This window comes from Apium graveolens, unplaced genomic scaffold (genome assembly GCF_009905375.1).
Source record: "Apium graveolens cultivar Ventura unplaced genomic scaffold, ASM990537v1 ctg1768, whole genome shotgun sequence".
In the NCBI taxonomy this organism is placed as follows: Eukaryota; Viridiplantae; Streptophyta; class Magnoliopsida; order Apiales; family Apiaceae; genus Apium; species Apium graveolens.
Window position 1 is genome coordinate 27,744 of NW_027417385.1, and position 72,089 is coordinate 99,832.

At 40.1% G+C, this 72,089-nt stretch overlaps 3 protein-coding genes and 1 non-coding gene across 4 annotated transcripts; 1 reads left to right on the top strand and 3 right to left on the bottom strand.

Annotated features, from left to right (window-relative positions):
* Positions 1-7,223: 7,223 nt before the first annotated feature.
* LOC141700095 (small nucleolar RNA R71) lies at positions 7,224-7,329 on the top strand. The gene has a single exon (XR_012566215.1). It is a non-coding gene; the product is annotated as a small nucleolar RNA R71 (small nucleolar RNA).
* A 14,569-nt stretch (positions 7,330-21,898) lies between these two features.
* LOC141700090 (calcium-binding allergen Ole e 8-like) lies at positions 21,899-22,375 on the bottom strand. Its single transcript, XM_074503866.1, has one exon. It carries the CDS (start codon positions 22,373-22,375, stop codon positions 21,899-21,901), a length of 477 nt encoding a protein of 158 aa, XP_074359967.1.
* A 308-nt stretch (positions 22,376-22,683) lies between these two features.
* Positions 22,684-25,300, bottom strand: LOC141700092 (uncharacterized). Its single transcript, XM_074503869.1, has one exon. The coding sequence runs from the start codon at positions 25,172-25,174 to the stop codon at positions 23,123-23,125; it is 2,052 nt and encodes a 683-aa protein (XP_074359970.1). The 5' UTR covers positions 25,175-25,300; the 3' UTR covers positions 22,684-23,122.
* An 18,015-nt stretch (positions 25,301-43,315) lies between these two features.
* Positions 43,316-45,158, bottom strand: LOC141700091 (uncharacterized). The gene is made up of 3 exons (XM_074503868.1): positions 45,054-45,158; positions 43,952-44,368; positions 43,316-43,849 (listed from the first exon to the last, which is right to left on the bottom strand). The coding sequence occupies exons 1-3, from the start codon at positions 45,156-45,158 to the stop codon at positions 43,316-43,318; spliced, it is 1,056 nt and encodes a 351-aa protein (XP_074359969.1).
* Between the last annotated feature and the right edge of the window lie 26,931 nt (positions 45,159-72,089).

The following is a 72,089-nucleotide window of genomic DNA, read 5'->3' on the forward strand; positions in this document are numbered from 1 at the left end:
TCTATCTTGATTACACAGGGCAAGTAAGATGGGTAAAATTACCTATGAATCATGCATAACAATAACACATGAACCTATGCTAGTATGGCAAGTTCTAAATCCTTAAATTCACTGTCGCTTCATTAAGAATTAACACACTATCTTATAAGTTCGCGACGCTCATAAGACGAATATGCACAACCAATACTAGGATATCAATCAATCACCACATACTATGGTATTAAAATAATTTAACTAAAGAAATCCATAAATAAATCCGCTAGAACCCCACGATAACGATTAGCCCATCATCGGACTCATCATCAATGTGGGTTCCGATGAAAGCATGGTATAACAAACGTAGTCTTTATAACGAATAAATAAAACCAAGTACAAACGAGAGTAAAGGTTCACAAGTAAGAAAACTAGCATCCAACTACAACTTAAAACAAAGATTCACAAGTAAAAACAAGATCTTCTTCTCCTTCGTTGAATTGTGCTAAAACGGTCTTCTTACGGCTCTCCTTATGCTCTGGTATGTCTCTCTCTGAAAACATTCTTATTTGAATATATATAGTAGCCCTTTTCAATCTGGAAGTCTCCCCAATTAGAATCGAATCAGAATCAGAATTCTTTAATTTCCGCACCGGCGCGGGCGCGCGCTATCACAGCACGGGCGCGCTATCACAGCGCGGGCGCGCTGCCTTTCTGGAATCCTGGCATGGTCGCGTGCTATCATAGCGCGGGCGCACCTTCCTTCTGGGAAAAACTCATATTTCATCTTTTTCCTTGCTGCTTCGAGCCGGCTTTCAACGAGCTTTTATTCCAACACCACCTTGACACTAAATATGTGCCAAAACAATGCTAATTCACCTGATTCACAGATTAATGCCTGAAATGCAAAAATACTAGAAAACACGTTAAAACACTTAACAACTTGAGTACAAGCGCATCAATCCAAATCTTATTAGAGCATTATAAAGTGTCATAAATGTCACTCAACATACCCCCAAACTTGAATCGATGTTTGTCCTCAAGCATAAACAGACTCAAAGAACAAGAGAATAAAAATGCATGAATACAACTAATATGAATGCAACGATCACAATAGAATAACTAAACCAATCGACAAGCAACATATCAATAAATGTAGTTACTCGCATAAAGATTAGCTAAATCATACAAATAAACTTACAAACTAGAGACGTGCGTGTGTGCAGATGCTTACAGATATACTATTGCAACTAGATCGACAATCATGACTCACTACTCATTAAGAAAATCGCAAGTTTATAAACAGAATAAAAGCTAGACTCAAAATAATTTATAATACTTCAATTCTATATCGGAGTTTAATATGGATTCATGTTTTTATTCACAATAAAATAACACAAGTATGCTTATTTGATCGTGCAATGAGTGCGGTCCATAAAAGACTTATACAATAGTACCCATGTAGTGAGCGTTAGGTTAGCGGATCCCATACTATAAAAGTCTTAGGTCACTAGGCACATAGTCCCCTAAGAACTTAATAACTCGAGTACTAAAGAGCCCACTCGTGATCAATTATACATAACACTTATTCCTTTTTTTTCTTTTCATTTTTTTATATTTTTTTCTACGAATTTCTGAATGAGTGTGTTTCGCTCCATCTCATCCAACCCTAGACTACTCATATAAATATGAGCCGACTACTAGCCATTTGACACCTAGCCACACAACTAGCAATGAACTCCAATTTCCTCCAATTTTTAAATATCCATGTCTTTTATTATTAATAAAATATCCTAAATTCTAAATATAAACAAGCGATTAAACCTCGACAAAATAACAAACCATGACTATGATCTAGCACTCTAGCAACCTATAAGACTTAGTGAAATACAAGTGTCTCTAGCATGCAAATCAACTTAATACGACTTAACATCTCTAAACACGACATCACTATACTAGCATCAATATCACAAGTCAATCGGAAAATCATCTCAGGGATCATGTTATAATGCAAATGCATGAAAACTATATGAACAAAATAACATAAAACTATCAAAATAAATAAAAAGCTATATGACAATATGCAACTATATGTACTAAACTATCATGCAACTATATGAGACTCACACAAAAACATATTCCTTCAACTACTACCCCTAAACTTAAAATATTCACTGTCCTTAGTGAAGGTAATAGTAAGGAATCAGGCATATCTAATCAGAATCAGAATTCCTCAGCCTCAGCAGGTAGAGTGTCGGGTATGTCCAGAGGTGGATACACGGAATCCTCACCAAAAACTGGCCACTGGATATCAACTTCGGTGGCTCTGAAAGTTGTCCCAAGTGTCTGGGTTAGATCACGTGTGAACCTGTTAGTGGATGTCATGCATCGCATCCATCCTCCGTGCCAGACGCCTGTACTGCGTCGAACTCATGCTAGCTCCCATATCAGCTCATTCCTTCTCATGCGCCTGTTGTGATGGCCCTGCCTTATCTCCTAGCTGAGATTCCATGCAGTCCTGCTCGCCTGAGTGGCTCCAATAGCTGGCCTTCCACCATGGGTGGTCAAAAATATAACCAAGCCCCTTCATATCAGGCTTGCCTCCATCCCATTCTTGCATCGTAGCCAAAGTAGTGCTATCAATAGGAGCACTCGGGATATGTAACTGCTCCTGTGCAGGCCAATAAACACCAACTGCCACGCACAGCTTTGTCAACACAGGACGCATATGGAATAGACCTCGTAGTACTCCCCCTCAAGAACTTCAGAATCCCCTGATAAATCACCATACCCAAATTTATATAATCGCCCTGAAGAATGCCTCATAACAACCATGCACGCTCCACAGTAATCTCATGCACATGCGAAGATGGCATGATGTTAGCACATATATAAGCATTTCATGCACGGGCAAACCTGTTCATTCTGGAAGCCGGGAATGTAGAATACTCGGTCATGCCCATCTTGATCTTCCAGGTGAGTAATCGGGCTGGCACAGAGTAGCAATAATAAGATCCAGATCAAAGTCCTCTGGAGTCTTATCGTTCCAGGTGTCCTGCCTCAACTTCCTCGCGGGCTGCTCAATCACAGTCCTGGTAGCCTCTGCACTATACTCCACCGTCCACCCTCGAACCACCGTGAAGCCATTCTTCTCGGCCTTGGCATTCGCATAAAACTCGCGAACAATGATCATGGGCATAGCAGCGGGTGCCTCGCAAATAGGAATCCCATCCCATCTCAAGAATCATCTCCAATAGCTAACCATCCTTCCCTGATGGTAAAAAACCTCGCTCCTTGATGATTGGCTTCGAAAGTAGCCTAGTATACTCCGCTTCAGCCGCGGGAGTAGAGAACCTTGGCCTTACACCACCCACACTTGAAGAATCGGTGGTGATGCTATCGACTTGTGTTCTTTGTCTCTTGGGTGCCATTGGAAGTGAGAAGAGAGAATAAGAGTTGCGTTTGAGAAAGAATTTGTGTTTGAGAATTTGCGAATTGGTGAAGAAGTTGTGTATGAGGTGTATGTAGGTGGTGAAAAGAGAGTTATATATGGAACAGAAGTGTGAATTTGATTATGGGAATAATGGGAGTAATGGGTTTGATTTGGAGAGAGAATTATGGGATGTGGTGGAGTAAAATTTGGCTAGGAATTGATTTTGGAACAAAATTCCCATTTTTTCCCTTTAACTGCCTTTTATTTTTTTCTGAGTCAGGACCCTGGCGCGGGCGCGCGCTACTTCTGCCAAATCGGCGCAGCCGCGCGCTGTAACAGTGCGGGCGCGCTGTAATAGCGCGGGCGCGCCATGTTTCTGTGAAATCAGCACGGCCGCACGCTAGGACAGCGCGGGCGCGCCACGCTTCTAAAGTGAGCCCTGAATTTTTTTTCTTTTTCTGATTTTTTTTTGTGATTTTCTCTTTTCTTCTTGCTTCCTCTACTTACTAATGTACAACAAACTTGGGTTGCCTCCCAAGAAGCGTTTCTTTTACGTTGCTAGCTCGACATAGAATCTCGAGATCAAACGGACAATAGAACGATAATAACCACCTCGCGGTTTGTCGTGTCACCATAGTAATGCTTCAACCTCTGACCATTTACCATGAATGCCTGGCCCGGATCATTCTCAAAAATTTCCACCGCTCCATGTGGAAACACAGTTTTGACAATAAACGGCCCTGACCATCTTGACTTCAACTTTTCGGGAAAAAGACGGAGACGAGAGTTAAACAAAAGAACTTGTTGCCCAGGCACAAATTATTTAAGCACTAAACCCCGATCGTGCCACCTCTTGACTTTCTCCTCATATATTTTATTGTTCTCATAAGCTTGAAGTCGAAACTCTTCGAGTTCATTCAATTGAAGCATCCTCTTCTTTCTAGCCGCATCCAAGTCCAGATTCAACTTCTTCAAAGCCCAATATGCCTTATGCTCGAGCTCTACAGGCAAATGACACCCCTTACCATAAACAAACTGAAACAGGGACATTCCCAGTGTAGTCTTGTATGTTGTTCTATAAGCCCAAACAGCTTCATCAAGCTTTAAAGAGCAATATTTCTTTGATGGACACACAACCTTCTCTAAAATGCGCTTGATCTCTCTGTTAGACACCTCAGCTTGACCATTTATCTAAGGATGATAAGTCGTAGTAATGCGATGATTCACATTATACCTTTTCATCATAGCAGTGAACTTACGATTGTAAAAATAGGACCCCTCATCACTGATTATGACTCTTGGAGTTCCAAACCTTGTGAATATCTGCTTGTGAAGAAAATTAAGCACCACTTTCACTATCGTTCATTGGCAATGCCTTAACTTCAACCCATTTCGACACGTAATCAACTGCCAACAAGATATACTGATTGTTACAAGATGAGACAAATGGCCCCATGAAGTCAATTCCCCAAACATCGAAGACCTTAACCTCGAGAAGCACATTAAGAGGCATTTCATCCCTCTTAGACATATTACCCACACGTTGACATCGATCACATTATAAAATGAACTAGTGAGCATCTTTAAACAATGTTGGCCAAAAGAAACCTGCTTGAAGAACATGAGTTGTTGTCTTTTCTCCACCATAATGTCCTCCATAAGCCGTTGAATGGCAATCTCGCAAGATCCCCTCACCCCGTTTCGCTATAGGGAATACATCTCCTGATGCTTTGGTCAGCTCCTTGTCGAAAAAGAAACGGCTCATCCCACATATACCACTTCACTCTAGCAGAATTTTATGCATGCAGTTAGAAGGGTTGATTCCCTTGATATCTGCTATAGTCCATCCAATTGCCGATTTGAACTCTCTCAAAATCCTCAAAAGCTTTTCCTCATCACTACCTGAAAGGTCAGATGCAATAATAACAGGCAGAGTAGATGCATCACCTAAAAATGCATACCTCAAATGCTCAGGTAAAGGCTTAAACTCAAGAGTGCGAGCTTCCTCAATAGACGGCTTGAGGCATTTAGGAGCTTTGTTCAATTCCTCCATTCCAAGAGATTCAAAAGGCATATCTATTTTCCTCTTCCAGGGAGAAGAATTCAAATACTGCAATTTTTTTTCACCTTCGTCATCTTCACTATCCGAATTCCCCAACAAGGTTTTTTCTAAGGCATCGGACCTTAGCAATTGATCAAGTTCCGATGTGACCACCGAATCGACCAACTCCACTTTTAAGCGCTCCTCATTATCAGTAGGAAATTTCATAGCATTGAACATATTAAAAGTCACATCCTGATCCAGAACTCGCATTGTGAGCTCACCTTTCTACACATCTATCAATGTTCGTCCAGTTGCCAAGAAAGGTCTCCCCAAGATTATGGGAATCTTCTTATCCTCCTCGAAATGAAGAATGAAGAAATCAGCAGGGAAGATGAGTTTATCAACCTTGACTAAGACATCCTCCACAATACCTCGCGGATATGTAATAGAACGGCCGGCCAACTGCAAGGTCATATAAGTCGGTTTTGGATCAGGCAAGTCCAACTGCTTGAAAATTGACAAAGGCATTAGATTGATGCTAGCTCCCAAGTCACATAAGCATCTGTCAAAAGACAATTTCCCAATAGTACACAGGAATAGTGAAGCTTCCTGGATTCTTAAGCTTCGGAGGCAACTTCTGTTGCAGCACAGCACTGCATTTCTCCGTGAGAGGGACTGTCTCTAAATCATCTAGCATCACCTTCCGAGAGAGAATATCTTTCATAAACTTTGCATAACTAGGCATTTTCTCAAGAGCCTCAGCGAAAGGTATGTTGATATGAAGTTTCTTGAACACCTCCAGAAACTTCTCAAATTGCTTGTCCAGCTTTTTCTTCTGCAGCAGCTTGGGAAAAGGCGGTGGAGGATAGATTTGCTTCTCCCTTGTATTACCCTCAGGAGGAGTTTCCTCAATAGTAGTCTTCCTTGGTTCCACTTCTACTTCCTGCTGCTCTACTTCTTTCTCAGCCTCAGCTTCTGCAGCTAACACTTGAGTTTGTTCGGGATTCGCAATCTTTCCAGACCTTAAAGTGATTGCCTTTACCTGCTCCTTAGCTTCCCTCTTTCCTGGAACGTCAGTGTCACTAGGTAGTGTACCAGGCTGATGATTTAGCAAGGCATTGGCAATTTGCCCAATTTGGTTTTCCAAGGTCTTAATAGAAATAGCTTGACTCTTGTACATAAGCTTAAACTCCTCTAATTCAGATTTTTCATTGGCTTATTGCAGCTGGAGTTGTTGTCTTGGTGCATATTACGGTTGCTGAAAACTAGGGGGTTGTACTGCTTAACTGGATATTGTTGATAAGGCTGTTGAACCGCATTCTGAGTGTTGCTCCAGCTGAAATTAGGATGATTGCGGTTGTTGAGATGATAGGTGGCTGGCACTGGTTGTTGCGATCGCTAGAAGTTGCTCACAAACTGAGCTGATTCACTAGAAATTGTGCACTGATCCATCTCGTGGGCACCAGCACAAAGCTCACAGACACTAGCGATTTGATTAACTCCATAATTAGCCAAAGTGTCCACCTTCATTGTCAAAGCCTTAAGTTGGGCAGCGATAACAGTTGTTGCGTCCGACTCCAGAATTCCTGTGACTTTTTCTTGAGTCAGCATCTGGGAAGGATTCTGGTACTCATTAGCATCCATCAGTTCAATAAGTTCATAAGCTTCATCGTAGCTTTTAGCCCACAAGGCTCCTCCTGATGCTGCATCAAGCATGGGTGTAGAAGTAGCACACAATCCATTATAGAAACAGTTGATAATCATCCAATCAGGCATGCATTGTGTGGGCACTTCCTTAGCATCTCCTTATATAGATCCCAAGCCTCACACAGAGACTCTCCAGTTTGCTGAGCAAACTGAGTAAGAGCATTCCTGATTGCAGCAGTCTTCGCCATAGGGAAGAATTTAGTGAGAAATGTTTGCGCAAGATCCTCCCAAGTGGTGATAGACCCTGCTGGTAGAGAGTGTAACCAGCACTTAGCTTTGTCCCTTAGAGAGAATGGGAAGAGGTGTAGCTTGATAGCATCTTCATTCACATCATTAAACTTAAAGGTGTCGCAGATCTAGATGAAATCCCTGATGTGCATGTTGGGGTCTTCAGTAGGAAAACCCCCAAACTGAACTGAGTTCTATATCATCTGAATCGTGCTTGACTTGATCTCAAAAGTGTTAGCCTTGATGGCTGGTCCGATGATGCTTGACTGAATGTCATTAATCTTAGGCTGAGAATAGTCCATCAAAGCCTTCGGATTTTCCGCTTGATCACCCATCTCTACTAAAGTTGGTTCTTCAACTTTCTCTTTTTCTTCTTCCTTCTTTTCTTCCTCAAAAACTTCCTTACGAACTACCACAAGTTCTTCCTCGACTTTATCCAGTGTTCTCTTACGAGTACGCGAACGCGTATGCATACACCCTCGATAGAGTACCTGAAATAAAACAAGGAACAAATAAGTAATAACGTTCGAGTCAATAGTACCTGAAAATAAGATTGACTAAATTAATATATATGACAAATATGGGATTCTAACTTCATTAAATACTTCATTCAATAGCCTTATTGTTCTCAACCTTAGCATACAATAGTGATCACACTAATCAGACAACACGAAACTGATAAACGCCAACTTTCTTTGCACGAGTACCATACTACCAGATATCCACAAAAGAGATAGAAGTTGAATAAACACCAATTATATTGAGACCCTATATGCCAATAGCATTTGACAACATAACGGTTTAAGCACAAGTTATCTATCTTGATTGCACAGGGCAAGTAAGATGGGTAAAATTACCTACGAATCATGCATAACAATAACACATGAACCTATACTATCATGACAAGTTCTAAATCTTTAAATTCACTGTCGCTTCATTAAGAATTAACACACTATCTTATAAGTTCGCGACGCTCATAAGACGAATACGTACAACCAATAGTAGGATATCAATCAATCACCACATACTAAGGTATCAAAACAATTTAACTAAAGAAATTCATAAATAAATCCGCTAGAACCCGATGATAACGATTAGCCTATGATCGGACTCATCATCAACGTGGGTTTCGATGAAAGCATGGTATAACAAACGTAGTCTTTATAACGAATAAATAAAACCAAGTACAAACGAGAGTAAAGGTTCACAAGTAAGAAAACTAGCATCCAACTACAACTTAAAACAAAGATTCACAAGTAAAAACAAGATCTTCTTCGTCTTCATTGAATTGTGCTAAAACGGTCTTCTTACGGCTCTCCTTGTGCTCTAGTATGTCTCTCTCTGAAAACGTTCTTATTTGAATATATATAGCAGGCCTTTGCAATCTGGAAGTCTCCCCAATTAGAATCAAATTAGAATCAAGATTCTTTAATTTCCGCACTTGAGCGGCCGCGCACTATTACAGCGCGTGCGCGTCGTCCTTCTGGGAAAACTCAGATTTCATCTTTTTTTTTACTACTTCGAGCCGGGTTTCAACGTGCTTTTAGCTCCACGGCCGCGCGCTGTAACTATTACAGCGCGTGCGCGCTGTCATCAACGTGGGTTCCGATGAAAGCATGGTATAATAAATATAGTCTTTATAATGAATAAATAAAACCAAGTACAAACGAGAGTAAAGGTTCACAAGTAAGAAAACTAGCATCCAACTACAACTTAAAACAAAGATTCACAAGTAAAAACAAAACAAAATCTTCTTCGCCTTCATTGAATTGTGCGAAAACAGTCTCCAAAGTCACCTTTCATGAAAGATATCGAGAATCTTTCTTAGTAAAATTTGATAATTAATATTATAATAGAATTCATTTTTTTTAATATAATAAATAATCAAAGGGCTTGTGAGGGACCTGCTCTACTAGGCCCAGCTGAATTCTTTGCCTTGCTATTTAATTATAAAGTGCTGAAAGGTATAAAAAAAACTCGATGTGGGATTGAGAGGCGTCTAAAAGTTCTGTTTTTTCATTGTACTGTTTGCGAAATTTCTGTCATTATCGGTTCAAATACCTGTTTTCTCTAAACCAAATATTGATATGCCTTACTTTTCATGAAGATTCACCCGATATGACTTTGTAGTAGGCTTCACTCGTTGCTTTTCCATTTGGTGGTAATTCTACGCAACACTTTTTAAGCAGTCTTTTAAATGTATGTACAAATCAGGATGAAGCTATTACCGGTACTAAGTTACCAACTCATTGGATATGTGACAAGAAGTTTGACAACATCCTTTTTATAAAAACTTTGTTTAAACAACCCTGTTTGTCTCCGGATCAAGCTCTATCAGGAAGCGACATGATTTCTCGGCTGGTAGCATAACAGCAAGAATCGTCATCATTCTGACTTTAGTTGTTCCATATAGTTGATTGGTTCGATGAGCTTGACCTTTACTGGAATCCTCTGTGGCTAAACCTCATTTGAGACCTTGTACAAAGTGAGAGTTGGGGTGTCAAATACAGATTTGAGAGCCTACCGTAATCCTCTCTCACAAACATCGCTGGGTGACATAAACAGATTTCTAATACATGGCCCATGGAATACCAAACTCAAAAGCGCTTTCCATATATTTAAAACCCATGCTTTTACTGTCATCAAAAATATTATAACACACATTCAATCCAGCAAATTCTTTCTATATATCTCCCTCAAAAGCACAGCCGTCATCACTATTCCCTAACCTCTAATCTTTGTCAGCATACAAATGGGTATCAGATGATTGCAGATTCATCAGCTTGAAACTATGGGCATCAGTTTTGGATGGTGAGGGTAAGTCGGGGACCACAACAAATGTACAAGACTACAAGACAATTTTGGACGACTAAGCTTGAAACTTAAAATACATAATGTCAATCCATCAGCTTATAATGTGAAAAGAAATAAAATTTGTACAATAGCATGGACTGTATGACATTGAGGAAGCAAAACTAGTTCATTTTCTAGAGAAAGTTAAGATTCCTGTTAAATGGACTGCTTTTAAATACCAACTTCAGACCAAATTAAATCATATAAACCAACATCCGAACTCATATCAACCAATCAACAAGCTGCCAAGAGCATAATATAGATTGATGTGTGCAGTACAGGAAACGAACTGCTGCACCACACTCAAAACATACACACAGCTGAATCTGGTGAACATGGCAACTTTCAATAACAGTTACCTGCTTTACTAGATGCTCCTAAGAACAAGCGTATTCAAATTTCATTATACTCAAATTGACTCTTCCAACCAGTGAGGCTCATCGGGTTGTGAAAAACTTGGTTGAGGAATAAACAAATTTGTGTGCGTGCATCTTCTGTTCTTTTTCTGCTCAGCCTGCCTTTTTTAGCACGCACCTGATTATCCGTCCCATTAGGCGTCAGAATGGTGTCACAACAAGCAAAAAGTACTGTTAACAAGGAACATTCGTCACCGTTTTAGCCTCTCCAGAACCTTCAAAGTACAAAGGGTCGAATTTTGAACTATTGACTCCAAAGTCACAACTCACAAGGCATATTATTGTGCTCTGGGAAATTCCATTGTTGTCATTCTATAGGAACAGGACACATGTTTTAACCAAATTATCGTAATGCTTCCTTCTTAAACCAATATCGGACATGCCTTACATCCCTAAAGATGCACACAATATTAGGCTTCTTCCAGTGTTTTTATAATCACAGAAGGATGTCCCGTTCGGTGGTTCCAATACTAACTTCATTGGACATGTGATAACTGTTGAGAGTACTGAAGAATGTGAAGATGGCAGCTCAGCTCTATAATCTGACTCAGCATGCCACGTCATCAGAATGCCACATGTAGAAGTTAGTTACAACAGAATCAATCATGTCCACTCACTCTTTCTCTCTCTGAAGACATATATTAGACACATTAGCTAGTTAATCATTTTTCAGTTTTACTACTATATTTTTTCTCATTCTTCTTCTTCAAGAAACATGTAAACAGTAATCAGTAATGCTTTTGTAATCATTAGATTGATTTACAAAGATGTTCATAGTTAAGTTCATTCCGCATTATTCAATCTTGTAACATGGTATCAGAGCATGTGGTTTCGATCTTGGAGTGCTTGATTTTAGTGTTTCTGTTCGTGATTGATGCAGTGTTCTTCGATTGATTGTGTTTATCTCAGAGTGAATGTGTGTTCGTAACATCTTCTCGATCGCATCGTGTGTTCATATCATCTTATTGTTCACATCGGTAATCTTCTGATTGTTATTGATCTATTAATCTTATCTGTATCTGTTTGATATCTTTGTGTTTCTTAATAGTTCTAAGTTCGTTTGATTCTCTCTACGATCTGTTTGATTCTCTCTACGATCTATTTGATTCGCTACGATCTGTTTGCTACGATCTGTTTGATCTGATTGTTCTTCATATTCTACTTGTTGATCTTGTTTCTTGAAGATAAGTATCCTAAAAGTGTTGCAGTCAATCGTTTATAGTTACTATTTCTTGATCGTTTTCTACTAGAGTCATAAATACTGTGAATTGTTTCTGAAAATGGCAACAAACGTTGATCCGATACAAGAAAATGTAGTTGATCCGTCACAGAATCCTGTTTCACCATACTACATTCATCCTTCTGATAATCCTGGCATGAAATTGGTATCGTTTAAGTTTGATGGAAAAGGCTATGGAGATTGGAAACGATCTATGCTTATTAGTCTTGCAGCAAAGAACAAGACAGGTTTTGTTGACGGGACGATTAGTAAGCCAAATGTTAATGATGAGACTTATAGAGCATGGGATAGATGCAACAATATGATGATTTCTTGGATTTTGGAGGTTTTAGATCAAGATATTGCTAGAAGTGTGTTATATTTTAATACGGCGAGAGATGTATGGGTCAATCTTGAGGAAAGATATGGGCAGTCTTCTGGGACTATGTTGTTCTCTTTGCAGCAGAATTTGCATGAAATGAAACAAGGTTTGGATAGTGTTTATGGCTACTACACTAAGATGAAGATGATCTGGGATCAATTTGATGGAATTGATCCACTTCCTAGCTGTGAATGTACAAATTGTACCTGTACTATAAGAGCAAAGTTGCTTAAGTCTCAGGAAGATAGAAGGCTTGTAGAATTTTTGATGAAACTAAATGATGGTTTTGAGATTATAAGGGGGAGTATTTTAGTGATGAATCCACTACCAACAATCTCACATGCTTATAGATTGTTGCTTCAAGAGGAAAATCATAAGAAGCTATATCAAGGATCAACTGGAACTGAAGAAGTAATGGCATTTGCTGCAAATCATAAAAGGATGTTTCAAGATAAGTTCAGGCAGGGAAATGGTAATAGACAAAATTACAATCTGAATGATACTAGAGCTCGAATGAATAGTTATTTCTGTGATCATTGTAAAACTGCAGGCCATACCATTCAAAGGTGTTACAAACTCAATGGCTATCCACCCCACTTTAAATTTGATAAAGACAAGAGAATTGCTGCAAATGCACATAATGAAACTGATTCAGCATCTGCAAGTGTACCTGCTGAAGCTGAAAACACTATAACATTGACTGCAGCTCAGTATTCACAATTGATTCAGTTATTGGGAAAAGAAAAATTGGATGATAGTCAGTATAAGTCTGCAAATGTTGCAGGTAAAATGTCTTTATTTTCTTCAACATTTACTTGGATAATGGATAGCGGAGCCACAGATCATATGTGTTATGATTTGTCCATCTTCTCTACATATAAGGAGCTTCAGAATTCTGGTAATAAAATTACCATTCCTAATGGTAAACAGGTCTTAATAACACATATTGGTACAGTACATCTGCATAATAACATTGTTTTACATGATGTTTTGTATGTGCCAGACTTCAAGTTTAACTTGATTTCAATACCAAAACTGTGTAAGGATCTAAATGGCATAGTAACATTCACTAGTGATAAATGTTTTCTTCAGAGATCTTCAATGAGTCAACAGCTTCTTGGTAATCTCAAGAATGGACTTTACTACTTAGTTGATACTCAAGAGCAGTTTAATCAATCAGTTGTAGTTGTAGCATCTACTGAGAAAAGTGATGAAAAAAAAGTGAAGCTGTGGCATCTCAGAATGGGGAATTTGCCAGTAGAGTTACTTCATCATATCCCAGATGTGTTTGCTAAACCATGTCATCTTTAATCAATATGCCAAATCTGTCCTGCAGCAAAGCAAACTAGAAGACCATTTACAAGTAGTACTACAGTCACTTCAGCAAGATTGGAACTTCTGCACTTAGATATATGGGGACCATTCAAAGAACCAACTTATAATAAGTGTAGATACTTAGTTACAATTGTAGATGATTTCTCTCGGATGTGCTGGGTATTCTTGTTACAGTTTAAATCAGACGTGGTCCAAATATTTCAGTCTTTTGTTACCTTAATTGAAAATCAATGTGGTTGTTCTGTGAAAATAGTTCGTACTGATAATGCTGCTGAACTATGTGCTGGTGATATGCAAAAATTTTATAATTCGAAAGGAATACAACATCAAAAAACGTGTGCTTACTCACCCCAACAAAATGGGGTGGTTGAACGTAAGCATATGTTGGATATCTAATCTAAACATATCAAATAAATTAGAATATTATGATTGATATGTGAGGATTTGGCCAGCAAGTAATGGCTTAATATTAGGGTGAATAAAAGGCAGTAGAATCATATTAGGAGCTGTCATTGCGTGTTTCCTTCTATAGGTGTCGTTTTCTATTGTATTTATATTCTGTTTTGTATACTCTTTCTTGGAAGGCTAATACATCAGTTTTCTTCTCAGTTTATATACATACTAGAGCGTGCGTGTGTATTAATTCTATACTTGGTATCAGAGCCTACTAGATGGAGACGAACAAAGCTAAAGAGAGTTCGTTTGGTTTGAGTTATCCAATGTTGACAAAAGTAAACTACACGGTCTGGGCGCTTAAGATGAAGGTGTTTATGCAGGCTCACGGCGTGTGGGAGGCAATTGAACCCAAGGATGCTAAGGCTGCACTCGAGGACAAGATTGATAAGCGCGCGCTGGCAGTAATCTACCAGGGAGTCCCAGAAGATGTACTGCTGTCTATCACGGAGAAAAAGACATCCAAGGACGCTTGGAATGCATTAAAAACCATGTCGATGGGTGCGGAAAAAGTGAAATCAGCCAAGGCTCAGACATTAAAACGTGAATTCGAGGTACTACAGATGAAAGAAAATGAGGCATTCGATGAGTTCTATCTCAAACTAAATAGTCTGGTCACCAATATTAGAGCGTTGGGGGAGAAAATGGAGGAGGCATATGTTGTGAAAAAAATTCTCAGGGTTGTTCCCACCAGGTTCTTACAGATTGCATCAGCTATAGAGCAATTCGGGAACCTGAATGAGATGTCAGTTGAAGAAGTCATTGGTTCTCTTACAGCACATGAGGAGAGGCTGAAGGGGTCGACTGAAATAAACCATGGGCAACTTCTTTTGACAGAAGAAGAATAGAGAAAGAAAGAAATCAGTGAGGGACAATTACTCTTAACTCGAGAAGAGTGGTTGAAGCGTAAGGACAAAGATAGTGCTCGAAATAGTTGTGATTATCGGGCGAGAGAGGGAGGTCGTGTGACTCGTGACAAGAGCAGGGTGAGATGCTATAACTGCCAAGGATATGGGCATTTCGCATATGAATGTCGTAAACCACGGAGAGAAAGGGAGGTTCAGAAGGAAGCTAATCTCTCTAAAGTTTAAGAGGATGAACCGGCACTACTCATGGTCGAGGTGGGCCCAACAGAGGTGGAGTCAATGTTACTCAAGGAAGATGCTGTTGTTCCGGAGCTGCTAGGAGATCGTGAAAAACAAAGGGATTCCAAAATTTGGTACTTAGACAATGGCGCTAGTAATCACATGACAGGGCAAAAGGGAAAATTTAAGGAGCTAGATCAGCATGTGACGGGCAAGGTAAAATTCGGTGATGGGTCAACTGTGAATATTAAAGGCAAAGGATCGGTTGTATTTCAATGCAAAAATGGTGAGGAACGAACGCTAACGGAGGTATACTACATCCCAAGCTTGTGTAATAATATTATAAGCTTGGGACAATTGTCCGAGGCCGGAAACAAGGTGGTTATGGAGGACGAGTATTTGTGGTTATACGAGAAAAATGGCAGACTTTTAATGAAGGTGAAGAAAACTGACAATCGATTGTATAAGATTAGTCTTGAGGATAGCAAGCACTCATGTTTACTTGCAAAGATGGAAGAGGATACGTGGTTATGGCATGCCCGTCTTGGAGACGTGAACTTTCAAGCAATGGAACTCATGTCAAGAGAGAACATGGCATATGGAATTCCGAGCTTCATGAAGCCTCTGAAACACTGCGATGGTTGTTTGATGACTAAACAGGCCAGGAGGCCCTTCCCTACAGAGACACAATTCAAATCAAGAAAATTGTTGGAACTTGTGCACGCGGATATTTGTGGTCCAATTGCCCCAACCACTCCCGGAGGTAATCAGTATTTTTTATTGTTTGTTGATGACTTTAGTAAAAAAATGTGGGTATACATGTTGAAGGAAAAGGGTAGTGCATTCGAGATGTTTAAAAGGTTCAGAGCATTAGTTGAGAATGGTACTGAAAGACGCATAAAAATATTACGCACTGATCGGGGCGGAGAGTTTTGCTCAAAAGAGTTTATAATATATTGTGAAAAGGACGGGATTCAGAGGCATCTTACAGCACCATATACCCCGCAACAAAACGGGGTGGTGGAGAGAAGAAATCGAACTGTGGTAGCCATGACAAGGAGTTTCTTGAAGGAAGCGAAGTTACCAGCGTATATGTGGGGTGAGGCCGTGAGATATACGATCTATATATTAAATCGCTTGCCGACTCGTAGTTTGAATGTGAGAACACCATATGAGGCGTGGCATGGCGTGAAACCGGATTTGGAGCATGTAAAGGTATTTGGGTGCACAGCATTCATGAGAGTTCCAGCAGTAAGAATAAAAAAATTAGATGATCGATCGAAAATGGTTGTATATTTGGGAAAGGAACCAGGTACTAAAGGGAGTAGATTGTATGATCCGCAAACCGGGACTGTGCACGTCAGCAGGGACGTAGTCTTTCAAGAAAAACGGTTCTGGAAATGGGAACAAGGTAGTGAGAATGAATTGGTGATCCCAGGTAAATATATTGAGATGGAGAATGTATCAAGTAATGAGAATATTGTCGAGGTGGAAGATGAACAAATCACACCTGTGCAGTCGCCAATGTCAGCAGCTGGGTCGTCGTGGGAGACATCAAATGAATCGGACTCAGGCAGTAGTGAACCTAGAAAATTCAGATCATTAGACGAGATCTATGGTGAAACAGAAATTATTAATGCGATTGATGAGCTGATGCTGTTAAAATTGGAGAGCCCGGTATCATTTAATGAAGCAACTGGAGAGAAGGAATGGGAAGCTGCAATGAGAGTTAAGTTTGACACAATTGAGAAAAATGGCACGTGGGTTTTGACAGACTTGCCACTTGGACATAAACCAATTGGTTTAAAATGGGTATATAAATTGAAGAAAGATCCGGAGGGGAATGTGGTTAAATACAAAGCCCGTCTCGTGGCGAAAGGGTATGTTCAAAGAAAGGGAATAGATTACGATGAAGTTTTTGCGCCTGTGGCAAGACTGGATACTGTACGATTGTTATTAGCACTCTCAGCCAAGGAAGGGTGGGAAGTCCATCACCTCGATGTTAAAGCAGCATTTCTAAATGGTGAACTTAGTGAGGAAGTGTATGTTTCCCAACCTGAGGGTTTCATAAAGAAAGGGGAAGAAGGGAAGGTGTATAAACTGGTGAAAGCATTGTACGGGCTTCGTCAGGCTCCTCGGGCATGGAATGCTCGCTTAGATAAATGCTTGAAGGAACTGGGATTTAACAGGTGCTTACACGAACAAGCAGTATATACGAAAAGGTCAGGTAACAATGTAATCATAGTAAGTATTTATGTTGATGACCTGTTAGTTACAGGGTCTGACAAACAAGAAATTGAAGATTTTAAGGCCGAGATGAACAAGCAATTCGAGATGAGTAACTTGGGGTTGTTGTCATTTTACTTGGGGTTGGAAGTGAATCAAGGGAGAGAGTTCACTACAATAAAACAGTCTGCCTATGCAAAGAAATTGTTGGAGAAGAGTGGAATGGCGAATTGTAACTGGTCGAGGTATCCTATGGAAAATAAAATTCAACTCGACAAGGATTGGGGGGAAAGTTGGTAGACGCCACAGAATACAGGAGCATTGTTGGAAGCCTGAGATATTTAACTCATACACGACCCGACATCTCATATGTTGTGGGTGTGGTGAGCAGGTTTATGGAGAAACCGACGATTAAACATCATCAGGCACTGAAGCACATACTGAGATACGTGAAAGGAACAGTTGATTATGGACTGGTTTATGCAACAGAAAATGATGGAAGGGTGTTATCAGGGTTTTCGGATAGTGATTTGGCCGGTGACGTGATAGATAGGAGAAGTACAGGAGGCATGTGCTTTTATCTGAACAGGAGTCTGATCTCATGGGCTTCGCAAAAACAAAGGGTGGTCGCGCTTTCTTCGTGTGAAGCTGAGTACATGGCAGCTACCACAGCTGCGTGTCAGAGTGTGTGGTTACGAGGGTTGCTCAAGGAAATCACAGGTCAACAGTTGGGACCAGTTATTCTCCATGTTGATAACAGGTCTGCAATTGAGTTAATGAAAAATCCAGTGCAGCATGGGAGAAGTAAACATATAGACGTGCGTTTTCATTTCATCCGCGAGTGTATTGAGGAAGGAAAATTAGTGGTCAAGTTCGTGGTCTCGCAAGAACAGCGTGCTGATATTTTAACCAAGCCTTTGGGCAGAATTAAGTTCGAAGAAATGAGGAAAGCATTAGGTATCACTGATCTTGCTGAGTTCGTGCCGAGTGTGTGAGCTGGAGGTGTGTTCAGATTAGGGGGGAATGTGTTGGATATCTAATCTAAACACATCAAATAAATTAGAATATTATGATTGATATGTGAGGATTTGGCCAGCAAGTAATGGCTTAATATTAGGGTGAATAAAAGGCAGTAGAATCATGTTAGGAGCTGTCATTGCGTGTTTCCTTCTATAGGTGTCATTTTCTATTGTATTTATATTCTGTTTTGTATACTCTTTCTTGGAAGGCTAATACATCAGTTTTCTTCTCAGTTTATATACATACTAGAGTGTGTGTGTGTGTATTAATTCTATAGCATAGACATAGTCTACTGCACGAGCTTTATTCTTTCAATCTCGAGTTCCAATTCAATTCTGGGGAGAATGCGTACTATCGGCAGGTCATCTTATTAACCGAATGCCTTTGCAAAGTTTAAGCTTTAGTAGTCCGTATGAAAAGTTTTTTTTCTGAAAATCCAGATTTATCTCACATACGAGTATTTGGGTGCTTGTGTTTTGTTTCTGACTTAACACCTTCAAATACAAAGTTTGATGCAAAAGGAATTGCACACGTCTTCATTGGTTATCCAGCTGGAAAGAAAGGCTACAAAGTCCTTCATCCAGTCACTCATCAGGTATCAATCTCACGAGATGTTATTTTTCATGAACGTAATTTTCCATTTCATGTAAAAGACAATATTACATCTCAACCATTCTTTCTTCCTCAAATCACCTTTCCTTCTTCTGATACATTTCCTATACCTGATGCATTTGAAATGAACAATGGTTATATTGATTCTATTCCTGTTCATAGTCAAACCAATCAGCCTTCCACTTCACAGACATCACATACTAATTCTTTAACTCAAGATCTTTCTGACGTTGATAACTCGGCTTCTTCCTCTGGTCATTTTCCAATATTAAGAAGAAGCACTCGAGTACATAAACCATATGTCCTTCTTGACAATTATATATGCAATATTACCATTGCAGACATACCTGAGAAATGTCACTGGTGTAATTTGGTGTCATTTAACAATCTTTCTACTTAATCTCATGCTTTAGTAGCCAATAGTGATTCTGTTGTTGAACCTACTACGTATAAAGAGGCTTTTACAGATCCAAGATGGATTATGGCAATGGAGAAAGAAATACAGGCATTGATACAAAATAACACATGGGTTTTAACTGATCTCCCACCTGGTAAACGTCCCATAGGGTACAAATGGGTGTTTAAAATCAAGCTCAAGTCTGATGGGACTGTGGAACGTTACAAAGCTTGTCTCGTGGCTAAAGGTTATAATCAGAAATGGGGGATTGATTATGAGGAAACATTTTCTCCAGTAGTTAAAATGACCACTGTACGCTGTTTACTTGCAATTGCTGCTAGCCGGAAATGGGAATTACACCAGCTTGACGTGAATAACGCATTCCTCCATAGAGACTTGTTTGAAGAAGTATATATGTTACCACCACCAGGTTTTCCTAACCCTTTTAATCAGGTATGCAAACTTATCAAATCACTGTACGGTTTGAAGCAAACTTCCCGCCAGTGGTTTGCTAATTAGTGGGGGAATTATATGCTAAGGAATTCATTCAATCAAAGTATGATTATTCATTGTTTATCAAAAAGAATGGAATGCATATGACAGTGGCTGCTGTATACGTTGATGATATTATTCTGACAGGAAGTGATGCACATGAAATTAAACAGCTCAAACTGCATCTTGATAAGACTTTTAGTATTAAGGATCTTGGAAAGCTCAGTTTCTTTATTGGTATAGAGATTGGTTATCTAGACAGTGGCATTTCTATGTCCCAAAGAAAGTTTACTATGGAGTTGTTGGAACAATCAGGAATAGTTGAGTTTAAAAATGCAGTCACCCCCTTCCTATAAATCTAAAGTTGAGTGCTACAAAAGGGGAATTATTTCATGACCCAAGCCTGTACAGATGCCTAGTTGGGAAGCTAAACTTTTTAACCCACACTAGACCAGATTTGTCATTCACAGTCCAACACTTAAGTCAATTCTTACAGACTCCAAGAGTACCTCATTATCAAGCCTTGGTTCACACTCTGAATTATGTAGCAAGCACAGCAGGGCAAGGAATTATCTTGAATGCAGACTTACAGCTCACCCTATAGGCCTTCTCTGATTCAGACTGGGGTGCTTGTTTAGACACTAGGAGGTCAATAACTGGTTACTTGATGAAGCTTGGTAAGTCTCCAATCAGTTGGAAATCTATGAAACAGAGTGTTGTGTCTAAGAGTTCAGCAAAGGCTGAATATAGAGCTATGTCTGCAGCAGCTTCAGAGATAACTTGGCTTGTGAGATTACTATCAGAGTTAGAAGTCACTAATCTACCACCAGTGATACTACATTGTGATAACCAAAGCGCCATACACATTGCTAAGAATCCGGTGCAACATGAGAGAACAAAACATATTGAAATCGATGTTCATTTCACTAGAGACAAGGTGCTGAAGGGTTTAATTCAACTCACTTACTTGCCTACTGCAAATCAGATTGCAGATGTGTTTACTAAAGTACTACCTTCAACTCAGTTTAAGGAACTACTTAACAAACTAGGAATGTCACAGGGTCATTCCAGTTTGAGGGGGACTGTTGAGAGTACTGAAGAATGTGAAGATGCCAGCTCAGCTCTATAATCTGACTCAGCATGCCACGTCATCAGAATGACAGATATAGAAGTTTGTTACAACAGAATCAATCATGTCCACTCACTCTTTCTCTCTCTGAAGACATATATTAGACACATTAGCTAGTTAATCATTTTTCAGTTTTACTACTATATTTTTTCTCATTCTTCTTCTTCAAGAAACATGTAAACAGTAATAAGTAATGCTTCTGTAATCAGTAGATTGATTTACAAAGATGTTCATAGTTAAGTTCATTCCGCATTATTCAATCTTGTTACAATAACAAGTTTGAAGATTTTTTTTACAAGAACCCTTCAAAGTTCTTATCGGAAACAACATGATTTCTGCTATGGCATGCATAACAGCAAGAACACTTAACATTTTCAACAGGGATCATAGTACTTGCAGGCTAACCACAATGAATACATGTTTGTTTTAGTTCCGTCAAGTGAATATGTCTTTTTAAGTTGACATGTGAAAGGAACTAGGAATTTCGGCAGCATTGCAATATGTTCAATGTATTTAGAATGCAAGTAATTCATAGATACAAGGCCAAATCCTGCCGGATAATTCAGATCACACCATATTTTCAGACTTTTTGTCTAGCTCCTAAAATAAACAAGAAATTTTCCGTGTTGCTCAACCACCTTGTTAAACATGCTTCCTGATCTTGAGAATACAGATATATAATCAAGAATTGCATTAATAAAGAATATAAAACAAGGAAAGAATATACAAGAACATATATACTACACAGTTGGGGCAAACGGTACTCAAAATTGTACCTCAGAATTATTAAACCAAAATTTTAATCACATGTTTGAAAACACACATATTTGTGTTAACCACCTCCTTAAACTTTTAATTGAAATTCTAATCCACAAATATCATAAAAAAATAATTCTAATTAGACTGACTCATCATAGTTTTAAACTCAGAAAAATTTACAAAACCATCCCCATCAGAATCAACTGATGTAATCATCTTAACACAATCCTGTTCCGTGCACTTCTCCCCAAGCTTTGTCAAAATCTGGTGCAGTTCCGACGAAGAAATAAGTCCATTCCTATTAATATCATACATATCAAAAGCTTCTCGTAACTCGCCTTCTCCATTATCACTTCCAGCTGAGCAAAACTTTGCAAACTCATCCAGACTAACGAATCCGTCTTTATCAGTATCGATTTCTTCCATCATGCGGGTGATTTCCTCAGCTGAAGGCGTACTGCCAAGGGTTTTAATCACCTCGCTGAGCTCTTCAGCAGAGAGTTGGCCATCATTGTTCGCATCGAAACGTTTTAAGGCACGCTTGATTTCGTCAAGGTCTTGGAGGTAAAGAGAGGAGAGTGCCGGCGATTGCTCGGATTTGGAGGTCTCCATGGTTTGGTAGGGTTCGTGAAGGCAATGAAGAAGAGAGGATATAAAATGAGAAATATTGGTACTTGTGGAAAGTATGGTCGTTATTTTTCGTTATTTTTGGAAAGAGAGGATGACCTCACAAGTGGTTGTGGCGGTTCAAGATAGAGAGATATATCACTAATATTTGGGTAAATGACTACTTGATATATAAAAGATTCATACATAAATATTAGCTTTTAAAATTTATTTAAATTTTTCAGTACAGAATTTCATAATATATTATTTCAAAATTTGTACACTATATCTGGTGATCTACTTGCAAATGTAGCTTAATATTCCTTTTTAATATGTTACTCATATTTGTTATAGGTATTTCTTAAATATACAAAATTGTTAAGGCCAAATTCTTGCATTTTAAATACAGTTGAGATGCTCTCGTATGGTTCTGCTACACTGCAAAGTCTGCAATACATGAAAGATTACACTCCCACTTCTCTTCGGGATACAAGACTCTACAAAAAATTATATCTACCTCCAATTTCTCGATAAGAATTCAAACTTTTCATGCGACAAACATTATGTAGCACGCACCTTTGCAGATGATGATGGGCTGATGACCACAATCATTCTGACGAAGATCCAAAGCTTCATTGCTATAAATTCACCAATCCAGTCGAAGGAAGACTAAAGAACCTTTATGTTTTTATCTTTCTTACACTAGCTCCTCAAATCCAAATATTGTCAAGATTCTTATGTAGGCATTATCGCTTAATTCTTTTCATGCACTACTGAATCCTCCACAAAAGATCTATTCCGTACATTTACATGCAATTTGTCCAGAATCCTCCAAGACACGGCATCTGGTGTCCGGCCATTCTTTTTCATTTCTCCCATAATTCTGTACGCTTCTTTCTTCTTACCCAACTTACAAGCAGTATCCATTAGAATATTGTAGCTCACAGTATTTGGATTAATCCCACAGTCAACTAACTCATATATAAAATCACACGCCTCATCAAACTTTCCAGCGTTGCAAAACCCTTTAAGGATAGCCGCATAGACAAAATTATCATGAATCTTGGAGGGCCACACAACATTGTCCCAAAAACTCTTAGCCTCGTCTACTTGGTTAGCATTGAACAATCCATCAATTACTATCGTCCAAGTAATACTATCAGCAATTACACCACCACTCACCATGCTGTTAAACAGATTCATTGCTTCTTTTGTCCGGTCTAATTTAAACAATCCACGAAGAACTGCATTATAAGTCACAACCCCAGGTACAAAACCGTTTTTAGGCATAACATTATGTAATATATTAAGAGCTTCTTCAGTTCTTCCGAGATGTAACAAACCACATATGACGGTGGTAAAGGTCACAGCATCAGGACTGCAAAATTTTCCCGCCATCATATCACACAACACTTGTAATGGCTCCTCAATCCTTTCCATCTTGCAGAAACCATGAATTACAGTGTTGAGGGTAATCACATCAGGCTTGCACTCCGTTTGGAGCATATAAACAAGAACATTCAGAAGCTCAGTCGGGTTATTCACAAGGCAAAGAGCTTTTAGATAAATATTGTAAATCCTAATGACATCCACGCCTTTCTTCTTCAACATGATCTCAAGAACTTTCCTCGCCTTTCCAATATCAGACTCTCGACAAAGACCCTCCAACAAAACTTTATACGTAAATTCTGAAGGCAAGTATCCAACTCCATTTCCCTCTTCCAACAACTGATGAGCCCTCAGACATCCACCAGTTTTACTAAGCCCGTGTATGATAGCATTATAAGAAACAAAGCTGGGCACATATCCTCTCTTCCTCATTATATATGTAATCCTAGACGCACTGTGATACTTCCCATTTTTACACAACGAATTAATAATCTCCCCGTAAGCAAACTCTTCGCACACATTTTTCCCTTGAGGCATATTTTCCGCAATTTCAAACACCTCACTAAACAACCCTTCATTACACAAACACTCAACTAAATTCCCAAACGCCAAATTATTAACACTAACGTCATCCCCATCCCCCATTACTCCCCAAAGCTTCCCCATCAACTCCTTCCACTCATTCCCCTTCTTCCTAACAACCCCGCAAATCAACACACTATACGTAAGCGAATTAGGCCTCACATTATTCTCCCTCATTTCATCAAACACCTTATACGCATCCCCAATCTCCCCAACTTTACAATACCCATTAATCAAACTAGTATACGAAACCACATTCGGAGAATGCCCTCTTCTTATCAGATCGAAAACCAACCTATGCGCATCACGCACCCTCAAAACCCCACAAAACTGATCAATCAACCGATTATAATTACACAAAGACGCCACAAAATGCGGCTTAAACTCAACCAAACGATTGAAAACAAACAATGTAGCTTCCGGGTTTCGATAATCGAGTAATCTGGCAATGATGACATTACAAGTACGTTCATCAGGAACAGCATAAGCAGAAGTAACAAACATAAGAAATCGATGATGAGCTTCGGAGAAGCGATTAGAATCGCATAATGCATGAATAATGGAGCTGAGATTGAGTGAGGTGGGGTGGTAGTTTTGAAGACGGAGGTGATCAATAAGGCCAAGAGCTGCGTCGACATTGCGGTGAGTTGTGCAGAGCTCGTGGATTTTTTTGGTCCAGTAGGCGGGGGTGTTGGTTATGTTAATAACAAGGTTTTGTTGTTGTTGTTGTTGTTGTTGTGTGTGAAATGAGTGTGTGGAGAAGAAAAGTGAGTGCATGTGTGGGAGTGATTTCATTGTTGTTGTTTTAAGTGATTGGGGTTTTGAGAGGAACATGTTTTGAGATGTTTTAGCATGGTTTGGTTAGAGTCGAGGGTGATTATGATTTTTGAACGGGCATCAGGAGTGATGGAGAGCCCCGCTACTCACACCCGCCTTGTCCCGGGTTCCAAAACTCAAATAAGATTCAAACTCTAGAGAAATATGCTATATTCCATAAAATAACCTGGGGCTGCAGAATATAAGTCCTTTTTGGCTGATTCCGATTAATTTTTTCCCTAATTTTATAAGCAAGGACATAACACCCTTCCAAATTTTTAAAATTTAGAATTTATTTTCTCATAGCCTTTTGGAACACCGGTACAAGATAATTGCAAATATTATAAGAAGCTAGGAAAGATTATCAGCATAGACTGTAGGAGTTTTTGCATTTTTTTTTCTTCGAGTGATCATAACTTCATTACCCCTCCGAATAACAAATATTGGAATATACTAAGTCAAGAGTCATTCCAAAAGAGTCCTAGCATATTCCTCAAAAATATTATTAAAAAATAAATCTTAGTGTTTTAAGATATTTTATTGTAATTCAACTCCAACAACATTCTTTATAAATGTATTTTATTAATATTTTATTATTATATTTAAACTCTAGTTATATATTTGAAGTGGAGAAGGAGAGAGAACTGATTGGGCATTGAATGCACATCCATGTCGGCCCTATATGCGGCCGGACCAAGCAGAAGGAAGCTCTAGAGTATAAGATTTTTTTGGAAGGAGTTTAAAGCCGCCGCGTGCCAAGATTGGCTTGCCTGCTCCTGGTTGAATTCCAGGCCATACCGGGTGTTGACGGAGGAATCTGGTAACAACAAAGATTGAGGTTTTTCGCCGAAATTAAGATCTATAACGGTGGTTCTTCGCCGGAAAATCAAGCGGTGTGTGGTGGTTTGTGGTTATTTTAGGCTGAGATTGATCAGAGTAAGTGGAGGCTCTCTTATCAGCTCTCAACTTTTTATACTCTCAATGTGCCTACGTACCCTTTATATAGGGATCAAACCTGACGTAGTTCTTGTGGAACATTAATCTAATGGACTTAGACTTTTTATCCCTAGGCCCGGTAGAAGCCCATCCAGAATTTATATTTCCGCTAGTTTTAGGAATGTCCAACTATGAGGCCCAACCGCGAAGGCCCAAGGCTCATCCGTAATCGCAGGACTTCACGGATAGTGCATCTCCCTGCGCAAGGATACTACCCCGCTACAGCTATCTCCCTTGAGCTACGGATGCAGGTATAGCCACGGTTCACCCCAAGTGCCGGACGCATCCTTGTCCCCCGAATGAGGATAACCCACTAGATAACAAGACAGGTGATCCCAAGCTTTTGGGTGCAAAGTGCAGGATGACTCCAAAGTTCTCCAACGAGGACACCCGTTGAATACAAGAACAGAGTTCCCAAAGCACACACCAATGTTAACCCCGCATCCCCAACGAGGACACCCGTTGAATACAGGAGGAGGGCTTCAATCATCAGGTATACCCCTGGAGGCCTTCAAGTTTTTCACGAAAATCCCCCTCCTTGACCGTCTCAAGGAGGGAATTCTTCAAAGAGTACCTGCAACAAATACGTTAGTAAAAATAATCTCTACTGCTCCTCTTCATGCAAGCTTTATCCCAAAGTCACCATACAGGACGCGTCCTAAGACCCTGGGCGCGTCCTCCCCTTTATGAAGCCAGTAGTATTTCCTCAATAGCTGTTTCTTACAGCATGCCCCGGCGACAAGACGCGTCCTGATAGATACGTGTGCGTCCTCCAGCCTCCATTGCCAAAAGACCACATTTGCCAAGTAATTTCCCCAATGTTGTCGTGTCCACAACACATGGGCGCGTCCTTTCCCAATCATGCACTCCCAAACTTCGCTATCACCAGACCATAAAACATCTCCTCAAATGTAGGCGCGTCTTCTGTGCCTGGACGCGTCCTCACCTTCTACAATGCAATACCGATTTTGACTGTACTTAATTCCATTTGACCCGAGTCAATCCAATGCCAAATTTTGGGTATAACAACTACCCCCCAAATTCCATTTACAGTTGAAAACAAAATTAGAATTTTTATTCAAAAACCACAAACAAAAATTTGTATGGGCCCATGAGGACGCGTCCTACCTTCTGGACGCGTCAACCCTTCAGTCACTTAAGATCGACCGTTGCATGACAGCTGTCCTGTACACGTCAGCCATCTCCTTCTATAAATATCCTCCCTCAACTCACAATCGTACTTTACTCCTTTTCTTTCGGAAACCGCCATTGCCGCCATTCCCAAGCTTTTGGTTCAAAATCCCGACGATTCAGTCGCCCATTACTCGATTTCTTTTGTTCAATCAATTCCCAAACTTAAAAGGTACATAAATCTCCCATTATTTCTTAATTTCAGCAAGTAAATCGACTATAACAAACAAAAGACTGTTCGTGTTCCCCCTTTTCACTTTACTGTTCTTCACGATTGTCATGTATGTATGTGTGTATATATAACAAATCTCCATATTCTGCTCTTTTGATTCTTTAGTTACATGTTTTTAGGGTTTTATTATATTTTCCCCAAATTGCTAATAGTCGGTTAGAATTCCTATGTATTTTACTAATTTAGGACGCATCATCCTCAAAGGGCGTGTCTTGCTTAAGACGTAATCTCCTGTGATAGATTCTTAGGACGCGTCCTTGTACATTTCCAGTATCTTCCCTTTTTCCTCTCCTTTTCTTTTTTATGTGGACGCGTCCTCAAGTTTTTCTTCCTTCTTTTGCAGCTGGGGGACGCGTCTTCTTCATCGCCTTTCCACCCATTCAAAGTTCTCAACAAACGCCTTGGGATTTACTCCCCACACTTGATCTCTTTCAAACCCGATTTCCCTGAATTTCATAGGACGAGGTCCTTCCTTAAAGCAGAAAGACGCGTCTTCGAGTCTCTCAAATCCAAGACTTCTATAATGTCTGATTCTAGTTCTGACTTTATGGACCACGTCCCCATAAGTTCTAGAATGAAAAAGAAATGATTCAAACGAAAAAGAACTCCAATTCTCAACGCCAGGGCTGCTATCGAAGATTGGACAGATGATGAAATTGTACCCACCAACAGCCTCTACGCGTGATTACTTCAGATGAAGACGCGTCCCCTACTCAAGACGCGTCAGCTTCTAAGGACGCAGCTGTTGAGAACCACGGACTTAGGGTGTTACTACGTTTTACGATAAAGATTACGAAAAGAGGATTACCTTGTTAATGGTTGATTCCACGCTCTTCTATTGTATTCCCAAATTCCCTTGAGCGAAGTGTGGCCTCCGTCTTCTCAAGTTATCCTCTCTTCTTGCTCCTTGGTGGCTACAATATGTTTTCACACAATTCCAAGCAAGAAGAGAATAAGAATATATATAGGCTACAATAGGGACCATGGATAATTAGGTTGGGCCTTCTAATTACATCTTGAGCCTAGCCCAATGTAATTAAATATTAATTCAATCCACTAAAGAATTAGTATTTGCATTACCTTTCCTAATACCATAATTTAATTAATTCGGTTCCAATATTATTTGCTTATTAAATTCCCCATGTTTAAAATATCATATGTCCATTAATTAAATAAATTACTGATAATTTATTTAATTAATATCTTTTATCCTTGATCATCCACTCAACATTTATTTAATTATGCCAGAATAAATTCCACCTGTAGGATTTCACATAATTAAATCTTTTTTAGCTTTCAAGGGGACATCATCAACCCGAATATTATCAGGACATGGATTCCTTCAATAAATAATATCCACGATGTATATAATTCCATCACCCAAAATATAATGATATAATTTAAAAGAATTATTTCATATATAAATCAAAGCATGTAAATAATATACACGTGTCAATTACTATTTCCGGATTAAGAACCCAAGCATTAATAATAACATAGAATCTTAGTTATCCTTCTTAATTAGTATTAAGGGAACAATTCTAAATTTGATCCTGTTCAATATACACAAAGTATACTAGTATTATTTATTAGTCAATATAAACTAATCTAAATAATACTACAGCCATACCAGTGGATTGTCCAACACCACATGTGCTGTGAACCTTATTATATTATATAACTGTATTTAACAATCTAATATTCTGTATCCCAGTTGATACTAGATTGTTCACAATATATAATATTAGACAACATGTAAACATTCAAATGATTCTCAAATAAACTGGCCAGAAATAAATGTACATACTTCAAATAAATATTTTCAGTATACACTAACAATCTCCCACTTATACTCAAAATATTCTATGTGTATATCAGTGTTTATTTAATCCACTATTATATAAAAATCTATGTGTCCATCCATCTGACTCCTATCGCTTCCACATGCTTGTCAAAAACCTTGGTTGGCAAGCTCTTTGTGAAAGGATCTGCTCGGTTGTCTTCTGATGATATGTGAGCCACAACTATATCCCCTCGCTTTACGATTCCTCGTATGAGATCATACTTACGTTCAATATGTTTAGCTGCTTTGTGGTCTCGCGGTTCCTTTGAATTTGCCACAGCACCAGTGTTATCATAATACACCGTCAAGCTCCTAGGCAAATTAGGTTCCACATCTAAGTCCAAAAGGAAGTTCCTGAACCATACAGCCTCCTTGGCAGCCTCAGAGGCCGCCACATACTCGGCCTCCATGGTGGAGTCTAAAATGCATTTTTGCTTTACACTCCTCCATATAACGGCTCCACCTCCCAAAGCAAAAACATATCCCGAGGTTGATTTCCTCTTATCCCTATCTGATTGGAAATCTGAATCAGTATATCCCAAAGGAAATAGATCTGAGGCCTTGTAAATTAACATATACTCCTTAGTCCTTCTCAGGTACTTGAGTATAGTTTTTACTGCACTCCAATGTTCCTGACCTGGGTTCGACTGATATCTACTAACCATGCCTACAGCAAAGCAGATGTCAGGCCTCGTACATAACATAGCATACATTAAGCTTCCACATGCTGAAGCATAAGGAACTGCTTTCATGCTCTCTATATCCGTAGGTGTCGAAGGACACTGCTTCTTAGATAGAGCAACTCCATGCTTAAAAGGTAGAAAACCTTTCTTGGAGTTCTGCATGTTAAAACGAGCTAATACTTCATCAATGTAGGGCTCTTGAGATAAAGCCAACATCCTTTTCTTGCGATCCCTTATAACTTTGATCCCAAGGATATATGCCGCTTCACCTAAGTCCTTCATGTCAAATTGTTTGAACAACCATGCCTTTACTGATGACAACATCTCAACATTGTTTCCAATGAGTAAAATATCATCTACATATAGTACTAGAAAAACCACTGCATTACCTTCACTTCTCTTATACACGCACAATTCGCTTGGACTTTGATCAAATCCATATGACTGGACTGCCTGATCAAAACGAATATTCCAGTCTCTAGAAGCTTGTTTAAGTCCATAAATAGACCTCTTAAGCTTACATACCAGATGCTCTTGGCCTTCCTTAATGAATCCTTTTGGTTGCTGCATATAGATGGTTTCTTCAAGACTTCCATTAAGAAAAGCTGTCTTGACATCCATTTGCCAAATCTCATAATCGAGATGAGCTGCTATAGATAAAAGAATACGGATTGACTTAAGCATGACTACCGGTGAAAGGGTTTCCTCATAATCGATACCTTCTTTCTGAGTATACCATTTCGCAACAAGTCTTGCTTTCCAGGCTTTCACCTTTTTATCTAATCCCCTCTTTTTCTTGTAGATCCACTTACATCCAATAGGTTTTATACCTTTGGGTGGTTCCACGAGCTCCCAGACCTGATTAGAATACATTGATTCTATCTCAGATTCCATCGCCTTTTGCCAAAGATCTGCATCTTTGTCTTGTGCTGCCTCTTCGTATGTACGGGGATCATCATCATGTTTACCAGAGACCAAGTCTGAAGACTCACCCAAAAATATGAATCTATCAGGCTGTTGAACAACCCTCCCACTACGACGAGGCACTGGTGCGGTATTAGTGACAGGTTATACATTATGTTGTGGTTGTTCTACTTGTACTACAGCTTCATGGGTATTATTTGTCCCTCCCACTAGTTCCTCTAAAACGACACTACTCATGGGTTTGTGATTTATTATATATTCCTCCTCTAAGAATCTTGCATTGGTGCTAACAATGACATCCCGATTCTTCGGACTATAAAATAAATATCCTTTCATTCCCATGGGGTAGCCTACAAACAACCTTACTTCTGTACGAGATTCTAACTTAGTCGCGTTCTTGTTCAGCACATGTGCTGGACAACCCCATATTCGAATATGTCTTAGACTCGGTTTATCCCCGGTCCACAATTCTAAGGGGGTTTTAGGAACCGACTTAGAAGGTACTAAGTTCAGAAGATAAGCTGTTGTCTCTAAGGCATGTCCCCAAAACGACTTGGGTAAATCCGAATAACTCATCATCGATCTAACACTCTCTAAAAGAGTCCGGTTCTTTCTCTCTGCTACACCGTTCTGCTGGGGTGTGCCTGGTGCAGTTAACTGGGATTCTATCCCATTTTCTGATAAATATTCCCTAAATTCTCCAAGCAAGTATTCGCCACCACGATCTGATCGTAGTGACTTGATACTTTTATTAAGTCGCTTCTCCGTTTTAGCTTTGTACTCTTTGAACTTATCAAAGCACTCAGACGTACGGTGCAACAAATAAATGTACCCATATCTAGAATAATCATCAATGAAAGTGACGAAATATTCATAACCACCTCTTGCTTGGATATTCATGGGTCCACATAAATCAGAGTGAACCAATTCTAACAGTTGTTTGGCTCTATTCCCTTTTGCCTTGAAAGGCCTATTAGTCATTTTAGCTTCCAAGCAGGATTCACAAACTGAAAATGGCTCCACTGCCAATGAGCTTAAAGGCCCGTCTACTACCAGTCTTTGAATCCTCCTCAAGTTAATATGACCTAATCTCAAGTGCCAAAGATATGTTTGGTTCAAACTAGAAGGTTCCTTTCTTTTAGTAGAGTTAGAAGATGTGTTGTTCAATTCCCTAAATTGCAGTTGCAGTGCAGGTTGACTAGGATTAATTATATATAAATTGTCTTGCAATGTACCAGAACATATAATTCATTTATTCATCATAATAGAAACATTACGATCCAAATAAACATTATAACCATCCAAAGAAAGTTTAGAAACCGAAATTAAATTCCTTCTAAAAGAAGGTACATAAAGACAATTGTTCAAAACCAAAATCCTATCAGAACCAAAAGATAAATGAATAACTCCTACTGCAACTACTGTTACTTTCGTAGCATCTCCCATGAACACGTATATCTACCATCTTTAAGCATTCTGGATAGTTGGAACCCCTTCATAGAATTACAAACATGATCAGTGGCTCCTGTATCTATACACCAAGTGCTCGTAGATATAGCCGCTATAAATGTTTCTGTAACTAGAGAAAGAGACATACCAGTATTGTTTATCTTTTTAGGAAGAGGACAATCCTGTTTCCAGTGACCTGACTGTTTGCATCTGAAGCACTTTCCCTTAGGCTTTTTCACACCACCCTGAACTCCCACTGCCTTCACAGCTTTCTGTGTATGAGCCTTTTTCTTCTTCTTAATACCTTTCGGCTTAGAGGAAGAACCTTTCTCAGCCACATTCACTTGAACACTCTGCCGAAATAATCCTTCAGCTGCCTGAAGTTCTGTCAGCAGTTCCGCGAGACTATACTGCCTCTTGTTCATGTTGTAATTCAAGCGGAACTGCTCAAAACTCTTGGACAAGCTTATAAGGATAATGTCAATCTGGGTTTCCCCGTCAAGTTCAGTACCAAGGATCTCTATCTCATTCAGATACGACATTATCTTGAGAACATGATCCCTTACAGGTGTGCCTTCAACCATTTGAGTGTTCATTAAAGCCTTCATGGCTACTTGCCTAGCAGCCCTATTCTGATCTCCAAAAAGTTCCTTGAGATTAAAGAGCATATCCGAAGCAGTGGCCATAGACTGATGCTGATGCTGCAAAACACCCGACATTGCTGCCAGAATGTAAAATCGCGACATCTCATCAGCCTTAATCCACCGTTTATAATACTCTTTCTCATCTTCAGGAGCATCAGCAGCAGACTGTTCAGGCTTGGGTTCATAAGTGCAAAACTTGTACTCCTCAGCAGTCAACACAATGTCCAAATTTCGTTTCCATTCAATATAGTTAGGTCCGGTAAGTTTGTTATCCTTAAGTATGGTGAATAGTGGATTAAAGCCCATTTTATCCTGAGAATCATGCATAAAAACATCACATAAATAAGGGTGCATTAATTATTAAGATCTAAATTATTAAAATTTAATGCACTAACATCTAAACACCATAAGCTTCTGGTACGCCACGATGTGTGACATGTATACCACCTAATTTTGTTTAAATGTTACTTCGGTCCTATTACTAAACAATATGCCACGTTGGGGTGGACTATATTATTTTTCATAGCTAAGTGTATATCATCACCAAATCTTAAATTATTCAAAATCTATGGAACTTGGTACGCCACGATGGGTGGCGTGTATACCTTCCAATATTCGTAATTTTACCTTGAATAGAATACTTCAATTCAATATTCATCAATAGTTTGATTTCCAGGTAGTGGAGGAGTTTCATCGGTCTCGCTTAAAACCCACAGCCTTACAAGTTCGATGAACCCGTTTTTGACAAAATCGCCCCAAATCAGAAATAAAGAAAATCCGTATTTCTTCCTTTCAAAATTTATTAATTTAAGAAGTTTGTTCTAGTAATTTCTATAACATTCTAGACACCACAAATTACATGCCACGATGGGTGACGTATATATAATTTATATTCGTCTTTATGTTAAATTACCTACAACCAATAATGGAGACCATGGGATTTAATTTCATATTAATTCCCTCTCCCAGTTAGAATTTTTTTATTAAAATTGAGGAATTTTAAAATTAAATGGGGCCCTATGTTGTTATAATTATGTCTAATCATGCATTCAAAATACACACATAATTTTAGCAACATATAACATTTAATTAAAGCAATAAATAAATTTTATGTCCATGTCGTCCTAATTAAGTTAAACATGCAATTTTAAAAGAATTACACACATAATTAACGACACACATAATCAATAAATTAAAGCAATAATTAAAATTTAATGGAAAAAATTAAAATAAATATTCCACTATTATGGCCCTTGAAAAAAAAATCCAGCTCTCAAAAAAAATCTGCCCCAAGCGCCCCGACGCCCCCAGCAGCCCCAGCAGCCCCAGCAGCCCCAGCAGCCTCACCAGTCCCCGCTGCCGCAGCAGCCCCAGAAGCCCAGTAGCCCCAGCAGTCCCAGCTGCCGCAGCAGCCCCAGCAGCCCCAGCAGTCCCAGCAGTCCCAGCTGCCGCAGCAGCCCCTTGTAATCGCACAGCGGAACAAAAAACTACCGGAATTGATTTCCGATCGCACATAACTATTACAAAATACCCGGAACAATTACAAAAAAATAGATCTAATACAAAACTAATTTTATAAAATCTATTCTAACACGATCAACCCTCGTGTAAATTACAACCACGATTAAACCACGTGGAAACCAAAACAAAAATTAACCACGATTAAACCACGTGGGATCCAAACACATAATTAAAATATACATGGCCATAATAGTGGATTAACAACCTGCATCAAAACTAATACAAGCAAAACACTATATACACGCATATATAATTACGACATGGACATTATATCATAAAACATAGAACCCATTACCAGGCTCTTGATACCAATTGTTGGGAACCACGGACTTAGGGTGTTACTACGTTTTACGATAAAGATTACGAAAAGAGGATTACCTTGTTAATGGTTGATTCCACGCTCTTCTATTGTATTCCCAAATTTCCTTGAGCGAAGTGTGGTCTCCGTCTTCTCAAGTTATCCTCTCTTCTTGCTCCTTGGTGGCTACAATATGTTTTCACACAATTCCAAGCAAGAAGAGAATAAGAATATATATAGGCTACAATAGGGACCATGGATAATTAGGTTGGGCCTTCTAATTACATCTTGAGCCTAGCCCAATGTAATTAAATATTAATTCAATCCACTAAAGAATTAATATTTGCATTACCTTTCCTAATACCGTAATTTAATTAATTTGGTTCCAATATTATTTGCTTATTAAATGCCCCATGTTTAAAATATCATATGTCCATTAATTAAATAAATTACTGATAATTTATTTAATTAATATCTTTTATCCTTGATCATCCACTCAACCTTTATTTAATTATGCCAGAATAAATTCCACATGCAGGGTTTCACATAATTAAATCTTTTTGAGCTTTCAAGGGGACATCATTAACCCGAATATTATCAGGACATGGATTCCTTCAATAAATAATATCCACCATGTATATAATTTCATCACCCAAAATATAATGATATAATTCAAAAGAATTATTTCATATATAAATCAAAGCATGTAAATAATATACACGTGTCAATTACTATTTTCGATTTAAGAACCTAAGCATTAATAATAACATAGAATCTTAGTTCTCCTTCTTAATCAGTATTAAGGGAACAATTCTAAATTTGATCATGTTCAATATACACAAAGTATACTAGTATTATTTATTAGTCAATATAAACTAATATAAATAATACTACCGCCATACCAGTGGATTGTCCAACACCACCTGTGCTGTGAACCTTATTATATTATATAACCGTATTTAACAATCTAATATTCTGTATCCCATTTGATACTAGATTGTTTACAATATATAATATTAGACAACATGTAAACATTCAAATAATTCTCAAATAAACTGGCCAGAAATAATTGTACATACTTCAAATAAATATTTTCAGTATACACTAACAGCAGCTTCCTCACACGACGTGGCTCCCTCTCAGGATGCGTCTCCTCTCAGCGTGAGTGAGTTTAAAAAGAGAATTCCTGATCCTGAAAAGTATCCTGTGTCTCCTCAAAAATCCGATCCACCTCTCGAACACTGGGAACCCTCAGATGTTGAAGTGGATTGTGACTGGACAAAGCTTGGTGCTCTAACTAAGGCAGAAAAAATGCCCGAAGGAAAAAAGAAAACAAACTAGCATGTGTTGCCCTTGACTCCACTGCAACTAACTTGGAAATTCAGTGGCACATGAAATACTATGACATGGAGGGCATCTGGGCGCGCCCTCTTCATATAATGAGGCCACACATTTTCAACATTGGGAATCAAAGGATCCCTAGAATGGTGCTCACACCAAAACTGATTTCTCTAGGCGTGGGCGCGCCCTTGCACCCATACATCAAAAAGATTTTGAAGTGGTATGACGTCGCCCCGGTTCAATTGTCTCCAAACTCGTACAAGCTAGCATGGGCTCTGTACATGATGTACCACAATCTTGGACTGGACGTGCCCTCCATGAAGGAATTCAGCTTCTTTTACAGCATCAGAAAAACAATCCCAGGCTACCACATCTTTGTAGTCAACAAGTGGCTGAACAACAAGGGATTCAATGAAGGAAAGATTAGCCACGAGAGAGATTGGAAGGAACCTTTCTTCTACGTCTATGACGTCAAGAGAAGCCGAGTTCGCTTCAACTTGAAACCAAGTAAGTGACTTCCAAAACATGTCCTCATAGGCTTGACGCATCCTTTATTCTGGACGCATCCTATTTTTTTTCGAAATTCCCCTTTTTCTTTAACAAGTCCTCATTTTTTTATCTTTAGACAAGAGAGTTCAAAAGGAATTAACAGGAAAAAGAAAGAAGAGAGCAGATAATGTACTCCAGTATGCAGAGAAACATTTCAACCTCAAAGATATGATCACAGAAGACAACCTCAAACTGGTGGGCGCGTTATCTGCCCGAGTTGGCTCTGTCTACAATTTCCGTGAATTTCATAATGGCAAACCCGTTGTCACGGCCTCAGAAAAATCCAGGGGCCTTAGTGCCGCAGAAGTAGTCGAGATTGACATTAGTAAGCAATTTGACTTAGAACAAGGTAAGTATTTATAAGAGAGGACGCGTCATAATTTTTGGACGCGTCCAAAGCTACAGAATTAGCTTCTCATTTTTTAAAAGTACCAATTCACCGGCATTCATAGGACGCGTCATCGTTCGGTGACGCGTCGCGCGTATATTTGTCTTTCCTTTTACACGCGAAACTTAATCTGATTTACGGGTGTTTCCTGCATATATGTCTTTATTTTGGGTGTGCCTTTATTTCAAGGCGCGTCTTCTCGTAATAGTTATGACTGACATTGTTAGCATGTCACTCATGTTTTCCTCACAATCCTCATTATAGTCAATGGGACGCGTCGTATCTTTAGGACACGTCACAGTCACATATATATACATTTTTCATATCTTTGCATTAATTTTTCTTGACACATCCTTATGCATTTACATGTCGTTACATGCATTCTATTTGACAATCTTTAAATAATGTTCGCGGCGCGTCCTACTATTAGGACGCGTCTACCTTATTCAACTAATGTTTTTCATGTTCATGTCACAGATATGGCTTCTCTCCCAAAAGGATTTGCTATTGGAGCTTCCAAGAAGCTGAGAGCCAGGAAACAGGCCCCTGCAAAGCCTGATCCAAAGGTTAAGACCCCCATTCCTGCTGTGACTCCTTCCCCTCCACCAAAAATAATTGACACCACTGTGCTAGACATCTCTGAGAAGGAGGACGCGCCCACAAAGCGCCAAAAGACACTGCCAGCTGACCAATCTTTTGTTTTCCGATATCTGGGCGCGTCCTCAGCTGGCCACTTTACTGAAGATGAAGTCCGAGGTTGGACATTCAGGACCGAGGAGCAAACAGAAGAGGCCATGGTGAGGGCTGCAGCTGAGCTTCATTTGCACGCCAGACAAAGTGCCAACATGGCTTCTAGACTCAGGGCGCGTCTTGCTACCACTGACACTACAAAGAGCCAGGCTGAAGACAAGATCAAATCCTTAGAGAAGTACATCAATCTGCTCGCCCAAGAAAAGGATGCCGAGATCAGGCGCCTGCAGGAGAACAAGACGCGTCTTGAGGCATAGAAATATGTGTTGGAAGGTAATGTCTCCTCTATGGAGAAAACGATGGAGAATGTTATCACACTAAATTCCACCATGCAGCTGGAGCTTGACATTCTAAATGATGACAGACTGCATGGGTGGAAAGAGGAGAAAAAGCTAGTCTATCAAAATAGCTTCATAGCTGGGTTTGAAGAGTGGTGCTCTGGTTTATTGCAAATGACCCAGAGTATTCTTTTTCTAAGTTCGATGCAGACACCCAGACATGGGTAAATGACTTCAGAGTTAGGTCTGTAGATTCCGTTAAGAGCAAAAGAATTTTTCTAGGCTTGGAGGAAGAGGACGCGTCCCCTACTCCTGCTCCGCTTCAGACTCAACCGCCTCCTGTAAACAACCAAGAAAAGCCCCAGGACACGCCTCCTGCTTAGGACGCGTCCTATGTTTATTCATGAAGTTATTACCTGAACTATTTAAGGGTGCGGGCCCCTTAAAGCCTTGCAAATTGTAATGATTACTTTTGAACTTCTTTTGCTTGCACTTTTTACCTTTATGCATATCATTTTATTTTCTTAACTTTGCCTTAGATAAGGGCGCGTCCTACTATTAGGACGCGTCACCTTTAGAGTATTATTGTGTTTTTACCATCATCTATTAAGTAGATGTTCTTGAAGGGCGCGTCCATAGATCATGCAGATAGGATATTTTTAATAATTATGATATCATGCTACACTTGTACTTTTTTAGAAGAAGGCATAAAGTATGAGGGGCGCGTCCTACTATCCTGACGTGTCTACCCTTTATTTTAAAGATATGCTTTGTGGGGAATTTATTCGAAAAAATGACCCTTCAACTAGTTCTAAGGTAAGTAGTACATGCACTACCCCCCTAGGCTAGGAGGAATTTATTTAATTCTAGTCTATAATCTGGGTATAGCCCTAAATATATAATAAAAGAGGTACGTATGGGGCCAAAGCCGCGCCTTACTGATAATACTTTCGGAGATGTTCCGCATTCCACGCTCGCAGAACAAGCTTCCCTTCCATATCCTCAAGGTGATAAGTCCATTTCCATAAGATGGCCTTTATCTTGTATGGTCCTTCCCAATTAGCTCCAAACACTCCATGTTGGGGGTTCTTCATGTTGGGCATCACCTTCCTAAGCACCTAATCTCCCACCTTCAGCAATTGTCCCTTTACCTTCTTGTTATAATACCTTGCGGCACGTTGCTGATACGCTGTGAGCCTCAGCTAAGAATTTTCCCTTGTTTCTTCCAAGAGATCCAAATGAAGCCTTCGATTAATCTCTGCATCCTCCTCCGTGTAACGGCCTCTGCGAAGCGATCCCGAACCAACTTCCACGGGGACCATAGCTTCATAGCCGTAAGTAAGCATAAACGGAGTTTCTCCCGTAGTAGATCGTGGTATAGTGTTGTATGACCACATCACTTTCGGGAGTTCTTCAGGCCAATTTCCTTTGTGCTCTTCCAGCTTGGCTTTGAGGGTATGCTTTATTATTTTATTCACAGCTTCTATCTACCCATTGCTTTGAGGATGATAGACCGCTGCAAACTCCTTATTAATTTTTAAATCCTTACACAATTATCGCAACTCCTTGCTGTCAAATTGCTTTCCGTTGTCAGATACAAGCTTGTAAGGGATTCCAAACGTGCACACGATGGAGTTGAAGACAAAATCTCTGATTTTTTTTGCGGTTATAGTAGCCAATGGCATAGCCTCTGCCCACTAAGTAAAATAATCAACCCCGACAACTGCATATTTGACATCCCCTTTAGCCTTAGGTAGCTCCCCAGTAAGATCTATCCCCCACATGGCAAATGGCCATGGGCTCATCATAGATGTCAAGGGCATTGCCGACATAAACGAGTAGTTTACAAAGCGCTGGCAGCGATCGCATGCCCTGACAAAATTTGTAGCATCCTCTTTCATTGTAGGCCAATAGTATCCTTGGCGCAAAACTTTCATCGCCAATGAGCTACCCCCCGACTGATTGCCACAGATTCCTTCATGTACTTCCCTTAAGATGTAATTTCCTTCTTCTTCGTCAACACATCTAAGCAGTGGTTGATTGAAGCCTCTCTTGTACAGAACTTCATCGTACATCACATACCTTGCAGCCTGATAGCGGAGTCGACGAGCCTTAAACTTATCCTCGGGGAGTGTTCCCTTGTGAATGTAGGCCATAATGGGCATCATCCATGTTTCCTTGGAAGCCTCATCCACTTGCATAATTTCTATCTCTGGGATACTAGGAATCTCCTGGATTTCAAGGGGTATGGATCCTAATAACAAAGCCTCTTGTTATGACCCCATCTTTGCTAGAGCATCCGCGTTACTGTTCTTCTCCCGCGGCACACATTCCAACCTAACTTCTTTGAACATTCCAATCAGGCACTGCGTGCATCTCAAGTACAATTCCGTTCGTGGGCCTCGCGCTTGAAATCCCCCATTCACCTAATTCACCACCAACTCTAAGTCACTTCTCACAATTAGGTTTCGCACTCCCATTTTTAAAGCGATCTTTAGGCCATTAATCAATGCTTCATACTCCGCATCATTATTTGTTGCATAAAACTGGAAATGAATTACGCTCATTAGATGATGGCCTTTTGGAGACACGAGTACTATACCCGCACCTGCTCCTCCATTGTTAACTGCCCCATCCAAATGCAAGATCCACCAGGGATGTGGAAATTCCTCCAAAGACTCTGTAACATGAGGTGGATGTAGCATCACTAAAGCTTTTTCGTCAACTGCGGAGTCAAATTCCAACAAGAAATCAGCTAAGGCTTGTCCTTTAATCGCCGTCTGGGGCATATATTCTAAATCAAACTGTCCCAACTCCACAGCCCACTTCAGCATTCTCCCCGATGACTCTGGTTTATGAAGGACTTGCCGTAGCGGGTATGACGTACGGACTTCAATTATATGGGCCTGGAAATATGGCCGTAATTTTCTTGATACAAGGATCAGGGCATAAACCAGCTTCTCCATGCTTATGTAGCGAGTTTCAGCGTCGTGCAACCGCTTGCTCACATAGTACACCGATGACTGCTGCCCATCTCCCTCTCTTACCAGAACTGCGATGATTGAATACTCAGATACTGCGAGGTACAGTATTAGAGATTCTCCATCTAATGGTTTCGACAACATGGGAGGGTTCCCCAGTTGTTCCTTGATCTTTCTAAAAGATTCTTCACATTCTGGTGTCCATACGAAGTCCTTCCCTGCCAACTTAATGGCTTTGAAGAATTCCTTGCATCTGTCGGACGATTTGGAAACGAATCGATTCAGCGCGGTAATCCTCCCTGTTAAACTCTGCATCTGTTTTACATTGGTGGGTGACTTCATATCCAACAATGCCTTGATCTTTACGGGGTTGGCTTCAATTCCCCTATGATTGATGATGAACCCGAGAAACTTGCCTGACTCCACGCCGAACACACACTTTTGTGGGTTCAACTTCATGCGAAACCTCCTTAGAATGTTAAACATTTCCATCAAATGTTCGATATGGTCATTCGCCTCCTTGGATTTTACCAACATATCATCGCCTCCTTGGATTTTACCAACATATCATCCACATACACCTCCATGGTTCTCCCAATATGGTTTTTGAACATCATATTCACCAACCGCTGATAGGTTGCGCCAACTTTAATCAATCCAAACGGCATTCCTATATAACAGTATAGCCCCCTGTCGGTGATGAAGAATGTATGCTCTTGGTCGGGACCATACATGGGGATCTGATTGTAACCCGAATATGTATCCATGAAACTTAGCAAGGCATGCCCTACCGTCGCATCAACCAACTGATCAATTTATGGGAGCGGGAAACTATCCTTTGGACATGCCTTGTTGAGATCTGTGAAATCCACACACGTCCTCCACTTCCCGTTCGGCTTTTTTATGAGCACTGGATTTGCAAGCCATTCAGGGTAGTAAGATTCTTTGATTAGTCCCACTTCCAACAATCAGTCTACTTCTTCTTTTAATGCTATCGCCCTTTCCCCGCTCACTGGGCGACGTTTTTGACGTATGCCCGTACAATTCGGGAAGATATTCAACCGGTGACACATTACTCCTACGTCGATTCCCACCATGTCCGAATGACTCCATGCGAAGACATCGAGATTTGCAATCAAGAAGCGGGTAAGACTTAACCTCATTTCATCACCTAACTGAGATCCCACTTTCAAAACCTTGTTCGGGTCATTCTTGTCGACCAAAATAGATACCGTGTCTTCGGTCGGCCCCCTTTTTTCGACAGGCATAGGGATCCTGGGATCCAAATTGAAATCAAAGTCACGGGGGTCCTCGATACCCATTATTTTATCTGAGGGCGCGTCCCCATGAGTAAGAGCATCTACCTAAAGACATGGCATGGTTTTGTGTAATGCAGGTGTAGAGGGCGCGTCCTCATTTGGAGGAGCATCAACCTCAATTTCATTTTTACTCTTCAAGGGCGCGTCCTCTTTTTGAGGAGCATCCACCTTGAAGTTATTTTCGAGACTTTGTAAAATCTCACTTCTTCCTTCCAATTTTTCCCCGTTAACCTCCTTCTGCATGGTTCACCACAACTTCTTCCATACTACGGATCCTCGAAACATTCCCCAGCGTCAAAACAGAGTTCCCGGTGATATGGGTTTCTTCCTCCTCGGGGCCTTCTACGAAATGGTGGGCATGAACCTCTCCACTTGGTTTTGTATGAATGTCCTCCGCACCCTCAAATGGAAGACCCTTTCCCTCGTATCTTCTCCTGCGGAATTCCTTAACAACCTTGTGATAGCAGTCGCGTGACTCGTATTACGACCCTCTCAGACTGCCTACCATGTTAGGTGTTGGGAACTTTATCATCAAGTGATGTATTGAGGTTATCACCCTGAACGCCCGTAACCACGGTCTTCCCACCAACACGTTGTGCGCAGAATCCTGATCCAACACTTTGAAATCTATCATTTTAGTGACAGACAAAGCTCCTTCCCCAAGGATAACGGGAAGCCTAACTGAACCCATAACCCTTACTGCTTCTCCAGTAAATCCATAGATGTGTGCATCTTTAAAATACATGTCGCTATCCGGGAAACCCAATTTTTTCTATGTGCTGTAATACAAGATGCTTGCAGAGCTCCCGTTGTCCAAGAAGACCCGATGCACGTTCATTGCTCTGATAAGCATAGTTATTACTAGCGCATCATTATGGGGATGATGTACCCATCTTGACTCTCTCTCCCTGAACGTAATATCAGCTGACTCCCCTTTGAATATTTTTGGAGGTCTATCTTCCAAACTATGAATGTTGGTGAGTGGCGGGTGTCGTGCTTCCCTTGCATTTCTTTCCAATGCCCGATTACTGTCACCGATAAAGGGATGTCCTCCAAAAATTGCCCTGATACTACCAGCTCTTTCGAACTTAACCTCCGCTATCTTTTCAGCTTCTTCTTCTCGCGGGGGTTGCCTTTCATCTTTCCCCTTGTCATCATTCCCCCTGCATCGTTTCACCTTGTCAATCCATTCTCCCAGGTATCCCGCCTTGATCAACTCTTCAATCTCATCTTTCAAGTGATGACACTCATCGGTGTCATGGCCGGTAGACTCATGGTAATCGTAATACTTCTTCTTATCTCTACTCTGCCATGAAGTCAGACGGTCTGGTTTCTTGAAGATTCATCTGTCCTTATTCAGCTTGAAGATATGATCAATGGATGCTGCCAGTGGAGTGTAGTTGCTTACTCTCCTTTCATAGTTCGATGGCAGGCTCCATTCTCTCCGTGTGCTCACGGCGTTTACCTTATTAGGGCTTCTGGCATTCCGTCGATAATCTGGGCTCACGGATCTATCTCTCCTCTTAGTTCTCCCCTTGGAGTTGTGGGTGTTATCATTCTTTCTTGTTTCTGCTTTGAATGATTCCGCCTGCGCAAGTACATCAGCCAACGACACAGGGTCCTTCCCTTGCAGGTGCTTCCAAAAATCTGTTCCCACACGCAGACCAGCTATGAGAAGTATTTTCAGTGTTTCATCAGTTGCGCCCCTCACCAAAGTAGACTCTGCATTGAACCTTTTAAAGTATGAGGTCATGCTTTCCCCCTCTTTCTGTTTCACATTGGCCAGCATAGTAACTGGCGGTGTATACTTCACTGCAGCCTGAAACTGAGTTAGAAACAAGGTTTTCATCTGTTCCTAGGATGTGATCACACCTGGACCAAGTTTCTGGAACCACTTCTGAGCGCCTTCTCTAAAGGTGGCCGCCAGGAGACGGCATCGAGCCAAATTAGGTACTTGATATACATCCATCTCAATATTAAAATGCCCTAGAAACTCCACAGGGTCAGAGTTCCCATGAAAACGCAAGTCATTGGTTGTGTTCCTGTATCCTGTCGGCAATTGCGCCTCCCTCACAATAGCAGCAAAAGGAGAAGGAGCTTGAGCATTCGCTGTTACTCTTCCTCCTTCAAGATGGTTGAACAACCTCTTAAGATCGTTCACATTAAACGTCCCTACTCCAGGAATAGTTTGAACATTAGGTTGTTGGGGTTGCTCCGTAACTTGTTGCAGTTCCCCTTGATTACCCCTCGGGTGTAGCGGTGGATCTCGCCGCCCCTCGCCCTGAGGCTATGGCTGCAGTATGTTACCATCTTGATTTTGAACATTGTCCCGCACGCGGGTTCCTCCGAGCCGCGTCACGGTACTTCCTCATTATTCTGCAACCTTTCTTGAATTTGCACGCCGTCCCGGTCATGAGGACGTGTCCTGAAACCATTGCCCGTAGCACTGTGGGAAGCTACTGGAACAACGACAGGAGCTTCTTCAATGAAGAGCGCGCCACCTCTCCTACCATTGTAGGGTGCCCTTCCATGTGGGTATCCCATCCTTCCTCGCCCATTCCTTTGATAGCCTCGCTAATAATTCCCGAACCTTCCTCGCGGAGGGGCATACTCATGTTCGCGGTGCCGCACCCTATCATCCCTTTGGTATGTAGGGGGCACACGCGTTGTGTCACGGGGCCTCGCTTCTCCAGCGTTTCCTTTCTTTTGCCATTCTACCAGCAGCATTCTCAAATCATCATCCTCCAACCTTATGCCGAGCCTTCTTTTTAAGGTGGAAAAATCTCTTCCTTCCCCATCTTGATTCTGAGTATTTTCCACACGACTGATAAGTGGCATTTTATACCACTTAGAACATCTTAAAATGGCTTAAATTGGTGCCTTGAAATCAAGTATTTTGTGTATTTGATGCGTTTTTCTAGTGTTTATGCATTTCAGGGTATTAGTTATATTTCGGAGGAGTAATCATCAAGAATAAGCCTTGGCATGTGTTCACCATTGAGAGAGGAAAGAAAGGGGTAGATTACGGTGAAGAAACGGAGCAAACTCAGGAATTTTCCAGTAGGGTCCTGAGCGCCCGCTCAGCAATGCTGAGCGGCCGCGCAGAAAGCTGAGCGCCCGCTCAGCTATGCTGAGCGGCCGCGCAGGGTCGGGAAAAAAGATAATTTATTTTAGGACTTCTACTTCTGTTTGGCTTCCACTTCTATGTAATCTGAGTTTTATGGGACTAATATATAAGTAGATTTGGAGACGTTTTCAGGAGGGGGTCGTGGTATTAAGCAAGGAGCGAAGGAGATAAGGAAGAAGACCATTTTAGCACACAACAATGAAGAGGAAGCATATTTTCTTGTGATTCTTATTTCGTTATAACGTTGGATGCTAGTTTTCTTACTTTGAACCTATTTACTCTTGTGACGTACTCTGATTTAATATAATTAGTTTAGTTATTATTTTCTTGTGTTTGTTTATCATGATTTATATGAACCCATGATGACGATGAGTGTTATTATGGGCTAATCGTGATCATGGGGTTGCAACAGATTTACTATGGAATTTCTTAGTTAATTGTTTAATACTTTAGTGTGTGATGATTGTATGATATCTAGTATTGGTTGTGCGTATTCGTCTTATGTGCGTCGCGAACATATAAGATAGGGTATTAATCTCTTGTGAAGCGACGGTGGATCTTGAGATTTAGAACTTGCCATGCTAGCATAGGTTCATGTATGATGTGCATGATTAGTGGGTAACTCTAATAGTTTTATTCGCCCTGTGTAATCAAAAGGAATAACTTGTGCTTAAATCGTTGTGTTGTCAATTTCTGTAGACATATAGGAACTCAGCATAATTGATGACTATTCAACTTCTATCTTAATTGTGGATGCTTGGTAGAATGGTATTAGTACAATGAAAGTTGGCTTTTATCAGTTTCGTGTTATTCGATTAATATCATCACTGTCACATGCTAAAGGTAATAACAATAACTATTGGAGGAAGTAGTAATGAAGTTGTGATCTCATGAGTGTTTTAATATTGTTAATTTGAAGTGTTAATTAAGTGATTAATTAAGTAATTAATTGTTGTTAATATTTAGTCAACAATTCTAAGTGTTAGTGTCTTAACATTGAGAAGTAATCATACATTGGTGCGTGAGTTTAATTAAACAATAATTAGTCTGAGTCTCTGTGGGAATGAACTAGAAAGTATTCTATATTACTTGCGAACGCGTATACTTGCGTGAATATTAGCGCGTGTTTTCGCCCTAACAAGTTTTTGGCGCCGCTGCCGGGGACTCGGCGTATTTGTTTAGTTTATGTACTTACCATCATTGGTCATTAGGACTCAGTGATTAGGACGTAGTAGTTACTTATTGTTTCCAGTTGTGTTTCAGGTACTTTAGCGAGCGTTTATGCAAACTCGTTCTCGTACTCGCAAGAGGACTTTAGATACAGCTGAGGAGACAGACGAAGTTCTTGATATTCCGGAGAAGATAGATTTTGAAGATTCGGATTCAGGAACTGAGCAGAAAGAACCAGTAAACATGGGTGATCATATTGTTCAGGCTGATCCAGCTCTTATGGACTTTTCTCGGCCAAAAATTGATGACATTCAGTCAAGCATTCTTCATCCGGCTATTCAAGCTAACACCTTTGAAATCAAGCTGGGCACTATTCAGATGGTGCAGAATTCTGTTTCTTTTGGAGGAGCTGTGACTGAAGACCCCAACATGCACATAAGGAATTTTGTCGAGATCTGCATCACTTTCAAGTATAATGGCGTGACTGATGAGGCTATCAAGCTGAGGCTTTTCCCATTCTCACTGAGGGACAAAGCTAAGGACTGGTTACATTCTGAACCAGCTGGGTCCATCACTACTTAGCAAGATCTTGCGCAAAAGTTTCTGGTGAAGTTTTATCCGATGGCAAAGACTGCTGCTATGAGGAGTGCTCTTACTCAGTTTGCGCAGCAACCTACAGAATCTATGTGCGAAGCTTGGGAACACTACAAAGAAATGTTGAGGAAGTGTCCACATCATGGAATGCCCGATTGGATGGTGATCACTGGTTTCTATAATGGTTTGGGGGCCCAATCTCGGCCCATGCTCGATGCAGCAGCTGGAGGCGCCTTATGGGCTAAAAGCTATACTGAGGCTTATAATCTTATCGAGACTATGGCTGCAAATGAGCATCAAAACCCAACTCATAGGATGATGTCTGGGAAGGTAGCAGGTATTCTGGAAGTCGATGCAGCCACCGCTATTGCAGCACAGCTTCAAGCGCTGTTAATGAAGGTTGATTCTCTGGCTACATATGGAGTTAATCAAATAGCTATGGTTTGTAAGCTTTGTGCAGGTTCTCATGCTACGGATCAGTGTTCTCTTGTCAACGAATCTGTTCAGTATGTGAATAATTATCAGCGACAGCAGTAGCCTGTGCCAGCTACTTATCATCCTAATAACAGAAATCATCCAAATTTCAGCTGGGGTAATACTCAGAATGCTATTCAGCCACCATATCAGCAAGGTGTGAGTAAACAGTTTAATCCACCTGGATTCCAGCAAACACAACAGTATGCTCAAAGGCAATCATATCCTCAACAGGGAAGTGCAGCTGCACCTACTAGTGCTGATTTTGAGAAACTTAAGCTGTTATGCAAGAGTCAGGAGGTTTCGATCAAGACCTTGGAAAATCAAATCGGTCAAATAGCCAATGCAGTGCTCAATCGTCAACCTGGCACACTTCCCAGTGACACGGAAGTACCAGGCAGGAAGGAAGCTAAAGAGCAAGTCAAGGCTATTATCTTAAGGTCTGGGAAAGTTGCTGATTCTGAAAGGCCAAAAGAAGGAGAAGCTGAAATTAGAGATGAAGAAGCTAAACAAAAGGAGAAAGCGGCGGAACCAAGGAAGACTACTGTTGAACACACTCTGCCTGATGGTAATACAGGGGAGAAACAGCTCTATCCTCCACCACCGTTTCCTAAGAGATTGCAGCAACAAAAGCTGGATAGACAGTTCGGTAAGTTTCTGGAGGTGTTCAAGAAACTTCACATCAATATACCTTTTGCTGAGGCTCTGGAGCAAATGCCTAGTTATGCGAAGTTTATGAAGAGTATTCTTTCAAGGAAGGTGAAACTGGATGACCTTGAGACCGTTGCTCTCACGGAAGAATGCAGCGCTGTTCTGCATCAAAAGTTACCTCCAAAACTGAAAGATCCAGGTAGCTTCACCATTCCTTGCACCATTGGCAAGTTGACTTTTGACAAGTGCCTTTGTGATTTGGGAGCAAGCATCAATCTGATGCCGTTGTCGATCTTTAAAAAGTTGGATTTGCCTGATCCAAAACCCATATACATGTCTCTACAATTGGCTGATCGTTATATTACTTATCCAAGGGGCATAGTGGAGGATGTGCTAGTCAAGGTGGATAAGCTTTTCTTTTCTGCAGATTTTGTTATTCTGGATTTTGAGGAAGATAAGAAGATTCCCATAATCTTGGGAAGACCTTTCTTGGCTACTGGCCGTACCTTGATAGATGTGCAGAAAGGTGAACTTACTATGCGGGTACAAGATCAGGATGTGACCTTCAACGTATTCAAGGCAATGAAATTCCCTACAGAAGATGAGGAGTGCTTAAAAGTGGATGTGATTGATTCTGCGGTTACTTCGGAACTCGATCGCATGTTAATGTCTGATGCATTGGAAAAGGCCTTAGTGGGGGATTTTGACAGTGATGATGAAGATGGCAACGAGCAATTACAATATCTGAATGCTTCTCCCTGGAAGTGAAAGCTGGACATGCCATTTGAATCTCTTGGTACTTCTGACCTCAAGAATGCTGAAGGAAAGCTCAAACCATCAATAGAGGAAGCACCTACCTTGGAGCTCAAGCCATTACCTGAACACTTGAGGTATGCTTTTTTAGGTGATGCATCTACTTTATCTGTTATTATTGCATCTGACCTTTCAGGTAGTGAGGAAGACAAGCTCTTAAGGATTTTGAGAGAATTCAAATCGGCTATTGGATGGACCATAGCAGATATCAAGGGGATCAGCCCTTCATATTGTATGCATAAAATTCTGCTAGAGGAAGGTAGTAAGCAGACTGTTGAACAGCAGCGCAGACTTAATCCTATCATGAAGGAGGTGGTGAAGAAAGAAATTCTGAAATGGCTAGATGCCGGCATCATTTATCCTATTTCTGATAGTTCTTGGGTGAGCCCCGTACAATGTGTACCTAAGAAAGGAGGTATTACTGTGGTAGCAAATGAGAAGAATGAGCTCATCCCCACTCGAACAGTTACAGGATGGAGAGTATGCATGGATTATCGAAAGTTGAACAAAGCCACGAGGAAGGATCACTTCCCTCTTCCATTCATTGATCAAATGCTTGACAGGTTGGCTGGTCATGAGTATTATTGTCTTCTGGATGGCTATTCAGGGTATAAACAGATTTGTATTGCTCCAGAGGATCAGGAAAAGACTACCTTCACTTGTCCATTTGGCACGTTTGCTTTTCGCAGAGTTTCGTTTGGGTTATGTGGCGCCCCGACCACTTTTCAGAGATGTATGATGGCTATATTCTCTGACATGATTGGAAATAATGTCGAGGTGTTCATGGACGACTTCTCCGTCTTTGGACATTCATTTGATGAATGTTTGAATAATCTTCGTGCCGTACTCAAAAGGTGCGTTGAAACTAATTTGGTGCTCAATTGGGAGAAATGTCATTTTATGGTGCGTGAAGGCATTATTCTTGGACATAAGGTCTCTAGCAAGGGTCTGGAGGTGGACAAGGCCAAGGTGGGAGTCACTGAAAATCTTCCACCACTGTAATAACCCCCAAAATTTTGAACTTTTTGTAACCCTTATGAATAGTGTTTTTGCTGAATGAGAAAACTTTTCATGCCACACTATGTAGGGGTTCTGTTATTGATATTCTGAGATTTTATTAGTACTCTATATGGTATATAAGTGTATGTAAAGATCGTCAGAATCCAATTCTGAACACTTTGATTTTTCCCGGAAATCCACTAGATACGGAAAGAATTGAGTATAAGGTAAGAGGATAAAAAGGATTTAAATTAAAGGATTATAAGAGAGGATCATAAAAGGATTATAATGTATTGAGAAAGGTTAAGGAAACCCAAGTAATAAGATCCCGGGTATGATCCCTCAAACGAGAAACGAGAACGAAAGTTAAGCAAACCGTATAACAGATCAGCGGTCATTAGGCAAACAATTAGGAAGTTAATCAAGGAAATTAGGGATGATGAGGTCATCCAACCAATAAGAAGAGGGCAAGTAAGGGATGATGACATCACAAAGTGACATAAGCATGACATAAGGGAAAGGAGGTGTGGTTGATTTAAAACCACACAAAGTTCAAGGTTAGAAAGGTAATTAACCAAAAACAAAACAAAAACAACCAAGCTAGGCAAAACAAATCAAAAAAACAAAATCATTTCATTCTTCAACATTGCTCTCGGCTTTTCTTCATTTCAAGAAGAAGAATTTTCAAAATTCAAGTTCCAAGCTTCCTTAATTGGTAAGATAATTATCTAGTACTCCTTATGCATAGATATGGCTATCTTATAAGTTTAAGCCTCCAATTCATTCTCAATCTCTTCCAAGAAATCAATGAAGAAGATAATGAATAGTGATTTCAAGATTTTTAACTTGATTTTTCTTGTTTTTCCTTTAAGATCCAAGCATCCCTAAGACATCTCAAGGCTTCTTAAGGCTTCCTAGCTACTCCAATCACTTCAAGGAAGGTATAACATCTCCAAACCCTAGATTTACTTGTATATTAGGATGATTTTGATTGTTATGGTAAAAGAGTAGCTTGATGCTTGTTGGTTTAGAGTTTGGGTTGGAATGGTAGTGAATTGAATGTTGAAATCTTATTGATTGGTTAAAGGACTTAAGTATAGTTTAAATTCAAGTTTAAGAATAAGTATAAATTGTTAATGTTGAGTTGATTGGGGCTGTTATGATGTAGTGTGGATGGATGTTGGTTGTATGAATGAATTTGGATTGATTGGTGGTTGAATTGGAATGGTATAAAATTGGGAAATCGTGTAAACATAGCCGTCGTAATGTCCGATTTACTTTAGACTGCTTTTGTTCATAACATTAGGACCTGAGAACTCCCTGCTAGATTTTGACCATTTCCATGTTTAGATAGTTCATGTTACGAACTTCGTTTTGATATGTGGTTCGTTTGATTCCGATGTACGGTTTAGGAGAAACGGCCGTTTTAAGTAACGACGTTTCGTGAACGAATCATTACCCCTCGCCTTACTTTGAAACCTTGGTTAAAGACCTTAAAGGACTAATTGGAGTATGAAACATTTATGTAAAGTGTGTTAGGTAGTTCGTAAGACATTCGCGAAAGAATCGCCTTAAAACTCGTAATGGTTAATTTATTAAAAATGGTGGAGCCGGGAGTACTCGAGCGACTTAAGAGAATCATTAAGCGCAAAGCGAGCGTTAGAGTCTAAATTGGTTAAAGTATAGATTTACAAGTGACTTTGGTTTAATTCCAACTTATATGTTGTTTATAGGTTACCAGACTCGTCCCAAGCCATTTATAACCCCCAGTCGCTCAGGCAAGTTTTCTACCCGCTATACTGTTGTTGTGATGTATATATGTATATGCATTGTCTTGTGATAAATGCATGTTGGTTAATTAGCAAATTCTTGCGATATATTGTAGCATGTGATATAGAATATATGCATGTCTATTCCGTAATCTTGATACATATATCTGTTGATTCAGTTGCATAATACCTATGCTAGAGATAAGCGGTATTTGAGTTTACCCTTAGTATAGGGGATCAAAAGGTGAACATATTTCTAAACCGGGAGTCGATGTTCCCGAGTATAATATATATATTTATATATATATATGGTTATAGTTTTCAAAACTATTAATCGAATAAGGTTTATTCGATAACTTTAACTTTATTTTATTTAATGAATATTATTTGAATATTCATTCGAGGGCTTATGACTCTGTTTATTCTATTTAATGATTATTATTTAAATATTCATTTGAGGATGTATGACTCCGTTTATTTTATTTAATGAATATTATTTATAATATTCATTCGAGGTATTATGACTCCGCTTATTATTTAATAATATTCTTTATTTTATTAAAGAATAATGTTTCGATAATCAAACTTATTTTCGATTATTCAAATAAAGATAGTACTTTCGTATAAGTATATCTTTGGTTATTTAATATTCATTTGAAGTATGAGTTTTAAAAACTTCTACTTTGATTGTTTTTATAAGGATTATCTTTATGAGAATATTATTTAAATAATAATATTCAGATATTTCTAATATATCGGGACTGATTTATTTTAATAAATCAGCAGTACTCCAAACATTCTTAAAAATGTTTTCGAGTCTTCAAATGATTTCTAAAAGTTAGGGCGGATCCCCAAACTCATTCTTTTATATTTAAGATCCTCCTTTCGAAGGGGATTTAAATACTCGCTCAAAACCTGGGGGATCCGGCTCTGTGGTGTATTTTACATTCGCAACGTGGTTGCTGTTTTGAGAAAACAATTTGATTACTTGCCCAACGTTCGGGAAGTAAGTCCATCTAATTGAGTCGGCATAAGCGACAGGCCGGGGTACGGTCTATCAAAGTGTAAGTGGCTGGGTGGCAGTCCATCAACGCGTAAGAGGCCGGGTGGCGGTCCAGCACAAGGTCCTAATGAGGCCAGGGTGATGACCGGTGGGGGATTCATCCATCTACTAGTAGAAAAGGTTACTTATTGGTATCTTTTCCTGATCAGCAAGATATCGGGTTTATGCCAAAATTCTTTTCCTTTCCAAAATTCATTGGATGTTACAAACTCTGTTCATACTTTACATAACAGAGGTTCCAGGAAATGTTTAAGAGATATATATGTGTATATATATATCGGGACTAAATAAAGTATCTCGTAACTTTATTTCATTCAATAATATTTTAAAGATTGAATCTATTCAAGTCTTAACTTGTGGTCTCATCTATGGGATGACCTTTTGAAACCTATAATACTTTGAACAGTGGTAGTTCAAGTAGCTTTATAAATGATATAAGTATAGTGAAGTATTTGATAACTTCATCCCTTGTTTTTGCTTATATCCAGTAAGTAATTATCTTTCACCTGATAAAGGTTTCCAGCAAGTTATCCATTTAGATGCTTGCGTTATTGTTTAAACTATATATTATCTTGCGAGCTGTAATGCTCACTCTTGCTTTATTTCTTCATCACATGACAACAGTTAGGAAAGATGGCCGGACTCAAGCAGACCCAGCGCAAGAGCGTGGGAAGCGCCCCGCGCCTTCCCGTTAAGATCATAGCTGCTATAGCTGCAGAGGTAGATCTATTTGTAGATCAGACCTTCTACTTTTGGGAATCAATTATGTATAATTATAACTTGTGGCAGATAATGGCAATTAATTGTAAACTTATCAAGTAATCATTTTTGGGTTGTAATAACTTTTAAATTGTGGATTCAAAGACTTGTACTTATTTCAATTTCATCTCTGAGACTATAACGGGTTGTGGTGTGTGTTAGTGTGGGGTCACAGCATGAGGTTATTTATTGTTAATTAAGTGAAGTGATATTGTGGAAATAAAGACCGTGACGACCCGGATCCCTGACCCCGGATCTGGGGGTGTTACAGAAATGGTATCAGAGCTAAGCGTTATAAACCTCAGAGATGATGCGACGATATAATAATAAACTCACAAAGATAATAAGAACTCTTGCCAAGTTCATGGTCGGACTACTTAAAGTAGCGTTGACAGTTAAAACCCTTACGGGAACCCTTATAAGTATCATGATAGTAACTTAGCTCGTTTAATGTGTAGGCGCATGAGATAGAGGGCCCTGAGATGTTCGAGCATGAGCATGATGAGGAACTGCTAGATGTCGAGGATCAGGAGGAGCCTGAGATGGAGGAGGATGAGGAGGACCCCTCAGAGGAGTCAGAGACAGAGGTCATTGCTATTTCAGATGAGGAGGACCCGGATGAGGTCCCAGTAGCTGAGGAGCGTGTCGGACCTATGGTAGTATACACTGGTACCCCTTTACCCACACTCCCGGTGGTCAGAGCTCCTACCCCTCCACCACTATCTTGGATCCCCTATGATGACAACTCAGAGACCCATACTTCCGAGCCTAGGCAGACCGAGGAGGCACCCCCAGCGGCTCCGGATTCACCACCTCTCGACCCTGCCCATAGGCACTCTTTGTTAGCCCACGGCTATGTTCAGGATGTACTGAGGACCCGAGTGGCTGTTGCTGAGGCCCGGCTGGATGAGGCCAGGAGGGAGTTGGATGCGGAGAGGGCGGGTAGGCGTACCCGATCTTATGAGACTAGGGCTGCTATACCCCGATCCTTGAGGAGGGAGCTGACGGGGATAGAGCTCACATCCCGAGCGAGACTCAGATCGCTCCAGGGGGACAGGCATGGTAGGATCTCCAGGCGGCAGGCCGACTATATCTTCCGTCGTGCGATGGAAAGGGTATGGGAGCTGACCCGCTCCGGTGTGTGATTCAGGATTGATGATGGGATAGTCTAGTTGTCTAGTTAGTCGAGGCCTTAGTAAGAGCCAATTTTTCGGGATAGTTGACTTGTATATAGCATCCTTTTTTCTGACTAGACGGATAGACTAGTGTGTATCACTTTTGGGACAGATGGCTGTAGCACTGTTGTACTTTTGACAAGATCAAACTATGTATTTCTCGCATTATGTATATATTTGTTTCCTTTCAGTTCAGTTCCTTAGTGACGAGATCACTGTTTTTATCATTATTACTGCACTTCTTATTAGAACTGTCATAAAACATTAGAATTGCGAGATACATTCTCCCCATTATAGAGCTGTGCAAGGCACAATGTTGAGTATGATTGTGACCTAACGTTGAATTTCCCAATAATTTATTTTATCAGTATCATGCCGCCAAGAAAGATTGGAACTAGAGCGAACCCTGGATCTGAGGACCAGGGAAGCCATAACCAGGACGATAGGAACCAGGAACACAGTGAAGAGAAGACGAGGATTATGTTGAACAGGATGACTCCCTGTATGAAGAGGAGGATGAGACATATGATGTTGAGGGATTTGAAATAGAGGCTGAGGGAGGAGAAACTGAGGTTGAGCAACCAATACCAAACCCAGGCATGGATCCCATGGGCCAGTTCATGCAACTACTAAGACAGAACTTGGAACGTCAACCCAACCCACCCCCTCAAGGAAATAACAATGTTGTGGCAAACTCTTTCAGGGCTTTTAAGTCCCTTAAGCCCCCTGAGTTCCACGGATCAGCCGACCCAGTTGAGGCAAGGGCATGGTTAAAGGAAATGGAGAAATCCTTTGAGATTCTGAGTATCGATGAGGCACAGAAGACTGTATTTGCTACCTACCTTCTGAAAGGAGAGGCTAACTACTGGTGGGAGGCCAAGAAAAACATGGAGGCATATGCTATTATAACCTGGGAAAGATTCAGTCAGTTGTTTCTGGGAAAATATTTCCCGAGGTTTATGGAAAACCTGATGGAGCTCAAGTTCTTGGAGCTAAAGCAGAATAACTTATCTGTAGCAGAGTACGAAGCGAAATGTACTGAGTTATCAAGGTTTGTGCCGGAGTTTGTGAGCACCGAGGAAAAGAAAGCTAGGAGGTTTCAGCAGGGACTGAAACCGTGGATTCAGAATAGGGTGGCAATCCTTGAACTTACTGATTATGCCACTCTGGTGCAAAAGGCAACAATTGTAGAAGCCGGAAGTGAACAGATGCAGAAGGAAAGAGAGAAGAAGGGAATAAAGAGGAAAAGTATGAGCATGGGTGGAGGTTCCGCAGGAAGGAACTTCCCAACTAGAGTTAATAGGGGAGCAGTGTTCCTACCGGGAAAGGACATTGGGTTTAAGCGGCCAATGAGTGTAAATGTGAGCCAGAGCGGCCAGAAGTCAAGAATGTCCTATTCCAACCAGTCTCGACCCCCATTGTCAGCCTGTAACACTTGTGGAAGGATGCATTCTGGGGAGTGTAAAGGAAAGCCGGTAATCTGCTTCAAGTGTGGTCGAGAGGGTCACTATTCGGACAAGTGCACTTCGCCAACCCCCATTACCCGCCCAACCACCACTTGTCATCAGTGTGGACGCCCGTGTCGGAAGAGGGAATGCCCAATGAACAAACCAGCAGCTTCGGGAGCAAGCAGGGCTGCTTCTAATAAGCCACCTACTGCAAGGACTTTCAACATGACAGTCCAGGATGCTATGAAAGATTCAGATGTGATAGCAGGTACCCTTTCTCTAAATTCAGTCAGTGCAAATGTTTTATTTGATTCAGGAGCAACTAAATCTTTTATATCAAGGGACTTTGCGCATAAATTAAGACTTAAAGCTGAACCCTTGATAGAGCCCTTACAAGTAGAAATAGCCAACCATGAAGTTATTCTTGTTAATCTGATTCACCCCGCCTGTGAGTTAGGCATAGGGGAACAATCTTTCAGTGTTGATCTGATTCCTTTTAAGTTAGGAGAATTTGATATAATTTTGGGAATGGACTGGCTATCTAGCAATGATGCTCAGATAGACTGTAAGGGGAAGAAAGTTAAGTTAAATATTTCAGGAAAGAAAGAAGTCATATTTAGGGGAAAGAGGCAGACGCAGAAATTTTTGACTATGGCCCAGGCCAGAAGGATGCTACGAAAAGGAAACGAGGCTTACCTAGCCTATGTGGTAGACACGCAAAAGGAGGTGCCCAACTTACAAGATATTCCAGTAGTCAACGAATTTGAAGATGTATTTCCACAAGACCTTCCGGGATTACCACCCGATAGAGTGATTGAATTTGCTATTGAGTTGGCCCCAGGGACGGCGCCAGTTTCAAAAGCACCTTACCGGTTAGCCCCGTTAGAAATGAAGGAATTAGCTACCCAATTGTAGGAACTCTTGGATAAGGGTATGATAAGACCCAGTGTGTCTCCGTTGGGAGCACCAGTTTTATTTGTTAAGAAGAAAGATGGGAGCATGAGGCTGTGCATCGACTATCGAGAGTTGAACAAGCTAACCATAAAGAAGAGGTACCCGTTACCTAGAATAGACGATCTGTTCGACCAACTAAAGGATGCTGTTTATTTTTCCAAGATTGACCTGAGAACTGGATATCACCAACTAAAGATTAAACCCGAAGATATTCCCAAGACAGCATTCCGTACCAGGTATGAGCATTATGAGTTCTTGGTAATGTCCTTGGGATTAACCAACGCCCCAGCGGCTTTCATGGATTTAATGAATAGAGTATTTAAGAAGTACTTGGACAAGTGTGTGATAGTTTTTATTGATGATATTTTGATCTACTCAAGGACTGAGGCAGAACATGCAGAGCATTTGAGGATAGCTCTAGGAATACTCAGAGAGGAACAGTTATATGCCAAATTCTCGAAGTGTGAATTCTGGCGGAATGAAGTACAGTTTTTAGGACATGTGATCAATAAAGAAGGAGTATTGGTCGACCCCTCCAAGATAGAGGCGGTCTCAAATTGGGAAAGGCCAACCACACCCACAGAGGTAAGGAGTTTCATAGGATTGGTTGGCTACTATCGTAGATTTGTGCAGGACTTTGCGAAGATCGCAGCCCCTTTGACACGACTTACTCGTAAGACAGAGAAGTTTGAATGGACAGAGAAATGCGAGAACAGTTTTCAGGAATTAAAGAAAAGGTTGGTAACGGCCCCGGTGTTGGCATTGCCAGACGGAAAAGGAGATTTTGTGATATATAGTGACGCGTCGCACAAAGGATTAGGGTGTGTGCTTATGCAGCATGGTAAAGTGATTGTGTATGCATTAAGACAACTGAAGGAATACGAGATTATATATCCTACCCATGATCTTGAGCTAGCGGCAATAGTTTTTTCCTTAAAAATTTGGAGGCACTACTTGTATGGAGAGAAGTGCGAGATTTTCACAGACCATAAGAGCCTCAAGTACATATTTACGCAGAAAGAGCTCAACATGCGCCAGAGGAGATGGTTAGAACTAATCAAGGACTATGATTGTGAGATTCTCTATCATCCGGGGAAAGCCAATGTGGTGGTTGATGCCCTCAGTAGGAAGGAATGGCTCAGAATGATAATGACTTCGGAGAAATTAATCAGGGATTTCGAAAGAATGGAAATAGAAGTAAAGGTAACCGGAACCGGAACTGAAAAGCTGTTTGAGATATCAATGCAGCCAGAGTTATTAGAAAAGATTAGATTGTGCCAAGAAAGAATGATGAATGAGGGCAGAGAGTCAATGACTGAAGAAGAGATCCATACTGAGAGAGACAATAAGGGGATAATGAGGTATTCCTACAGGATTTGGGTTCCAAATGTTCAAGAACTTAAAGACGAGATTTTGGATGAAAGCCATAGTTCAAGGTATTCCATTCACCTGGGAAGCACCAAGATGTATAGGGATTTGAAGTAATATTACTGGTGGCCCAACATGAAGAGGGACGTAGCAGAATGGGTAAGCAAATGTTTGACTTGCCAAAGAGTAAAGGCAGAGCACCAGAGACCCAGTGGACTTTTACGACCCCTGGAGATTCCTGAGTGGAAATGGGAATAGATAGCGATGGATTTTGTTGTAGGCTTGCCAAGGACGAAAGCCAATCATGACGCCATATGGGTAATTATAGACCGACTGACAAAGTCAGCTCATTTCATTCCTATCAATGAGAGATACACAGTCGATAGACTGGTGGACATTTACCTTAAGGAAATAGTGACGCGACATGGAGTCCCAGCGTCCATTGTCTCAGACCGAGACCCCAGATTCAACTCCAGATTTTGGAAGAGCTTTCAAGAGTGTGCGGGGACCAAGTTAAATATGAGTACTGCGTACCATCCCCAGACGGATGGGCAGAGTGAAAGGACCATCCAGACACTAGAGGATATGTTGAGAGTCTGTGCAATAGACTTTAAAGGAAGTTGGGATGATCACTTGCCGTTGATCGAGTTTTCTTATAACAATAGCTTTCATGCTAGTATCGGAATGCCGCCTTATGAGGCCCTGTATGGAAGAAGGTGTTGATCTCCCTTATACTGGGATGAAGTAGGGGAGCGGAAGATGCTCGGACCCGAAGTGGTCCAAAGGACCAAAGACATAGTGGATCTTATCAGAGGGCGGCTTGTAGCAGCCCAAGACAGACAGAAGAAATATGCAGACCTAGCCCGAAAGGACAAGGAATATAAAATAGGGGACTTAGTACTGCTGAAGGTATCCCCTTGGAAGGGATTAATGAGATTTGGAAAGAAAGGAAAACTAAGCCCAAGATACATTGGACCTTTTGAGATACCAAGACGGATTGGGAAGTTGGTTTACGAGCTAGCCTTATCCCCGAACCTACAATAAGTTCATAATGTGTTCCATGTGTCAATGCTAAGGAAGTATCATCGGGATGCCAGACACGTAGTGGAGTACGAGCAGGTGGATATGCAACCAGATCTGACTTACGTGGAGAAGCCAGTAAGGATTATAGATAAGAAGGAGCAGGTGCTTCGGAACAAAGTGATCAAGCTAGTCAGAGTGCTATGGCAGAATCATAATATGGAAGAATCAACTTGGGAACTAGAGAGTGCAATGCTAGAAAAGTACCCCCATTTGTTTTCTATTTGATTCCGGGACGGAATCCTTTTAAGGAGGGGAGACTGTAATAACCCCCAAAATTTTGAACTTTTTGTAACCCTTATGAATAGTGTTTTTGCTGAATGAGAAAACTTTTCATGCCACACTATGTAGGGGTTCTGTTATTGATATTCTGAGATTTTATTAGTACTCTATATGGTATATAAGTGTATGTAAAGATCGTCAGAATCCGATTCCGAACACTTTGATTTTTCCCGGAAATCCACTAGATACGGAAAGAATTGAGTATAAGGTAACATGATAAAAAGGATTTAAATTAAAGGATTATAAGAGAGGATCATAAAAGGATTATAATGTATTGAGAAAGGTTAAGGAAACCCAAGTAATAAGATCCCGGGTATGATCCCTCAAACGAGAAACGAGAACGAAAGTTAAGCGAACCGTATAATAGATCAGCGGTCATTAGGCAAACAATTAGGAAGTTAATCAAGGAGGTTAGGGATGATGAGGTCATCCAACCAATAAGAAGAGGGCAAGTAAGGGATGATGACATCACAAAGTGACATAAGCATGACATAAGGGGAAGGAGGTGTGGTTGATTTAAAACCACACAAAGTTCAAGGTTAGAAAGGTAATTAACCAAAAACAAAACAAAAACAACCAAGCTAGGCAAAACAAATCAAAAACACAAAATCATTTCATTCTTCAACATTGCTCTCGGCTTTTCTTCATTTCAAGAAGAAGAATTTTCAAAATTCAAGTTCCAAGCTTCCTTAATTGGTAAGATAATTATCTAGTACTCCTTATGCATATATATAGCTATCTTATAAGTTTAAGCCTCCAATTCATTCTCAATCTCTTCCAAGAAATCAATGAAGAAGATAATGAATAGTGATTTCAAGATTTTTAACTTGATTTTTCTTGTTTTTCCTGTAAGATCCAAGCATCCCTAAGACATCTCAAGGCTTCTTAAGGCTTCCTAGCTACTCCAATCACTTCAAGGAAGGTATAACATCTCCAAACCCTAGCTTTACTTGTATATTAGGATGATTTTGATTGTTATGGTAAAAGAGTAGATTGATGCTTGTTGGTTTAGAGTTTGGGTTGGAATGGTAGTGAATTGAATGTTGAAATCTTATTGATTGGTTAAAGGACTTAAGTATAGTTTAAATTCAAGTTTAAGAATAAGTATAAATTGTTAATGTTGAGTTGATTGGGGCTGTTATGATGTAGTATGGATGGATGTTGGTTGTATGAATGAATTGGGATTGATTGGTGGTTGAATTGGAATGGTATAAAATTGGGAAATCGCGTAAACATAGTCGTCGTAATGTCCGATTTACTTTAGACTGCTTTTGTTCATAACATTAGGACCCGAGAACTCCCTGCTAGGTTTTGACCATTGCCATGTTTAGATAGTTCATGTTACGAACTTCATTTTGATATGTGGTTCATTTGATTCCAATGTACGGTTTAGGAGAAACGGCCGTTTTAAGTAACGACGTTTCGCGAACGAATCATTACCCCTCGCCTTACTTTGAAACCTTGGTTAAAGACCTTAAAGGACTAATTGGAGTATGAAACATTTATGTAAAGTGTGTTAGGCAGTTGGTAAGACACTCGCGAAAGAATCGCCTTAAACTCGTAATGGTTAATTTATTAAAAATGGTGGAGCCGGGGGTACTCGAGCGACTTAAGAGAATAATTAAACGCAAAGCGAGCGTTAGAGTCTAAATTGGTTAAAGTATAGATTTACAAGTGACTTTGGTTTAATTCCAACTTATATGTTATTTATAGGTTACCAGACTCGTCCCAAGCCATTTATAACCCCCAGTCGCTCAGGCAAGTTTTCTACCCGCTATACTGTTGTTGTGATGTATATATGTATATGCATTGTCTTGTGATAAATGCATGTTGGTTAATTAGCAAATTCTTGCGATATATTGTAGCATGTGGTATGGAATATATGCATGTCTATTCTGTAATCTTGATACATATATCTGTTGATTCAGTTGCATAATACCTATGCTAGAGATAAGTGGTATTTGAGTTTACCCTTAGTATAGGGGATCAAAAGATGAACATATTTCTAAACCGGGAGTCGGTGTTCCCGAGTATAATATATATATTTTTATATATATATGGTTATAGTTTTCAAAACTATTAATTGAATAAGGTTTATTCGATAACTATAACTTTATTTTATTTAATGAATATTATTTGAATATTCATTCGAGGACTTATGACTCTGTTTATTCTATTTAATGATTATTATTTGAATATTTATTTGAGGATGTATGACTCCGTTTATTTTATTTAATGAATATTATTTATAATATTCATTCGAGGTATTATGACTCCGCTTATTATTTAATAATATTCTTTATTTTATTAAAGAATAATGTTTCGATAATCAAACTTATTTTCGATTATTCAAATAAAGATAGTACTTTCGTATAAGTATATCTTTGGTTATTTAATATTCATTTCAAGTATGAGTTTTAAAAACTTCTACTTCGATTATTTTTATAAGGATTATCTTTATGAGAATATTATTTAAATAATAATATTCAAATATTTTTAATAAATCAGCAGTACTCCAAACATTCTAAAAAATGTTTTCGAGTCTTCAAAATGATTTCTAAAAGTTAGGGCGGATCCCAAAACTCATTCTTTTATATATAAGATCCTCCTTTCGAAGGGGATTTAAATACTCGCTCAAAACCTGGGGGATCCGGCTCTGTGGTGTATTTTACATTCGCAACGTGGTTGCTGTTTTGAGAAAACAATTTGATTACTTGCCCAACGTTCGGGAAGTAAGTCCATCTAATTGAGTCGGCATAAGCGACAGGCCGGGGTACGGTCTATCAAAGTGTAAGTGGCTGGGTGGCAGTCCATCAACGCGTAAGAGGCCGGGTGGCGGTCCAGCACAAGGTCCTAATAAGGCCAGGGTGATGACCGATGGGGGATTCATCCATCTACTAGTAGAAAAGGTTACTTATTGGTATCTTTGCCTGATCAGCAAGATATCGGGTTTATGCCAAAATTCTTTTCCTTTCCAAAATTCATTGGATGTTACAAACTCTGTTCATACTTTACATAACAGAGGTTCCAGGAAATGTTTAAGAGATATATATGTGTATATATATATCGGGACTAAATAAAGTATCTCGTAACTTTATTTCATTCAATAATATTTTAAAGATTGAATCTATTCAAGTCTTAACTTGTGGTCTCATCTATGGGATGACCTTTTGAAACCTATAATACTTTGAACAGTGGTAGTTCAAGTAGCTTTATAAATGATATAAGTATAGTGAAGTATTTGATAACTTCATCCCTTGTTTTTGCTTATATCCAGTATGTAATTGTCTTTCACCTGATAAAGGTTTCCAGCAAGTTATCCATTTAGATGCTTGCGTTATTGTTTACACTATATATTATCTTGCGAGCTGTAATGCTCACTCTTGTTTTATTTCTTCATCACACAACAACAGTTAGGAAAGATGGCCAGACTCAAGCAGACCCAGCGCAAGAGCGTGGGAAGCGCCCCGCGCCTTCCCGTTGAGATCATAGATGCTATAGCTGCAGAGGTAGATCTATTTGTAGATCAGACCTTCTACTTTTGGGAATCAATTATGTATAATTATAACTTGTGGCAGATAATGGCAATTAATTATAAACTTATCAAGTAATCATTTTTGGGTTGTAATAACTTTTAAATTGTGGATTCAAAGACTTGTACTTATTTCAATTTCATCTCTGAGACTATAACGGGTTGTGGTGTGTGTTAGTGTGGGGTCACAGCATGAGGTTATTTATTGTTAATTAAGTGAAGTGATATTGTGGAAAGAAAGACCGTAACGACCCGGATCCCTGACCCCGGATCTGGGGGTGTTACAACCACCTATTTCTGTGAAATGAATCCGTAGTTTTCTTGGTCATGCGGGTTTTTATCGGTGATTCATCAAGGACTTTTCGAAGATATCTAAGCCGTTGTGCAATTTGCTTGAGAAAGATGTGCCTTTCAAATTTGATGATGAATGTTTGGCGGCATTCGAGACTCTCAAGAAGAGTTTAATCACTGCACAAGTTATTATAGCACTAGATTAGACAGAGCCGTTTGAGATGATGTGTGATGCGAGTGATTATGCGGTAGGTGCAGTTTTGGGACAGTGCAAGAATAATCTCTTTCATGTGGTCTACTATGCGAGTAAGACCTTAAATGGGGCCTAAATGAACTACACCACTACGGAGAAGGAGCTCTTGGCTATAGTCTTTGGTTTCGAGAAATTTCGATCTTATCTGCTTGGTACTAAAGTAACAGTATTCACTAATCATGCGGCCATTCGCTATTTGGTTTCCAAGAAGGATTCGAAGCCGAGACTCATTCGTTGGGTGCTCTTACTTCAGGAATTTGAGTTAGAGATCAAGGATCGAAAAGGTACTGAGAATCAAGTAGCTGACCATCTCTCTAGGTTGGAGAATCCCGATTCTACTTCACAAGATAGGACATTAATCAATGAATCTTTTCCGGATGAGCAGTTGTTTGCAGTTCAAGAGGAAGAACCATGGTTTGCAGATATTGTAAACTATCTTGTCAGCAATATAATGCCTCCTAATTTGACCTCCGCTCAAAAGAAGAAGTTTCTGCATGAGGTGAAGTGGTATATGTGGGATGAACCATATTTGTTTAGACAGGGAGCTGACCAGATCATCAGGAGATGTATCCCATTTTGTGAGACGGAGGGGATATTACGAGACTGCCACTCCACAGTTTATGGTGGACATTATGATGGTGAGAAGACGGCAGCTCATATTCTACAAGCAGGTTTGTTCTGGCCTACTTTGTTTAAGGATGCTCATCAGTTTGTTTTAAGGTGTGATCCTTGCCAAAGAGTGGTAAATTTGACGAGAAAGGATGAGATGTCGTTAAATGTGATGCTTGAAGTCGAGGTCTTTGATGTTTGGGGAATCGATTTCATGGGGCCTTTTGTCTCGTCCTGCAATAATCAGTACATCTTGCTGGCAGTCGATTATGTCTCAAAATGGGTAGAAGTCAAAGCTTTACCGACAAATGATGCAAAGGCAGTGCTAGATTTTCTTCATAAACAGATTTTCACAAGGTTTGGAACACCTCGTGTAATCATAAGTGATGAAGGGTCGCATTTCTGCAACCGTAAGTTCACTTCTATGATGCAGCGTTATAATGTGAATCATCGAGTTGCTACTGCCTATCATCCGCAAACAAATGGTCAAGCGGAAGTGTCTAACAGAGAGATCAAGCGTATTCTAGAGAAGGTTGTTTGTCCGTCAAGGAAGGATTGGTCCTTAAAGCTCGATGAAGCTGTTTGGGCTTACAGAACAGCATACAAAACTCCGCTTGGTATGTCCCCGTTTCAGTTGGTGTACGGTAAGGGATGTCATTTACCTGCGGAGCTTGAGCATAAGGCCTACTGGGCGTTTCAAAAGTTGAACCTGGATTTAGATGCAGCTGGTAAGAAAAGAATGCTTCAGCTTAATGAACTTGATGAATTTCTACTTCAAGCGTACGAGAATAACAAAATGTACAAGGAAAAGGTGAAGAGGTGGCACGATAGGAAGCTACATCCTAAGTTATTCGTGCCGGGGAAACAAGTTCTCTTATTCAACTCTCGTCTCCGACTTTTTCCTGGGAAGTTGAAATCAAGGTGGTCTGGACCTTTTATTGTCAAAACTGTGTTTCCACATGGAGCGGTGGAAATTTTTGAGAATGTTCCGGACCAAGCATTCAAGGTTAATGGTCAGTGTTTGAAGCACTACTATGGGGACATGGCAAACCGAGAAGTGGTTAGTGCCATTTTATTGACTACTTGAGAAAGGTACGCAACGTCAAGCTAATGACGAAAAAGAAGCGCTGGGAGGAAACCCATGATTTGTTGTTACAGGAACCCTTAGAAGTTAATAACCTATCCAAAAACACAAAAAAATCAGAAAATCGGGACTGAAAAAAAAAATTCCAGTGACCACCTGAGCGCCCGCTCAGCTCTGCTGAGCGACCGCTCAGCAAGCTGAGCGCCCGCTCAGCTTTGCTGAGCGACCGCTCAGGGGTCGGCTGCCAGAATTTTTTTTTACAGTTCATAAAAAAAAACCCAGAAAATTAAAAAACCCATCACAGCCCATAAACCCACGAATTCTTTTCCTATTACCCCATGATTTTATCCCTCAACCCCACTCCTAATCTAATTTAACCTAATCCACACCCTATATATACATACACCTATCCTACATATCTCCCACAAACTTTCTACACTCAAACTCTCTCCCAAACACAAAAACTCAGTTCTTAAACACTTTTATTCAAGATTCAATGGCACCCAAGAGAGCACGAACTATTGATAGCAGCAGCATAGTCCCTACTGCTGATTCATTGAGGGGTACTGCTGCAAGGCCTCGGTTGAATGACAGAGCTGCGGAGAAGGAGTACACTAGGATTTTGGGGAAGCCGATTCTGAAGGAGAGAGGGTTTTTACCATCGGGGAGGGATGGTGAGTTGCTACCCATGATTGCAGAGAAGGGGTGGATAGCTTTTTGTGAGTCGCCCGAAGCAATGCCGATGAGCGTGGTTCGCGAGTTCTATGCGAATGTGAAGGCCGAGAAGAATGGGTTTTCTGTGGTCCGAGGGCTGACGATTGATTATCACCCAACGGCGATTCGCCGTGTAATTGGGCAACGAGAGAGGAAGCCCGAGGAGGAGAACTGGAATGAGAAGACTGCTGAGGATTTTGACTTGGATTTGATTTGTGCTACTCTCTGTAGGCCGGGAACAGTTTGGACCTTCAAGACCGGCACTACTGAGTATCGTCACTTCCCGGCGATCGTTATGAACAGGTATGCCCGTGCATGGAATGCATTTATTTATGCTAATATTTTGCCTTCTTCGCATGCACACGAGGTCACAGTTGAGAGAGCACAGTTGTTGTGGGGAATTCTTAATGAGGAGTACTATGTGGACCTTGGTGAGTTTATCTACCAAGGAATTCTGAAGTTTTTTAGGGGAGCAAAGCATATGAACATCCCTTATACATCCACGGTGACGAAGCTTTGCCGAGCGGTGGGAGTGAACTGGCCGGCTCATGAGCAGTTACAGTTGGCGGCCGCTCCGATTGATTCTGGGACTCTGAATGGGATGCAGGAGTGGACCGGTGGTGAGCCCGAGGAGCATGGGCTGGGTTATCGTCTTCCAGGAGGGCGTCCAGCAAGAGGTGCTACTATGGCTAGGCCTAGGCGTGATGAGGCTGGTTCTTCGAGAGCTCAGGAGGGTGCTGGGATGGCTGATACCCAGTATAGGAGGCTTTCACGGTGGATGGATGCCATGTACGAGACGCAGAGCAGGTTTGCTCAGGAGCTCACCCTTGCGTTAGGGACTGCTTTTCGGGGCCTTGGAGCTGATATCCAGTGGCCAGTTTTTGGTGAGGACTCTGCATACCCGCCGCCTAATACTCCACCCACTGAGGGTGATGATGATGACTCCGAGTAGGTATACCCTGTGTTCCTTTCTACTACCTTCACTGGGGACAGTGAAGATTTTAAGTTTGGGGGTGGTAGTTAAGGAATATTTTGTGTGTGTCATATAACTGCATATTCATGATAGTTTAGTTCATATAGTTGCATAATTTTTGCCATATAGTTTTTTTTTATTTTACAGCTTTATTTGTTTATCATGTCATATAGCTCATGCATACACCATGATCCCTTTTGCGATGATTTATCGACTGAATTATGATATTGACACGAGTGTAGGATAGCATTAAAGTGATATTGAGTCGTGTAGGTTGATATGCATGCTAGAAGCACTTGTAGTTGCACTAAGTCTTAGAGAATGCTTAAGGGGCTAGATTGTTGTTATGATCTGATTGTTTTCAGGGTTAATCTATTTACTATGCTTAGAATTCGATAATAGGTTCTTAGTGATAAAGGCATGAAAAAGAAAAAATGGAGTAAAAATGGAATTTGTTGCTAGTTGTGGCTAGGCGTCAAATGGCTAGTAGACGGCTCGCATGTTATGCAAGTAGTCTAGGGTTGAGCAAGATGGAGCGAAACGCACTTGCTCAGAAATTTTAAAAAAAATAGAAAAAAAGAGAGAAGAAAATAAATTTTTTTGTGGTGTTTATGCATAATTGATCACGAGTGGGCTCTTTGGTATTCGAGTTATTAAGTTCTTAGGGGACTTTGTGCCTAGTGACCTAAGGCTTTTAGAGTCTGGGATCCGCTAACCTAACACTCGGTACATGGATACCATTGTATAAGTCTTTTGTGGACCTCACTCATTGCACGGTCAAATAAGCATTGTTGATGTGAATAAAAAGCATGATTCCGTAATAAGCTCCAGAATTCTTGTAGTGTTGTATGTCACTTTGTGCCTAGAATTTTTATTCTTTGTATAATCATGTGATTGCCTTGATAATAATTGAGTCATAATAATTGGTCTAGTTTCGAAGCATATCTGTTAAGCATCTGCACACACCACGTTTCTGGCTGTATGTTCGTTTGCATGAGTTTATTGATCTTTAGTCGCCTAACTGCATTTGTTGAGATGTTGCAATTTGGTTGGTTTGTTCGTAGTAAGGGGGATCGCTGCATTTTCATATAGATTGCATTCAGGCATGTTTTTATTTGTTTTTGAGTCTGTGACGCTTGAGGATAAGCATCGATTTAAGTTTGGGGGTGTGATAAGTGGCATTTTATACCACTTAGAACATCTTAAAATGGCTTAAATTGGGGCCTTGAAATCAAGTATTTTGTGTATTTGATGCGTTTTTCTAGTGTTTATGCATTTCAGGGTATTAGTTGCATTTCGGAGGAGTAATCATCAAGAATAAGCCTTGGTATGTGTTCACCATTGAGAGAGGAAAGAAAGGGGCAGATTACGGCGAAGAAACGGAGCAAACTCAGGAATTTTCCAGTAGGATCCTGAGCGCCCGCTCAGCAATGCTGAGCGGCCGCGCAGAAAGCTGAGCGCCCGCTCAGCTATGCTGAGCGGCCACACAGGGTCGGGAAAAAAGATAATTTATTTTAGGACTTCTACTTCGGTTTGGCTTCCACTTCTATGTAATCTGAGTTTTATGGGACTAGTATATAAGTAGATTTGGAGACGTTTTCAGGAGGGGGTCGTGGTATTAAGCAAGGAGCGAAGGAGATAAGGAAGAAGACCATTTTAGCACACAGCAATGAAGAGGAAGCATATTTTCTTGTGATTCTTATTTCGTTGTAACGTTGGATGCTAGTTTTCTTACTTTGAACCTATTTACTCTTGTGACGTACTCTGATTTAATATAATTAATTTAGTTATTATTTTCTTGTGTTTGTTTATCATGATTTCATATGAACCCATGATGACGATGAGTGCTATTATGGGCTAATCGTGATCATGGGGTTGCAACGGATTTACTACGGAATTTCTTAGTTAATTGTTTAATACTTTAGTGTGTGATGATTGTATGATATCTAGTATTGGTTGTGCGTATTCGTCTTATGTGCGTCGCGAACATATAAGATAGGGTGTTAATCTCTTGTGAAGCGATGGTGGATCTTGAGATTTAGAACTTGCCATGCTAGCATAGGTTCATGTATGATGTGCATGATTAGTGGGTAACTCTAACAGGTTTATTCGCCCTGTGTAATCAAAAGGAATAACTTGTGCTTAAATCGTTGTGTTATCAATTTCTGTAGACATATAGGAACTCAGCATAATTGATGACTATTCAACTTCTATCTTAATTGTGGATGCTTGGTAGAATGGTATTAGTACAATGAAAGTTGGCTTTTATCGGTTTCGTGTTATTCGATTAATATCATCACTGTCACATGCTAAAGGTAATAACAATAACTATTGGAGGAAGTAGTAATGAAGTTGTGATCTCATGAGTGTTTTAATATTGTTAATTTGAAGTGTTAATTAAGTGATTAATTAAGTAATTAATTGTAGTTAATATTTAGTCAACAATTCTAAGTGTTAGTGTCTTAACATTGAGAAGTAATCATACATTGGTGCGTGAGTTTAATTAAACAATAATTAGTCTGAGTCTCTGTGGGAACGAACTAGAAAGTATTCTATATTACTTGCGAAAGCGTATACTTGCGTGAATATTAGCGCGTGTTTTCGCCCTAACAAGATGACGCTCGTCCATCGTACGCCCAGACCTATGGGGGTGCGGCACGACTTGATAGTCAAGACGAGGCATTTCGCTACCGTTAGTGTCCTCATCAACAAGCTCCACAATAGGTTCTACATCATTGTTAGGGCAAAAACACGCGCTAATAATACACGCAAGTATACGCGTTCGCAAGTAATATAGAATACTTTCTAGTTCGTTCCCACAGAGACTCAGACTAATTATGTTCAATTAAACTCACTCACCAATGCATGATTATTTCTCAATGTTAAGACAATAACACTTAGAATTGTTAACTATTTATTAACTACAATTAACTACTAAAATTAACCACTTAATTAACACTTCGAATTAACAATATTAAAACACTCATGAGATCACAACTTCATTACTACTTCCTTCAATAGTCATTGTTATTACCCTTAGCATGCAACAGTGATGATATTAATCGAATAACACGAAACTGATAAAAGCCAACTTTCATTGTACTAATACCATTCTACCAAACATCCACAATTAAGATAGAAGTTGAATAGGCATCAATTATGTTGAGTCACTATATGTCTACAGAAATTGACAACACAATGATTTAAGCACAAGTTATTCCTTTTGATTACAAAGGGCGAATAAAATGGTTAGAGTTACCCACTAATCATGCAACATCATACATGAACCTATGCTAGCATGGCAAGTTCTAAATCTCGAGGTCCACCTTCGCTTCACAAGAGATTAACACCCTACTTATATGTTCGCGACGCACATAAGACGAATACGCACAACCAATACTAGATATCATACAATCATCATACACTAAGGTATTAAACAACTAACTAAAGAATTCCATAGTAAATCCGTTACGACCCCATGATCACGATTAGCCCATGATAGCATTTATCGTCATCATGGGTTCATATAAAAACATGATAAATAAACACAAAATAATAATAACTAAACTAATTATATTAAACCAGAGTACATCACAAGAGTAAATAGGTTCAAAGCAAAGAAAACTAGCATCCAACGTTACAACGAAATAAAGAATCACAAGAAAATATGCTTCCTCTTCGTTGCAGTGTGCTAAAACGATCTTCTTCCTTATCTCCTTCGCTCCTTTCTTAATGATTCAACCTCGTGAAAACATCTCTGAATCAACTTATATAGAAGTCCCATAAAACTCAGATTACACAGAAGTTGGAAGCCAAACATAAATAGAAGTCTAAAATAATTTATCTTTTTTCCCGACCCTGCGCGACCGCTCAGCATAGCTGAGCGGGCGCTCAGCTTCCTTCATGGCCGCTCAACATAGCTGAGCGGGCGCTCAGACCCCTACTGGATTTTTTCTGAGTTTGCTCCATTTCTTCGCTGTAATCTGCTCCTCTCTTCCCTCTCGCAATGCTAAACACGTGCCAAGGTTTATTCTTGATGATTACTCCCCCAAAATGCAACTATTACCCTGAAATGCACAAACACTAGAAAAATGCATCAAATACACAAAATACTTGATTTCAAGACACCAATTTAAGCTATTTTAAGGCGTTCTAAGTGGTATAAAATGCTACTTATCACACCCCCAAACTTAAATCGATGCTTGTCCTCAAGCGTCACAGACTCAAAAACAAATAAAAACATGCATGAATGCAATCTATATGAAATGCAGCGATCCCCCTTACTCCGACCAAACCAACCAACTTACAACATCTCAACAAATATAATTAGGCGACTAAAGAGATATCAAATCATGCAAACGAAC

Excerpts from the sequence above, each read along its gene's own strand:
- LOC141700090 (XM_074503866.1), bottom strand. The coding sequence starts at position 22,375 with ATGGAGACCTCCAAATCCGAGCAATCGCCGGCACTCTCCTCTCTTTAC.
- LOC141700092 (XM_074503869.1), bottom strand. The coding sequence starts at position 25,174 with ATGTTCCTCTCAAAACCCCAATCACTTAAAACAACAACAATGAAATCA.
- LOC141700091 (XM_074503868.1), bottom strand. The coding sequence starts at position 45,158 with ATGAGTATGCCCCTCCGCGAGGAAGGTTCGGGAATTATTAGCGAGGCT. Across the intron at positions 44,369-45,053 it reads TGGAAGGGCACCCTACAATG|TTTCAGGCTGCAGTGAAGTA; the intron begins GTAGGAGAGGTG and ends TTTCTAACTCAG. Across the intron at positions 43,850-43,951 it reads CATCGAACTATGAAAGGAGA|AGTAGAGATAAGAAGAAGTA; the intron begins GTAAGCAACTAC and ends ACTTCATGGCAG.